General features: G+C 33.2%; 6 protein-coding genes and 1 pseudogene across 6 annotated transcripts; 3 read left to right on the forward strand and 4 right to left on the reverse strand.

The window, feature by feature from the left end:
• Positions 1-1,191: 1,191 nt before the first annotated feature.
• LOC133326734 (glucose dehydrogenase [FAD, quinone]-like) lies at positions 1,192-3,060 on the forward strand. The gene has a single exon (XM_061535346.1). The coding sequence runs from the start codon at positions 1,192-1,194 to the stop codon at positions 3,058-3,060; it is 1,869 nt and encodes a 622-aa protein (XP_061391330.1).
• A 529-nt stretch (positions 3,061-3,589) lies between these two features.
• Positions 3,590-5,462, reverse strand: LOC133326737 (glucose dehydrogenase [FAD, quinone]-like; annotated as a pseudogene).
• A 347-nt stretch (positions 5,463-5,809) lies between these two features.
• On the reverse strand, positions 5,810-7,682 carry LOC133326740 (glucose dehydrogenase [FAD, quinone]-like). Its single transcript, XM_061535349.1, has one exon. The coding sequence runs from the start codon at positions 7,680-7,682 to the stop codon at positions 5,820-5,822; it is 1,863 nt and encodes a 620-aa protein (XP_061391333.1). The 3' UTR covers positions 5,810-5,819.
• A 24,275-nt stretch (positions 7,683-31,957) lies between these two features.
• Positions 31,958-33,709, forward strand: LOC133326736 (glucose dehydrogenase [FAD, quinone]-like). Its single transcript, XM_061535348.1, has one exon. It carries the CDS (start codon positions 31,964-31,966, stop codon positions 33,707-33,709), a length of 1,746 nt encoding a protein of 581 aa, XP_061391332.1. The 5' UTR covers positions 31,958-31,963.
• Positions 33,710-37,407: 3,698 nt separating this feature from the next.
• LOC133326741 (glucose dehydrogenase [FAD, quinone]-like) lies at positions 37,408-39,365 on the reverse strand. The gene is made up of 2 exons (XM_061535350.1): positions 39,347-39,365; positions 37,408-39,233 (listed from the first exon to the last, which is right to left on the reverse strand). Exons 1-2 carry the CDS (start codon positions 39,363-39,365, stop codon positions 37,408-37,410), a joined length of 1,845 nt encoding a protein of 614 aa, XP_061391334.1.
• A 2,494-nt stretch (positions 39,366-41,859) lies between these two features.
• LOC133326742 (glucose dehydrogenase [FAD, quinone]-like) lies at positions 41,860-43,731 on the forward strand. Its single transcript, XM_061535351.1, has one exon. The coding sequence runs from the start codon at positions 41,860-41,862 to the stop codon at positions 43,729-43,731; it is 1,872 nt and encodes a 623-aa protein (XP_061391335.1).
• Positions 43,732-47,019: 3,288 nt separating this feature from the next.
• Positions 47,020-48,912, reverse strand: LOC133326743 (glucose dehydrogenase [FAD, quinone]). Its single transcript, XM_061535352.1, has one exon. The coding sequence runs from the start codon at positions 48,910-48,912 to the stop codon at positions 47,020-47,022; it is 1,893 nt and encodes a 630-aa protein (XP_061391336.1).
• Between the last annotated feature and the right edge of the window lie 23,177 nt (positions 48,913-72,089).

Below are 72,089 nucleotides of genomic sequence, written 5' to 3' on the forward strand. Positions count from 1 at the left end.
AAATCGGACGTAAATATATATGGGAGCTATATCTAAATTGGAACCGATTTTCACGAAACTTAACACACATCATTCTAGACTCAATTCACTACGCTATTCCAAATTTCGTGTAAATCGAAAGATATATAGGGACTTTGGTGCACCATGTACCTTAAATCGGTCGAAAATATATATGGGAGCTATATCTAAATCTGAACCGATTTCCGGGAAACTTAACACACATCATTGTAGACCTAAATCATTAGGCTGTGCAAAATTTCGTGCAAATCGAAAGATATATGGGGACTTTGCTACACCATTTACCTTAAATCGGACCAAAATATAAATCTGATCCGATTTTTCCAAATTTCAATAGGGTTCGTCCTTGGACTAAATTAATGAGTTATGCCGATTTTCATCCAATTCGAATAAAAAATGCGATCTGTACAGGACAGACTCCTTGTGGTAGCTTCCGAAAAAATATTTAAAAAATCCACGCCTGGTGGTAGCTTCAGAAAAAAATATTTTAAAAAAATCCACGCCTTGTGGTAGCCCCGAAGATATATTTTTTTAAATGCCCTTTCCTTGCCTTCCACCTCTGCGGACCATTTTTCTGTCGTCCTTCCACAAAAATTTTCCCACGAATAAAATTTCCCAATTATTGAAATAATTCCTTAATTTTACCTAGAATTAAAATAAAAGTTGTTGTTTTTGACAACAACAACATGATGTTGTTGCTTACAACAACATGATTACCGGCTTTTTGTTTGTTATTAATTACAAGCTTCTTACATGTGAGCTTGAACGTAATTTTTAATGACATCAAATCTCTCCATCTTCCTCGTACCTCCCCAAGGGAGTGGAGATGTTGCTGAGATATGCATCGATTAAATTCTGCTGTGTTGAGTTTCTGAACCCCACTGTAAACGTCAAATCAAATAATTATGGACGTCATGATGCACATTCATATAAACCTGTCATTAATGGATTTTGAATGAAAATGAAATTGAAACACAATATATTGTGCGATGGAGCATCCAATCCACAGAGGGAGTGGAGAGGGTGGGAGATTTTTGTTTTTAAACAAATTAGAATTTCTCCAGATCTGGCTAAGTTAAATTCTGTTACTTCAACCGAACTTAGTTACTGCAGTTGAGTTTTTCAAGCGGGCGCGTTAAGAACTGCTCAGCGGATTGGCGGTTTTTTGCGAAAATGAAATTTTCAATTTTTTTCCCATTCCTTGTGGTGGCTGTCCTGCCACTCGTCAAAGTGCGGGGCCAGGCAATACAACACAATAACATAATTCCCTTTATGTTACAATTTTTGGCCGATGGCCAGCGGGATGAAAATTTGGAAAATAGTGACGACAAAATAACCCTGCTCAAGGAATACGATTTTATTGTGGTGGGTGCGGGAACGGCAGGATGTGTAATGGCTGCCAGGCTCTCCGAGAATCCCCAATGGAAGGTGTTACTACTGGAAGCTGGAGGCCCAGAACTTCTCGTTATGGATGTGCCCATTTTCGCTCATTTCCTGCAGCTAAATCGTGAGATAAATTGGGCCTATCGTACCGTACCCTCTAAGGATTATTGTTTGGGTTTGAAAAATGGTCGCTGCAATTTCCCACGTGGCAAGGTAATGGGTGGTTCATCCGTGCTCAATTATATGATGTATACGCGAGGTAATCGTCGAGATTATGATACCTGGGCCGCGATGGGTAATGAGGGATGGAGCTATCGGGATGTTTTGCCATATTTTAAAAAGCTGGAAGGTTCTGTGGTACCAGAAGCGGATGCGGAGTACGTTGGGCGCCAGGGTCCCGTGAAGGTTTCATGTCCCAAACGCCATTCTCGTGTCGCCGAGGCTTTTGTCAATGTTGGCCCCGAGGATGGTACACCGCGCTGTGATTATAATGGCAAGAAACAATGCTGCTATTCCTACATACAAACCACCACAAATCAGGAATTTCGTTGGAGCTCCAATCGTGCCTATCTCTACCCGCTCAAAGGGAAACGCCCCAATCTGCATATAAAGAAACGAGCCTTGGTGACGGAGATTTTAATTGACCCCGAAACTAAAACAGCCTATGGGGTGAAATTTGAATCAAATGGCCAATCGTTTGTGGTAAGAGCTCGCCTCGAAGTCATATCCTCGGCAGGTGCGATCAACACACCTCAACTGCTGATGCTATCGGGGGTGGGGCCAGCCAAACATTTACGTGAAGTGGGTATAGAACCTTTGGCAGATCTGGCCGTCGGCTTTAATCTACAAGATCACTTTGCCCCCGCCCTGACCTTCTACACAAATGTATCTACCCTGAAAGTGGAACAATTTTTCGATGTCAATGAATTACTGCGCCTGCAAAGCCATGACAGCATGCTCTCGGTGCCAGGAGGTGTGGAAGCCATAGCATTTTATGATTTAGATCATCCCACCGAACCGGATGGTTGGCCGGATATGGAACTCTTCCTGGCAAGTGGTGGTCTCCACACCAACCCAGCCACCCAGAGGGCCTTTGGTGTCCGCGACGATATCTATCACAAAATGTACGATGACATTGTGCGCAGGGATGATGATGTTTTCCTAATCTTCCCCATGATCCTGCAACCGCGAAGCCGGGGACGCATAATGCTCAAGAGTAAAGATCCCAAAAAATATCCTCTCATTTATCCGAATTATTTTAAGGACCCCTACGATTTGGACATAACCGTAAGGGGTCTACAGAAATGCATTGAACTCACCAAACATCCTTCGATGAGGCGAATCAATGCCAGGGTATTGGATAAACCCATACCTCAATGTCAGAAATATGGTTCGGTTACCTCTCGCGAATATTTGGAATGTTATGCGAGATATTTTACCTTTACAATTTATCATCAATCGGGTACAGCGAAAATGGGACCAAAGTCTGATCGTACAGCTGTGGTGGATGCAAGATTGAGGGTTTATGGTATACGAAATTTGCGTGTGGTCGATGCCAGTATTATGCCCAAAATTGTTGCCGGACATCCAAATGGTCCGGTATTTATGATTGCCGAGAAGGCAGCGGATATGATTAAGCAAGATCATGGATATTTATAGGCATAGAAAATAATTATATGATGTGATTTTTGCATGCAGAAAACGGTGTTTCAGGGAGCCACACCGGCATTTTGGGATCATCGGTCATATCACATCTAAAGAAGTGAAAATCTTATACGAATTTATGTTAGGAAGTAGTGGCGGCATATGATCTTCATCGTACGATATAAAAATTCATGAAAAGTGGAAGGTATAACACGATTCGGAAGGTCGGGATAACCACACCCAGGCTTACTAATGACACACTCATGGAAAATACCTCAATGCTTCCTGTTAATTATATTTCTAATATTTATTTATTTTTTATGTTTTTTGGAGTAGTGCGATAGATTTGTATATAAAAAACATAGATAATTAAAATAATGAAATAAATTTTTATAAATTTTGTAATAGAAAAAAAATATGCCTCCTAAATAAATGATCCCTAAATTAGGGATAATAAATATTTTTCGAAACGATCACAAGTCGTAGAAAAACTTGAGCATTTTTTTTTTTAATTTTTATTAAAGAAATTCTAAAAAACATATGTTTACAAAAATCCATAATCCTGCTTAATCATGTCCGCTGCCTTTTCCGCAATCATAAATATCGGACCATTTGGATGTCCAGCCACAATTTTGGGCATAATGCTGGCATCAACCACCCTTAGATTTCGTATACCATAAACTCTCAACCTGGCATTCACCACTGCGGTTCGATCCGTGCTTGGACCCATTTTCGCCGTACCCGATTGATGATAAATGGTAAAGGTAAAATGCCTTGCATAACATTCCAAATATTCTCGAAAGGTAACTTCGCAATACTTTCTACATTGAGGTATAGGCTTCTCCAAAACCCTGGCATTGACTTTCCTCATCGAAGGAAGTTTTGTGATATCCAGGCATTTCTGCAGCCCCCTAATGGTGATATTCATATCATAAGGATCCTTAAAATAATTGGGATATATGAGAGGATTCTGTCTGGGGTCCTTGCTCTTCAACATAATACGTCCCCGGCTACGTGGCTGCAGGATCATGGGAAATAATAGGAAAACATTTTCATCCTTGAGCACAATATCATCATAGAGCTGATGATAGATTTTTTCGCGTATACCAAAATCTCTTACCACAACGGGATTGGTATGGAGACCTCCACTGGCCAAGAATATTTCCAAATCAGGCCCAACCATCCGGCTCAGAGGGATTTTCTAAATCATAAAATGCTATGGCTTCCACACCACCCGGCAGAGAAAGCATGCTGTCATGCCTGGGGAGTCTTAAAAATTCCCAAACTTCAAAAAAATTCCGGGTTTTCATTGTCGATTCATTGGTGCGGATGGTCAGGGCGGGAGAAATGTGATCTTGTAGATTAAAGCCTACGGCTAAATCCGCCAAAGGTTCAATACCCAGTTCTCGCAAATGTTTGCCGGGTCCCACCCCGGATAACATTAACAGTTGAGGGGTATTAATGGCTCCGGCCGAGGATATGACTTCGAGTCGTGCTCGGACCTCAAATGATTGGCCTTTTGATTCAAATTTCACCCCATAGGCGGTTTTTGTTGCGGGGCCAATTAAAATATTTGTCACCAAGGCTCGTTTCTTGATATGCAGATTGGATCGTTTCCCTTTGAGCGGCTAGAGATAGGCACGATTGGAGCTCCAGCGAATTTCCTGATTTGTGGTGGTTTGTATGTAGGAATAGCATCGTTGCTTCTTGCCATTATAATCACATTGTGGTAGGCCATCCTCTGGCCCAGCATTGACAAAGGCCTCAGCTAGGCGTGATTGCCGTTTATGATAGGTAACTCTGACAGGCCCCTCATGCCCCACATAATCCCCATCCGCATCGGGCACCGTGGAATTTTCCAATTTTTTAAAATACGGCAATACATCCCGATAGCTCCATCCCTTATTACCCAACCCTGCCCAGTGATCATAATCACGACGATTGCCTCTTGTGTACAACATATAATTGAGCACGGATGAACCTCCCATGACCTTGCCCCGTGGGAAATTACAACGATTCTCTGTCATACCCAGACAATAATCCCTGGAGGGTTCGCTGCGATACTGCCATGTTATATCCTGATTTAGGGGTAGCAAATGGACAAACATTGGCACATCCATAACCAAAAGTTCCGGACCTCCGGCTTCCCAGAGCAATACCTTCCATTGAGGATTCTCTGAGGACCTGGCAGCCATTACACATCCTGCCGTTCATGCACCTACCACAATGAAATCGTATTCCTTGAGCAGGATAATCTTCTCATCGCTATTTTCCAGATTCTCATCCCTCTGGCCTTTGGTCAGAAATTGCAGCATAAATTCTATGATATTGCTGTGTTGTAGCTTCGATTGGCTTTGAACTTTGTCTGGCAGCAAGGTAGCCAATAATAGCAGGGTAATGAATTGAAAAAGCAGCATTTTGTTGTAATCCGCAATGTGAACGCTAACGCTTAGAGTAGCCGACTGCAATACGCAACATAGTTTAAGTGGTCAATTGCTACTACGATTACTACATTTTTTTAAGCCGATTTGAGCCGATCCGTCACTCTCTGGCGGTCAATATACCTCGTTCGATTTTGATTTATTGCTGAAATTATTATTAATTAATTTTTCTCCCTACATTGAGAGAAGGTAAAATATTTTTTAAAAAATCCAAGTTTTTTAATAAACCCACACCTCTAAAAAAAAAATCCGCCATAGGTGGCTCCTGATTTTTTTTTATTTTATTTATTTTTTTCCTTATAACCTAAATTACAATTTACATAAAATAACACCTTATCTAATATAACCATGATCCTGTTTAATCATGTCCGCTGCCTTTTCGGCAATCATATATGTCGGACCATTCGGATGCCCCGCAATAACATTTGGCATTATGCTAACATCTGCCACTCGTAAATTTTTAATACCATGAACTCTTAAACGCGGATCCACCACAGCTGTTTTATCACTCCTAGGTCCCATTTTGGCGGTACAGGCCTGATGATAAATCGTAAAGGTGAAATATCTCAGATAACATTCCAAATAAGGTCTCGATGCCATGTCACCATATTTTCGGCATTGCGGAATGGGACGATCCAGCAGCCGGGCATTTATTTTACGCATTGAGGGATAGCGCAGCAGACCTATGGCTCGCTGAAGACCTCTTATCAAAATATCCAAATCGTAGGGGTCTTTGAAATAATTCGGATAGATTAAGGGATGCTCATGCGGATCTTTACTGCGCAGCATAATACGGCCCTTACTCTTCGGCCTCAAATTCATAACGAAAATCATAAAAGTGTTCAGATCCTTTTTCAGGATATCTTCGTACATGTAGTTGTAGATGTCGTGACGCATATTAAAGGCCCTCACGGTGGCCGGGTTGGTGTGCAGACCTCCGCTGATCATAAAGAATTCCATGTCCGCCCAACCATCCGGGCGATTGTTGTGATCGAGATCATAAAAGGCAATGGCCTCCACTCCATCGGGTATGGAAAGGGTGCTATTTTGGGTATCCAAACGTAGCAGCTCATTGACATCAAAGAAGTTCTGCAGTTTCAAGGTCTCGGCATCTGTGGTAAAGGTGAGGAAGGGGGCCAAATGGTCCTGTAAATTAAAACCCACCGCCAAATCGGCAATGGGTTTAATGCCCACCTGACGTAAATGTTTGGCTGGCCCAATGCCCGACAACATCAGCAGTTGTGGGGTATTGATGGCCCCTGCCGAGGATATGACCTCCTTGCGGGCCATCACATCAAAAGTTTGTCCTCTCGATTCAAATCTCACCCCATAGGCAGCGCGTGTCTTCGGGTCTATGAGGATTTTTGTAGCCAAAGAATATTTGTGAATATGCAGATTCGGCCTTTTCCCCTTGATGGGATACAAATAGGCCCGATTCGAACTCCAACGATACCGGCCATCTGTCGTTGTCTGTATAAAGGAATAGCAAATCTGTTCCTTGCCATTGTAGTCACATTTGGGGATACCATCTGCCTGACCAGCCTCCACAAAGGCCTCTGCCACTTTGGAACGTCGATGGGGATAGGTAATTTTCACGGGACCATTACGACCCACCAACTGCGGATCGGCATCTTCAACATAGGAATGCTCTAATTTCTTAAAATATGGCAACACCTCCGGCCAACTCCAACCCACATTGCCCATGGCCGCCCAGCTGTCATAATCGCGGCGATTTGCCCGGGTATACATCATGGCATTGAGGACCGATGAGCCTCCCATAACCTTACCCCTTGGGAAATGGCAGCTATTATTATACAAACCCAAACAGAATTTATCCGAGGGCACGGTATAATATTTCCAATTAACTTCCGAACTTAATTTCAACATTTGTGCTATTGCGGGAAAATCCATAACGAGCAGCTCAGGTCCACCAGCTTCCAATAGCAATACCTTCCATTGGGGATTTTCTGAGAGCCGGGCAGCCAGGGTGCAACCTGCCGTTCCCGCACCCACCACAATAAAATCATATTCCTTCAGCAAAGGGGTATTGTTATCGGCATTCTCCAAATTCTCATCCGCCTGACCTTGGGCAATGAATTGTAGAAAATAGCGTATGATATTTGTACTTTGGGCCCGTATTAGACTGCCCTGATGCAAAGCGAGGAGTAACAGCAGTACCCCTGTCGAGATTTTCATTTTCGAAAAACAAATCGAAATTTTTTTCCGTTCCGTTTAACGTTCGAAGTCTGACTGATGAGCTATTAGACATAGAACCATATTCTAGCGACAGTTTTGAGAATAAATTAAAGTTCAAGGTTTTCGCGAATTTTTGCGAAAAAAAAATATTTCTAACCACAGCTAGTTCTACTTAGAGGTGTTACTTTTTTCTGGCGGGCTAGTTTAAAGGCGCTACATTCACCAAGAGGGTATACTGGGTTAGGGGCATATGACCAAACAAATATTTTTATTAAAAATCAACGCCTTTTCGAAACTTTAAAAAAGTTGGCACAGCGTAATGAATTAGGTCTAGAACGATGCGTGTCAAGTTTCCTGAAAATCGGCCCAGATTTCGATATAGCTCCCGTATATATTTTCGTCCGATTTAAGATAAATGAGGCACCACAGTTTCTATATATTTTTCGATTTGCTCGAAATTTGGCATAGCGTACTGAATAAAGTCTAGAATGATGTGTCTTAAGTTTCATGAAAATCGTTTCAGATTTAGATATAGCTCCCATATATATTTTCGTCCGATTTAAGGTAAATGGTGCACCAAAGTCCCTAAATACATTTCGATTTGCACGAAATTTGGCACAGCGTAATGAATTAGGTCTAGAACGATGTGTGTCAAGTTTCATGAAAATCGGTCCAGATTTCGATATAGCTCCCATATATATTTTCGTCCGATTTAAGGTAAATGAGGCACCAAAGTTTCTATATATCTTTCGATTTGCACGAAATTTGGCATAGTGTACTAAATTGAGTCTATAATGATGTGTGCCAAGTTTCGTTAAAATCGGTTCAGTTTTGGACATAGCTCCCATATATATATTTTCGTCCGATTTAAGGTGAATGGTGTACCAAAATTCCTATATATCTTTCGATTTGCTCGAAATTTGGCAAAGAGTATTGAACTAGGTCCAGAATGACATGTGCCAAGTTTCGAGAAAATCGGTTCAGATTTGGGTATACCTCCCATATATATTTTTGTCCGATTTCCTATATATCTTTCGATTTGCACGAAATTTGGCATAGAGTATTGAACTAGGTCCAGAATGACATGTGCCAAGTTTCGAGAAAATCGCTTCAGATTTGGGTATAGCTCCCATATATATTTACGTCCGATTTCCTATATATCTTTCGATTTGCACGAAATTTGGTACAACCTAATGATTTAGGTCTAGAATGATGTACGTGTAGTTTCCTGAAAATCGTTTGAGATTTAGATATAGCTCCCATATATATTTTCGTCCGATTTAAGGTAAATGTTCCGCCAAAGTCCCTAAATATCTTTCGATTTGCACGAAATTTGGCACAGCATAATGAATTAGGTCCAGAATGACATGTGCCAAGTTTCGAGAAAATCGCTTCAGATTTGGGTATAGCTCCCATATATATTTACGTCCGATTTCCTATATATCTTTCGATTTGCACGAAATTTGGTACAACCTAATGATTTAGGTCTAGAATGATGTACGTGTAGTTTCCTGAAAATCGTTTGAGATTTAGATATAGCTCCCATATATATTTTCGTCCGATTTAAGGTAAATGTACCGCCAAAGTCCCTAAATATCTTTCGATTTGCACGAAATTTGGCACAGCATAATGAATTAGGTCCAGAATGGCGTGTGCCAAGTTTCGAGAAAATCGGGTCAGATTTATATATAGCTCCCATATATATTTGCGTCCGATTTAAGGTAAATGGTGCGCCAAAGTCCCTAAATATCTTTCGATTTGCACGAAATTTGGCATAGTGTACTGAATTGAATCTATAATGATGTGTGCTAAGTTTCGTTAAAATCGGTTCAGATTTAGATATAGCTCCCATGTATATTTTCGTCCGATTTAAGATAAACGGTGCTCCAAAGTCCCTAAATATCTTTCGATGTTCTTTCGAAAAAGCGACGTCTTTCAGGAGACTATGTATAATATACCCACAGTGGTGAAGGGTGTCATATCAGTCGGCCCCGACCGACTTTACTACTTTCCTCACCGGGTTTTTATATGACTTTATAAATAAATAATTTAATTAATGCATCTTTGTCGCTTGATTAATTTATTTCAATACCGGTTTTTTAGTTTAAGATCTCTTCAAAACAAAAACAACTGTACCGAAAGATGTCAATGCAGGAAACCGTTCAACGTTCCGTTCGAATGCATTCTGTTATGGTTATGTCACTAACTTCGAAGAGAGATGTGAGAGAGAGAGAGAGACGTGACAGGGAGAGAATCTAAGAGTCGTATTGTCTAGTACGATTAATCGGAATTTATTAAAAAAAATTATTTAAGGGCGTAGATTTTTTTAAGTGTTTTTTGAGGCCTAACATAGACGTGGATTTTTTAAAAAATATTTTTTGTAGCCTAACATAGGCGTGGATTTTTTAAAAAATATTTTTTGTAGCCTAACATAGGCGTGCATTTTTTAAAACATATTTTTTGTAGCCTAACATAGGCGTGGATTTATTAAAAAATATTTTTTGTAGCCTAACATAGGCGTGGATTTTTTATAAAAAATATTTTTGTAGCCTAACATAGGCGAGGATTTTTTAAAAAATATTTTTTGTACCCCAACATAGGCATGGATTTTTTAAAAAATATTTTTTGTAGCCTAACATAGGCGTGGATTTTTTAAAAAATATTTTTTGTAGCCCAACATAGGCGTGGATTTTTTTAAAAAATATTTTTTGTACCCCAACATTGGCGTGGATTTTTTTATAAAATATTTTTTGTAGCCTAACATAGGCGTGGATTTTTTAAAAAATATTTTTTGTAGCCTAACATAGGCGTGGATTTTTTAAAAAATATTTTTTGTGGCCTAACATAGGCGTGGATTTTTTAGAAAAATATTTTTTGTACCCCAACATAGGCGTGGAGTTTTTAAAAATTATTTTTTGTAGCCTAACATAGGCGTGGATTTATTAAAAATATTTTTTATAGCCTAACATAGGCGTGGATTTTTTAAAAAAAATATTTTTTGTAGCCTAACATGTTGGGGATATATGATAAATTTCCTTTATGGAATATGCGTGAAACAAAGTAAAAGACAAGTTGTTTGAATTCAAGAGTTTATTTAAGTATTGGTCTATATCTTACGACTTGTGACAAGAGAAGAAAGATATTTAAACCGGAAAGAATAAGTATGATTTACAATCAATAATATGTCAAATTTCATGTTTACAAAATAATACTGGTTTTTAGTACATTTGAGTTGTAGTGTTGTATTTTTATCGCAACAATCGCCCTCTCAAATCAAATGCACTAAATACACGTTTTTCTTTACATACAAATTGGTTCTACATCTGAATTTTCAATAATTTACAACCATTCAAGTGTTTTTGCTTATTCAAAGCTTTTGTTAAAATATCTGCCGCATTCTCCTCAGAAGTAACATATTTAACATCGATATCCTTCGCTTCATACTTTTCCCGTATGTAGTGGAAACGTATATCAATATGTTTGGATTTCTTCTGCACTGTTGGGTTTTTGACCATGAACTGTGCTCCTTGGTTATCGCAGTAAATTTGAGTTGGATGTACAACATAGTCTTCAAAACCCATTTCACGTAATAATCCACGATGAAACACGACATCTTTAGTTCCTTGGCAAAGAGCGATGTACTCTGCTTCCATTGTACTCAACGCCACCACCGACTGCTTTCGAGATTCCCAATCAATGGGACCACCCGAGAAAAATATTATGTGGCCTGAAAACGATTTCCGATCGTTTACCTCAGTTCCCCAGTCTGCATCTGTAAAGCATTCAAAATTGCTAAATTTATTTGAGTATGTTATCTTACTCTTCACATTTCCCTTAATATATCTCAGGATATGTTTCGCAGCTTGCATATGCTCTTCATGCGGGTGAGAATTGTATTGTGAAAGTTTTGCAACAACATGGATAAGATCTGGTCTCGTTATGACTGCCAAGTACATTAATGCACCAATCAAACTTTGATATGCCTTAGTGTTCATATTAACACATTGCTTTTCGCATTTTAATAAGACATTGCCGTTATTCCATGGAGTTGCCGCTGCTTTACATTCAGCCATACCCCATCGCTCTAAAATTTCCTCAGCATATTTCTTTTGGTGAATAGTAATATCACCCGTTAATCCGTCCCTTATTACTTCCATTCCTAAGTAAAATGTTATAGGGCCACGGTCCACTGCTTCCACATATTTGTTAAGATGACTGACGATTTTATTAATTTCATTTCTATTAGAAGATGCTAGGAGCATATCGTCTACATAAATTGCTATAAAACATAGACAATTATCCTTTCTAAGTACATATACACATGTGTCGGATTTACACCTCATAAATCCCATATTGATCAAAATATCATTTATCCGTTTATTCCATTCACGTCCAGCTTGTTTCAAACCATACAGAGCTTTTCTTAGTTTGCAAACAGCATTCGGATTATGTTTGTCTTCAAACATTAATGGTTGCTTCATATAGACTTCTTCTTCGATATTACCATTCAAATAAGCTGATGTTATATCAATATGATTTACGAATAAATTATACCGGGCAGCTAACGCCAGCAATAATCTTATTACCGAGTGCCTTACAACGGGTGCAAATGTTTCCACGTAATCAACTGCATACTTTTGAGAACAGCCTTGGGCTACTAACCGCGCCTTGTATTTTTCAATGGATCCATCTGACCTTCGTTTTACCACAAAAACCCATTTGCATCCAATTACGTTTTTATCCACAGGTCTTTCCACTAGATCCCACGTTTCATTCCTTATTAAATTGTCGTATTCCACCGACATTGCTTCCTTCCACATTTCTGCATTATCCGAACTTAATGCTTCGTTAACTGTTTCTGGATTTTCTATAATCGAATTGATCATTTCTATACCGTTTTCCGTGCAATACACTTTCCGAGGTCTGCCCATATGACCAGTTCTAACTAACTTTGGCCGTCCACGCTTTCTTTTATTTTCCACCATTATTGTTTCTTCTCTCTCGGTATCATTACCTGTTCTATTCATTTCAGGAATTCCATTTTCATCTGAAAATGTTTCCGGATTTTCCTCACATGACATTTCCAATACTTCATTTTCTTTATTACTTTTCTCAGATATTGGTTTTAAAACTTCAGCACAAAATGAACCGGTTTCTTCATCATCAGCATCAACAATCTTTTCAAATGAATCTTCAAAAAATATTACATCCCGAGCCGTAACTATCTTTCTGGTATTTTGATTATACAATCTATAGCCTTTTGTATGATTCTGGTAACCAACAAATTTTAGTTTAATACCTTTGGGCAAAAATTTTCCACCTCTTGGCTTAGGTCCCTTATTTAAAACTACTGCATCACAGCCAAACGTCTTAAAATAATGTACGGATGGTTTCCTTCCATGCCATTTTTCAAAAGGAGTTACGTCTTCAATCACTTTTGTTGGAGTCCTATTTCTTATGTACGTTACTGTGTTTATGGCCTCGCCCCATAAACTCTCTGGCAAACCTGAAACCTCTAATAAACATCTTGCCATCTCGCACAGGGTCCTATTTGCCCTCTCGGATACACCATTTTGCTGGGGTGAATAGCAAACCGTTGTTTGATGTATAATTCCTTTGGATGAGAAATATTGCTTAAATTCGGAATTTACATATTCCGATCCATTATCACTCCGGACAATTTTTATTCGGCGGCCTGTCTGCTTCTCCGCAATCGCAGCAAAATTACAGAATGCTTCAAATGCATCTGATTTATGTTTGAGAAAATACGTAGAGATGTATCGTGAATAATCATCAATAAACGTAATAAAGTATGATGAACCACCTAACGATTTTGTTCCCATCGGCCCGCAAACATCAGTGTGTATTATTTCCAAAATATCACCACTTTGTACACCTGCATAATTTTTATATGGAACTGCCGATATTTTACACACTGCGCACGTCATACAGCTCATGCTTTTTGATATATTCGATGATAGACCTTTAACCATATTTTTCACCGATAACTTACTTAAATCGTTTAGATTCAAATGACCCAATCTGTGGTGCCATTTACGTGTCACGATATCATCCTTCAATGAATTAATTCTTTCCATTTTCTTTATATCTTTCAGCTTCACAACAAACATTCCACTATTTAAATCAGCTGTTAAAATAATTTTGTTGTCTTTACTCATCATTTTCGCCGTACTGCCTTCAAACACAACTGAGTGACCAGCTTTGATAACTTTGGTTATTGAGATAAAATTTGAGTGTAAATGAGGAACATACCAAACATTGTATAGAGTGAGAGTTGACGACTGAGTTTTGAGTGTGATATCACCAACACCTTCAGCGTAAATTGTCTCTCCCGATGCCAATATTATACTCTGTTTTGTTTCTCTCAACGTACCGAACAGCTCTTTTCTCCTACACATATGTGAAGTCGCGCCGCTGTCCAAAACCCACAGCTCTCTTAAGTTTGTCTCGCCTTCATATAAAGAACAAGCATAATCTTCGTCTCTTTTGTCATTTCTCATACACTGAGATCGTATGTGACCTCTTCTCCCACAACGAAAACATTTTATGTTGTTGTTGGTATACATTTTGCCTTTGTTGTTTCCATCCACATTACTCCCTCCACCTTTAAATCCATTATAGTTATTGCGATTTATTTTGTTTGCTTTATGCTCGTGTTTTGAATTCGCCGCAAAAACAGTCTCAGAACCACGTGATTTATTTTTGTCTCCTTGCCTCATCTCTTCTTCTAATATTTTTGAAACTAAGTTGTCGTACGTTGGCAATGTATCACGACATTCAATCGCAACGACAAAATTTTCCATTTCATTTGGCAAACAACATATGAGCAAAACACTTAGAAGTTCTTTATTCAAAATGACTCCAATTTCCTTCAACTCATCAACGGTGGAAGAAAAATCATTAATTTGTGGACCAAACTTCTCACTGAACTTTACATTGAAACGAACCAGCTTCTTAAACAACTGTACTTTCCTGGATGCTGTACATGCATTGTATATTGAACTTAAGGCATTCCACGCACTCTTGGCGGTAAGTGAATTTTTTATGTGAATCAACTCGCTGGGCTTAACACACAAGGTGATTGTAGCAAGGGCCTTCCTGTCGTTATTCATCCAAACAGACTTTTGCGGATCATGCCCAGGGCACTCTTCCGTCACAGTATTCCATAGATCCAACGTGATCAGCAAACTTTTTACCTGGATACACCATGATCCGTAATTGTCTCCGTTTAACTTCTCAATACTCGCAATTGAACTTGACATTTTCCTTACGTTTTTTAACACCGGGTAAAACAATAAAAAACCGAATAAATTCCAAATGAATTCAACCTAAACAACTTCTTTAAGTTTGTATCACTGGGCCCATAACCTTTGTTGGGGATATATGATAAATTTCCTTTATGGAATATGCGTGAAACAAAGTAAAAGACAAGTTGTTTGAATTCAAGAGTTTATTTAAGTATTGGTCTATATCTTACGACTTGTGACAAGAGAAGAAAGATATTTAAACCGGAAAGAATAAGTATGACTTACAATCAATAATATGTCAAATTTCATGTTTACAAAATAATACTGGTTTTTAGTACATTTGAGTTGTAGTGTTGTATTTTTATCGCAACATAACATAGGCGTGGATTTTTTAAAAAAATACTTTTGTAGCCTAACATAGGCGTGGATTTTTTAAAAAATATTTTTTGTACCCCAACATTGGCGTGGATTTTTTTATAAAATATTTTTTGTAGCCTAACATAGGCGTGGATTTTTTAAAAAATATTTTTTGTAGCCTAACATAGGCGTGGATTTTTTAAAAAATATTTTTTGTAGCCTAACATAGGCGTGGATTTTTTAAAAAATATTTTTTGTGGCCTAACATAGGCGTGGATTTTTTAGAAAAATATTTTTTGTACCCCAACATAGGCGTGGAGTTTTTAAAAATTATTTTTTGTAGCCTAACATAGGCGTGGATTTATTAAAAATATTTTTTATAGCCTAACATAGGCGTGGATTTTTTAAAAAAAATATTTTTTGTAGCCTAACATGTTGGGGATATATGATAAATTTCCTTTATGGAATATGCGTGAAACAAAGTAAAAGACAAGTTGTTTGAATTCAAGAGTTTATTTAAGTATTGGTCTATATCTTACGACTTGTGACAAGAGAAGAAAGATATTTAAACCGGAAAGAATAAGTATGACTTACAATCAATAATATGTCAAATTTCATGTTTACAAAATAATACTGGTTTTTAGTACATTTGAGTTGTAGTGTTGTATTTTTATCGCAACATAACATAGGCGTGGATTTTTTAAAAAAATACTTTTGTAGCCTAACATAGGCGTGGATTTTTTAAAAAATATTTTTTGTACCCCAACATTGGCGTGGATTTTTTTATAAAATATTTTTTGTAGCCTAACATAGGCGTGGATTTTTTAAAAAATATTTTTTGTAGCCTAACATAGGCGTTGATTTTTTAAAAAATATTTTTTGTAGCCTAACATAGGCGTGGATTTTTTAAAAAATATTTTTTGTGGCCTAACATAGGCGTGGATTTTTTAGAAAAATATTTTTTGTACCCCAACATAGGCGTGGAGTTTTTAAAAATTATTTTTTGTAGCCTAACATAGGCGTGGATTTATTAAAAATATTTTTTGTGGCCTAACATAGGCGTGGATTTTTTAGAAAAATATTTTTTGTACCCCAACATAGGCGTGGAGTTTTTAAAAATTATTTTTTGTAGCCTAACATAGGCGTGGATTTATTAAAAATATTTTTTATAGCCTAACATAGGCGTGGATTTTTTAAAAAATATTTTTTGTGGCCTAACGTAGGCGTGGATTTTTTAAAAAATATTTTTTGTGGCCTAACATAGGCGTGGATTTTTTAGAAAAATATTTTTTGTACCCCAACATAGGCGTGGAGTTTTTAAAAATTATTTTTTGTAGCCTAACATAGGCGTGGATTTATTAAAAATATTTTTTGTGGCCTAACATAGGCGTGGATTTTTTAGAAAAATATTTTTTGTACCCCAACATAGGCGTGGAGTTTTTAAAAATTATTTTTTGTAGCCTAACATAGGCGTGGATTTATTAAAAATATTTTTTATAGCCTAACATAGGCGTGGATTTTTTAAAAAATATTTTTTGTGGCCTAACGTAGGCGTGGATTTTTTAAAAAATATTTTTTGTGGCCTAACATAGGCGTGGATTTTTTAGAAAAATATTTTTTGTACCCCAACATAGGCGTGGAGTTTTTAAAAATTATTTTTTGTAGCCTAACATAGGCGTGGATTTATTAAAAATATTTTTTGTGGCCTAACATAGGCGTGGATTTTTTAGAAAAATATTTTTTGTACCCCAACATAGGCGTGGAGTTTTTAAAAATTATTTTTTGTAGCCTAACATAGGCGTGGATTTATTAAAAATATTTTTTGTGGCCTAACATAGGCGTGGATTTTTTAGAAAAATATTTTTTGTGGCCTAACATAGGCGTGGATTTTTTAAAAATTATTTTTTGTAGCCTAACATAGGCGTGGATTTATTAAAAATATTTTTTATAGCCTAACATAGGCGTGGATTTTTTAAAAAATATTTTTTGTGGCCTAACGTAGGCGTGGATTTTTTAAAAAATATTTTTTGTGGCCTAACATAGGCGTGGATTTTTTAGAAAAATATTTTTTGTACCCCAACATAGGCGTGGAGTTTTTAAAAATTATTTTTTGTAGCCTAACATAGGCGTGGATTTATTAAAAATATTTTTTGTGGCCTAACATAGGCGTGGATTTTTTAGAAAAATATTTTTTGTACCCCAACATAGGCGTGGAGTTTTTAAAAATTATTTTTTGTAGCCTAACATAGGCGTGGATTTATTAAAAATATTTTTTGTGGCCTAACATAGGCGTGGATTTTTTAGAAAAATATTTTTTGTACCCCAACATAGGCGTGGAGTTTTTAAAAATTATTTTTTGTAGCCTAACATAGGCGTGGATTTATTAAAAATATTTTTTATAGCCTAACATAGGCGTGGATTTTTTAAAAAATATTTTTTGTGGCCTAACGTAGGCGTGGATTTTTTAAAAAAATATTTTTTGTGGCCTAACATAGGCGTGGATTTGTTAAAAACTATTTTTTGTGGCCTAACATAGGCGTGGATTTTTTAAAAAATATTTTTTGTGGCCTAACATAGGCGTGGATTTTTTTAAAAAATATTTTTTGTGGCCCAACATAGGCGTTGATTTTTTAAAAAAATATTTTTTGTGGCCTAACATAGGCGTGGATTTTTTAAAAAATATTTTTTGTGGGCTAACATAGGCGTGGATTTTTTAAAAAATATTTTTGTAGCCTAACATAGGCGTGGATATTTTTAAAAAATATTTTTTGTGGCCTAACATTTTGTAGCCTCCCATAAATTATTATTACAAATAACAATTAAATTATATGCATGTTGTTGTTGTTGTAACCCCCATCATTGATTTTTATAATCGCTAGTTTTGGAGAGGTCATCATGACATAACAAATATATGAAAAATTAAATAAAATTGCGAACTTCCATGTGATGGCAATTGAACATTTGCCACGCTTTGCCACCATTCTGGTGGGGTTCTAAGGCACAATTACTTAACATGGACTTAGCTTCGAATCGAATCGACATGCATGTCGTCATTCAAGCGTCTTTGGCGTCGTCGGCAGTCAAGGTAAACGTTAACAATGAACTCTTCGAACAGATTTGTGCAATAGAAGTGCAGCAGCGGAGTACCCAGTGGACGAGTAGTTTTACACAGTTTTTGAGGTTAGTTTTTTACTGTGGCAAGTGGCAGGCAGGCAGCCAGTCAGTGTAACGGCAATAAAAGCTTGTGATGTTTGATAAGACACACACACAGACACAACTTGGAAAGCTTTATTGGAGGGGCAGGGGCGCAGCATGAAATCAAATGATTTGGGGTAAGCCTGTCACGAACCTCATGAACCAATTTTAAAGGAAATGGAATTTAAAATTTATGATCTCAGTAGGTTTTCGAACTTCAACCACGCCCCTGTTCGCAGCATAACTAAACTGTAACTAAATATTTTTTTATTCATTCACTTGTTTCAATAGATTTTGGCGATTTTTTATGGCATTTCTGCTGGTGGTTGTCTTTGACCGAGTTTCTGCATTTTGAACGTAATTGCAACTTCGACGTTGTTGTTGTTGTCGTCGTCTTTTGGCCAAGTTACTATTTTTGGTTAGTAAATTTTGTTTTATGTGAAGTTATAAAATTTTTTGCAGAATTAGATGGCAAAAATTGTCGGATATTTTGTTGCAGTTGTGGTTGTTCTTGTAGTGGTGTCTTGAAATTGCTTAATAAAGTTATTGACACTGGTACTTGAAAATCAAGTTATGTTGTAATAATACTTTTTATAAAAGGGAAATCAAGTATTATAAAATATTTTTTCTGAAGCCAACATAAACGCGGATTTTATCCCCTTCACCACACTGTGGTACAGGGTATTATGTCTTTATGAGCAGTATAGTCGGACGGGGCCGACCATATGATACCCTACACAACTACCACGAAATATTTCGCGATATTTGCAACCTCTTGACCGACTAGAGGTCAAAAAATATTACTAATATTCAGTGCAGCCCTTCGCGATCAGCGCTATATTTCCGGCCTCTAGTGTGTAACTCAAACATCCGAGTACATACGACAACATATTTGGTATCAATTTAAAGGCCAACCACTCCTCTTGGATACACTGTCAACATCTCGGGTCTATGTCCTTCAGGAGTAAATATATACGCTATAGAATACAATTTTTTTTTAATTTTTCACACAAAACTCAGGGTATATTTGACCCGCTAAATATTGTTGAATCTTTATCAAAACAGGCATGCTTATTCTTTGGCCCGATCCCCTTCTCCATGTAAAAATTCGTGATGTTTGGGCCACAATTGCGGCCTCTTGAGCGACCAGAAAAAAACCGACAAAAATTAAGTATTTGGTCCATTTCATCCCCTAAATATTAACCGATCATCACTAAAAACAATAGAGGTCTTCATTGGCCAGAACCCATCCTACATGTAAAATTTCGTGAAGATTGGTCCATAACTGTGGCCTGTATCGTGTTTACAAATTATAATGAACAGACGGTCGGACACACATGTCTAGATCGACGCAGCTAGCCGAGATATGACCAATATTTCGCGGCGTTACAAACTCTTGGGGCTGCACAAAGCTGTAATACCCTGACAACATAGTTGTGTAGGGTATAACAAGGTATAGGTCGCATTTTTGATTCGAATTGGATGAAAATTTGCACAGCTTATTTATTTGGTCCAAGGACGAACCTTATTGAAATTGGGAAAAATCGGTTCAGATTTAGATATAGCTATATATCCTTCGATATGCACGAAATTTGGCACAGCCTAATGATTTAGGTCTAGACTGATGTATGTAAAGTTTCTTGAAAATCGGTTCAGATTTAGATATAGCTCCCATATATATTTTCGTCCGATTTAATGTAAATGGTGCACTAAAGTCCCTATATATGTTTCGATTTGCTCGAAATTTGCATTGCGTACTGAATTGAGCCTAGAGTGATGACTGCCAAGTTTTGTGAAAATCGGTCCAGATTTAGATAAATGGTGCTCCAAAGTCCCTATGTATCTTCCGATTTGCACAAAATTTGGCATAGGGAACTGAATTGAGCCTAAAGTGAGGTCCGCCAAGTTTCGTGAAAATCGGTCCAGATTTAGATATAGCTCCCATAGATAGTTTCTTCCGATTTTAGGTAAATAGTGCACCAAAGTCCCTTTAAATCCTTCGATTTGCACGAAATTTGGCATAGCGTAATAAATAAAGCCTAGAATGATGTGTGCTAAATTTCGTGAAAATCAGTTCAGATTTAGATATAGCTCCCATATATATGTTCGTCCGATTTAAGGTAAATGGGGCACCAAAGTCCCCATATATGTTTCGATTTGCACGAAATTTGACATAGGGTACTGAATTAGTTCCAGAATGATGTGTGCTAAGTTTCGTGATAATCGGTTCAGATTTAGATATAGCTCAAATATATATTTTCGTCCGATTTTATGTAAATGGTGCACCAAAGTCCCTATATATCCCTCGATTTGCACGAAATTTGGCATGGCGTACTGAATTGGGTCTAGAACGATAAGTAGTGAGTTTCGGGAAAATCGGTTCAGATTTAGATATAGCTCCCATACATAGTCTCGTCCGATTTTATGTAAATGGTACACCAAAGTCCCTCTATATCTTTCGATTTGCACGAAATTCGGCGTAATGTACTGAATTGAGCCTAGAGTGATGTCTGCCAAGTTTCGTGAAAATCGGTTGAGATTTAGATATAGCTCCCATATATATTTTCGTTCGATTTTAGGTGAATAGTGCACCAAAGTCCCTATATATCCTTCGATTTCCATGAAATTTAGCATAGCGTACTGAATAAAGTGTAGAATGATGTCTGCTAAGTTTCGTGAAAATCGGTTCTGATTCAGATATAGCTCCCATATATATATTTTTTCGTCCGATTTAAGGTAAATGGTTCACCAAAGTCCCTATATATCTTTCGATTTGCACGAAATTTGGTATAGCGTACTAAATTGGGTCTAGAATGGTGTGTGGTAAGTTTCGGAAAAATTCGTTCAGCTTTTGATATAGCTCCCATATATATTTTAGGTAAATTGTGCACTAAAGTCCCTATATATCTTTCGATTTGCACGAAATTTGGCACATTGTACTGAATTAGATCTAAAATGATGTGTGTTAAATTTCGTGAAAATCGGTTGATATTTGATATTCCGATTGATATTTGCTTTAAATTGATTTACATAATTTTGCCCCATTGTACGAAGCAGCTCTATATCTGACCAAATGAAAATTTAAGTATAGGCTGCAGGATGACATGTTTATGGATCCAATTTCATTTTACTGATGCTTCAAAAATGCGACATCTCTTATGATTCATCTGTTAAATATATACAATGTGGTGAATGGTATCATATAGTCGGCCCGTCCGACATTACAACTTCCCTTACTGGTTTTAAAGAATTTTTTTTCTGAAGTTACAACAAGGCCTGGAATTTGAAAATAATTTTTTGTAAGACTACCATAGGCTTGGATTTTTTAAATAATTTTTTTCTGAAACTACCAAAAGCGAGGATTTTTTAAATAATTTTTTTTCTGAGGCTACCACAAGGTCTGGATTTTTAAATAATTTTTTTTCTGAGGCCACCACAAGGCGTGGATTTTTTAAATAATTTTTTTCTGAGGCTACCACAAGTCGTGGATTTTTTAAATAATTTTTTTTGATAATACCACAAGGTGTGGTTTATTTAAATAATTTTTTCTGAGACAACCAAAGGCCTCGGTTTTTTTAAATCATTTTTTCTGAAGCTACCACCACAGGCGTGAATTTTTTTAAATATTTTTTTTCTGAGGCTACCACAAGGCGTGGATTTTTTAAATAATTTTTTTCTGAGGCTACCACCAGGCGTGGATTTTTTAAATATTTTTTTTTCTGAGGCTACCACAAGGCGTGGTTTATTTAAATATTTTTTTTCTGAAGTCTACACTAGGCGTAGATTTTTTAAATGTTTTTTTTTCCGAAGTCTACACAAGGCGTAGATTTTTTAAATTTTTTTTTTAATAATAATTTTTTTCTGAGGCTACCATTGCCTTTTACGATTTATATTTGAAGTTTTTTTCTTTGTAATTTTTTTTAATTAACATGTATGTAGAGTAATCCATTTTAATTTTTCAACAAAGAAAAATCTTCCATTCTCAGTCGGCATAAAGAAAAAAAATTATTCAAACATCTTAGCTCATTCTTCCTACGTAAGAAAAAAAAATCTACCGCAATTTTTGCGAAGATTTTAATATTTCAGGCACGTGTCAAAAGTGTGCAAATTTATGTGCCGATTTTTTTTTCAAGTTGAAATAAAATAAAATATCAAAATTAAATGCACACACCCAAAAAATAAAATGCAAAAAACACAAAGATCTAATGAATATTTAAAGATTAAAGATCTATGTAGAATCCCATAGAAATTGGGAGTAGCCGTTTGGCAAGCCGTTCTTAAAATCTCCAAACATGCTATGGGATTGTTTTATGTATCAAACTTGTGGAATAACTAATGGGAAGCTTATAATAAAAATTCGTACACTGACTTCCTATTAAAGAAGAAAGAAAAAAAAACTGAATAATTTTTGTGACAAAATCCGCCAGCCAGTGAATTGCCAAAATTCCCATAAAACCAGTTAGGGGTTCGTAACAATAAAAAGAACACCTCTTAAAAATTTTGATCTTTAGATAAATCCAGTCTTTGTCATGTGTGTTTCTTCTCAGAAGAAAGAGAGAAACCACTCACCTTATGTGGCTCATTAAATTGAACACAGCTGTCATGACATGTTTAAAAAAACTCATAAATAATTGTAGCAGTCGGATCAATAATAATCTCAAGTGTAAATAATAGTAGAACAATAACAACAATAACAACAGCAAATAAAATAATAATTATTTTATGGTCTTTGCAATTAAGCAATCTATTATCTTGAGGATAATTGCAAATGTGGGATACAGGTGGGCGGGGTGTTGTTATTATTATTTTAATATTAGAAAATTAAATAAAAAATCGACGCCTTGTAAAGACTTGAAAAAATATTTTTTAAAAAATCTACGCAATGTGTAGACTTGAAAAAATATTTTTTTAAAAAATCTACGCCATGTGTAGACATGAAAAAATATTTTTTAAAAAATTGACGCCATGTGTAGACTTGAAAATATATTTTATTTATGCGAAAATATTTTTTTAAAATATCTACGCCATGTGTAGACTTGAAGAAATATTTTTTAAAAAATCTACGCCATGAGTAGACTTGAAAAAATATTTTTTAAAAAATCGACGCCTTGTAAAGACTTGAAAAAAAATATTATTTAAAAAATCTACGTCATGTTTAGACTTGAAAAAATATTTTATTTATGCAAAAATATTTTTTAAAAAATCTACGCCATGTGTAGACAGGAAAAAATATTTTTTAAAAAATCTACGCCATGTGTAGACTTGAAGAAATATTTTTTAAAAAATCTACGCCATGAGTAGACTTGAAAAAATATTTTTTAAAAAATCGACGCCTTGTAAAGACTTGAAAAAAATATTATTTAAAAAATCTACGTCATGTTTAGACTTGAAAAAATATTTTATTTATGCAAAAATATTTTTTAAAAAATCTACGCCATGTGTAGACTTGAAAAAATATTTTTTAAAAAATCTACGCCATGTGTAGACTTGAAAAAATATTTTTTAAAAAATCTACGCCATGTGTAGACTTGAAAAAATATTATTTAAAAAATCTACGCCATGTGTAGACTTGAAAATATATTTTATTTATGCTAAAATATTTTTTAAAATATCTACGCCATGTGCAGACTTGAAAAAATATTTTTTAAAAGATCGACGCCTTGTAAAGACTTGAAAAAATATTATTTAAAAAATCTACGTCATGTTTAGACTTGAAAAAATATTTTATTTATGCAAAAATATTTTTTAAAAAATCTAAGCCATGTGTAGAATTGAAAAAATATTATTTAAAAAATCTAAGCCATGTGTAGAATTGAAAAAATATTATTTAAAAAATCTACGCCATGTGTAGACTTGAAAAAATATTATTTAAAAAATCTACGCCATGTGTAGACTTGAAAAAATATTATTTAAAAAATCTACGCCATGTGTAGACTTGAAAAAATATTATTTAAAAAATCTACGCCATGTGTAGACTTGAAAAAATATTATTTAAAAAATCTACGCCATGTGTAGACTTGAAAAAATATTATTTAAAAAATCTACGCCATGTGTAGACTTGAAAAAATATTATTTAAAAAATCTACGCCATGTGTAGACTTGAAAAAATATTATTTAAAAAATCTACGCCATGTGTAGACTTGAAAATATATTTTATTTATGCTAAAATATTTTTTAAAATATCTACGCCATGTGTAGACTTGAAAAAATATTTTTTAAAAAATCTACGCCATGTATAGACTTGAAAAAATATTTTATTTATGCAAAAATATTTTTTAAAAAATCTACGCCATGTGTAGACTTGAAAAAATATTATTTAAAAAATCTACGCCATGTGTAGACTTGAAAAAACATTTTTTAAAAAATCTACGCCATGTGTAGACTTGAAAAAATATTTTTTAAAAAATCTACGCCATGTGTAGACTTGAACAAATATTTTTTAAAAAATATACGTCATGTGTAGACTTGAAAAACTGTTTTTTTTTTAAATCTACCCAAATCTACTTGACAAAATAATTTTTAAAAAATCTACGCCTTGTGTAGGCTTGAAAAAATAATTTTTAAAAAATCTACGCCTTGTGTAGACTTCGAAAAAAAATATTTAAAAAATCCACGCCTTGTGGTAGCTTCAGAAAAAAATGTTCAAAAAATTATTAAAAATATTTTTTTAAGTATTTGTATGTATTTCAAATTAATTTTCAACTACCAACAAAACAAAAACTGCACAATCATAATTTGTTTTTTGAGTCTCAACAAAAATTAGCTTCTGATTCTGATTATTTGGAATTTTGTACAACAAAACACTACACAACAACAATAATGTTGCTGAGTGATAAAAAACATTAGCAAAAAAAAAACTTCCTTGTCTAATTAAGTTTACAAAAAGACATAAGAGTATGTTTTTTTGTTAAATAATGTTTTGATATTATTTTTTGAAATATTTTTTTTTCTACGAATCTACTTGACCGGTTATTAGAAGACATCGCCTATTCTGTGGTCATTCGATCAATCAATTCAAGACTTACTCATCGTCGCCTCCAACACAAAATTATCCGACAACTTGTATGCACAACAAGATAATAGCAAGAACAACAACAAATTGTGGATATAATTTTATTTTATTTTGTTGTTGTGGTAGTATTTCTATTTAAATATTTATAACAATGTTTGGATTTGGATTTCATTGTCGAAAATCCATTCAATTTGTTTTGGTCAATTTCAAATAGTTTAATGACATTTCAACACCAACGCAGCAACAGACACACACGTACAGACACACACACACACACTCTCATAAGAGCATTGACTGAGAGGTTAAGATACGGCACAGTTAGTAATTGGCAATAAAAAAGAAATATAATTGGATTTTGTGACTTAAAAAAAAATATTTTTTTAAAGTCTACACAAGGCGTGGATTTTTTAAAAATATTTTTTCAAGTCTAAACCAGGCGTGGATTTTTTAAAAACTATTTTTTGAAGTCTACACAAGCCGTGGATTTATTAAATATTTTTTTTCGAAGTCTACACAAGACGTGGATTTTTTAAATAATTTTTTTCGAAGTCAACACAAGGCGTGGTTTTTTAAATAATTTTTTTCGAAGTCTACACAAGGCGTGGATTTTTTAAATAATTTTTTTCGAAGTCTACACAAGGTGTGGATTTTTTAAATAATTTTTTTCTGAGGCCTAACCAAGGCGTTGATTTTTTAAATAATTTTTTTCTGAGGCCTAACCAAGGCGTGGATTTTTTAAATAATTTTTTTCTGAGGCCTAACCAAGGCGTGGATTTTTTAAATAATTTTTTTCTGAGGCCTAACCAAGGCGTGGATTTTTTAAATAATTTTTTTCTGAGGCCTAACCAAGGCCTGGATTTTTTAAATAATTTTTTTCTGAGGTCTAACCAAGGCGTGGATTTTTTAAATAATTTTTTTCTGAGGCCTAACCAAGGCGTGGATTTTTTAAATAATTTTTTTCTGAGGCCTAACCAAGGCGTGGATTTTTTAAATAATTTTTTTCTGAGGCCTAACCAAGGCGTGGATTTTTTAAATAATTTTTTTCTGAGGCCTAACCAAGGCGTGGATTTTTTAAATAATTTTTTTCTGAGGCCTAACCAAGGCCTGGATTTTTTAAATAATTTTTTTCTGAGGCCTAACCAAGGCGTGGATTTTTTAAATAATTTTTTTCTGAGGCCTAACCAAGGCCTGGATTTTTTAAATAATTTTTTTCTGAGGCCTAACCAAGGCCTGGATTTTTTAAATAATTTTTTTCTGAGGCCTAACCAAGGCGTGGATTTTTTTAATAATTTTTTTCTGAGGCCTAACCAAGGCGTGGATTTTTTAAATAATTTTTTCTGAGGCTACCACAAGGCGTGGATTTTTTAAATAATTTTTTCTCAGGCTACCACAAGGCGTGGATTTTTTAAATAATTTTTTTCTGAGGCTACCACAAGGCGTGGATTTTTTAAATAATTTTTTCTCAGGCTACCACAAGGCGTGGATTTTTTAAATAATTTTTTTCTGAGGCTACCACAAGGCGTTAATTTTTTAAATAATTTTTTTCTGAGGCTAGGAGTGGATTTTTTAAATAATTTTTTTCGAAATCTACACAAGGCGTGGATTTTTTAAATATTTTTTTTCGAAGTCTACACAAGGCGTGGATTTTTTAAATATTTTTTTCGAAGTCTACACAAGGCGTGGATTTTTTTAAACAATTTTTTTCTGAGACTAGGAGTGGATTTTTTAAATAATTTTTTTCGAAGTCTACACAAGGCGTGGATTTTTTAAATATTTTTTTTCGAAGTCTACACAAGGCGTGGATTTTTTAAATATTTTTTTCGAAGTCTACACAAGGCGTGGATTTTTTAAATATTTTTTTTCGAAGTCTACACAAGGCGTGGATTTTTTTAAACAATTTTTTTCTGAGGCTTGGAGTGGATTTTTTAAATATTTTTTTTCTGAGGCTACCACAAGGCATGGATTTTTTAAATAATTTTTTTCTGAGGCTAGGAGTGGATTTTTTAAATAATTTTTTTCTGAGGCTACCACAAGGCGTGGATTTTTTTAAACAATTTTTTCTGAGGCTACCACAAGGCGTGGATTTTTTAAATAATTTTTTCTGAGGCTACCACAAGGCGTGGATTTTTTTAAACAATTTTTTCTGAGGCTACCACAAGGCGTGGATTTTTTAAATAATTTTTTCGGAGGCTACCACAAGGCGTGGATTTTTTAAATAATTTTTTCGGAGGCTACCACAAGGCGTGGATTTTTTAAATAATTTTTTCTGAGGCTACCACAAGGCGTGGATTTTTTAAATAATTTTTTCTGAGGCTACCACAAGGCGTGGATTTTTTAAATAATTTTTTCTGAGGCTACCACAAGGCGTGGATTTTTTAAATAATTTTTTCTGAGGCTACCACAAGGCGTGGATTTTTTAAATAATTTTTTTTCTGGACTTTAAAAAATATTAGTCTAGGGTATCTTTGTGTTCCACCTGACCACCTACCTTTGTTTTCGATATGGACCACTTCTTTATTTATTTATTTATTTATTTTGTGTTGTTGTTGTTTTTTGTATTTTTTGCTTTGTTTAGGAAGTTATTATCAATTAGCGCCGCTTGTCTGTCTGCCGGTTTGTGGGGAACTTGCAAGATTAATAATCTTTTGATCGTGACCAATTTAGGTAACGAACTGGGTGGGGGTAGGTGTTGTGTGTGCCCAATCGATGCTTAATTTTTTATTAATTATTAAACAATTGACATATCACGAAATGTCTGAAATCGGAAATTAATTACCAAGAATTATGGCCAGATTATAAAGGGAGGAAGAAAAATACAAACAATTATAAAAAATGGAAGAGCGAACCATGAACTTCGACAGCAGGCATTGGGGAACTCAGGTGGAATCTATAGAAAATTGAATATTGAAAATACCATCTGAGGGCCTGAGAATTTTATTCCCTTTTTAATAAAAATTCCTCACTTTTGTATTTCTCGAATCTTCCCCATTACACCTAGTTGCCAAATTAGGCAACTGACCCAAAAATTAAAAATTTTTGCCACAGTCATTCCGAAAATAATCGACCATTTTAGAAAAAAATAAAAATAATCAAAACAGAAAAAATATCCAATTTTGAATGAATTATTACACAAAGAGAAAATTTATTAACATTTAATTTTGGCCCTATTATCTCAGCTGTCTCCTCTCCGTCCATCCCATAATGGTGACTACACACTTCTTCGCCTTCTTCATCTTTTCACCATGTCATCCCTCATTGATCTTCTTTCATAATCGTTTGTCGGTGTCCGCAATTTTGCCGTGAAACTATTTCATCCAAAAACAGCAGAAGCTGTTTTGGATGATGATGACAAATGATTTTTTTTAATTTTTCGGAACGTTATTTGTTGTAGCATTTACAAGTTAACAAATAATAATGACAACAACAACAACAACACAAAAGCTTTAACTTGTGTCAGTTATTATAATGATCACCGAAAAAAAGGGAATTTGGCCTAATGGTTATGTATATGAATTATTCAACAGAAAAATTTGCTATGGGTGTCATTCGACACAAAAGAGACTAAGTCACTTTTATAAGAAAAAAAATATATATTAAAAAAATTCACGCCTTGTGTAGACTTCGGAAAAAATTATTTAAAAAATCCACGCCTTGTGAAGACTCCGAAAAAAATTATTTAAAAAATTCACGCCTTGTGTAGACTTCGAAAAAAATTATTTAAAAAATCCACGCCTTGTGTAGACTTCGAAAAAAATTATTAAAAAAATCCACGCCTTGTGTAGACTTCGGAAAAAATTATTTAAAAAATCCACGCCTTGTGTAGACTTCGGAAAAAAATATTTAAAAAATCCACGCCTTGTGTAGACTTCGGAAAAAAATATTTAAAAAAATCCACGCCTTGTGTAGACTTCGGAAAAAAATATTTAAAAAAATCCACGCTTTGTGTAGACTTCGGAAAAAAATATTTAAAAAAATCCACGCTTTGTGTAGACTTTGGAAAAAATTATTTAAAAAATCCACGCCTTGTGTAGATGTCGAAAAAAATTATTTAAAGAATCCACGCCTTGTGTAGACTTCGGAAAAAATTATTTAAAGAATCCACGCCTTGTGTAGACTTCGGAAAAAATTATTTTAAATATCCACGCCTTGTGTAGACTTCGAAAAAAAATTATTTAAAGAATCCACGCCTTGTGTAGACTTCGAAAAAAATTATTTAAAGAATCCACGCCTTGTGTAGACTTCAGAAAAAAATTATTTAAAAAATCCACGCCTTGTGTAGACTTCGGAAATAAATATTTAAAAAATCCACGCCTTGTGTAGACTTTGGAAAAAATTATTTAAAAATCCACGCCTTGTGTAGGCTTCGGAAAAATTATTTAAAAAATCCACGCCTTGTGTAGACTTCGGAAATAAATATTTAAAAAATCCACGCCTTGTGTAGACTTTGGAAAAAATTATTAAAAAATCCACGTCTTGTGTAGGCTTCGGAAAAATTATTTAAAAAATCCACGCCTTGTGTAGACTTTGGAAAAAAACTATTTAAAGAATCCACGCCTTGTGTAGACTACGGAAAAAATTATTTAAAAAATCCACGCCTTGTATAGACTTCGGAAAAAATTATTTAAAAAATCCACGCCTTGTGTAGACTTTGGAAAAAATTATTTAAAAAATCCACGCCTTTTAAAAAAATCCACATCTTGTAGTAGCTTCAAAAAAAAGAAAAAAAAAAATTAAAAAATCAACGCCTTTTGTAGACTTCGGAAAATTATCGATAACATTTTTTGCGTATAGAAAAGTTATCAATAATAATTTTTCAGTATAAAAAATATCGATTATAATTTTTTCGTATCGAAAAATTGTCGATAATAATTTTTTCGTAATAAATAATTACCGATAACAAGTTTTTTGTTTAGAAAATAATAATTTTTCGTACAGAATAAAATATCGATTGCCATTTTTCGATATAATTTTATCGATAATAATTTTTCAGTATGGAAAAATTATCGATAATACATTTTCTGTACCGAAAAATTAACGATAATAGTTTTTTTGTATCGAAAAATGATCGATAATAATTTTTCTGTATCGAAAGTTACCGATAATAATTTTTCTGTATCGAAAAATTATCGATTATAATTTTTCTGTATAGAAAAATTATCGATAATATTTTTTTTACTTTTTCGAAAAATGATGGATAAACATTTTTCTGCATGGAAAAATTATCGATAAAAATTTTCTGTATCGAAAAATAATCGATAATAATTTTTCCGTACAGAAAAATTAACGATAATAATTTTTTGTATAGCAAAATTATCGACAATAATTTTTCTGTAACAAAAATATATCGATAATATTTTTTCTGTATCGAAAAATTATCGATAATATTTTTTCTGTATCGAAAAATTATCGGTAATAATTTTCTGTATCGAAAAATTATCGATAATAATTTTTGTGCGTGGAAAAATTATTGATAATAATTTTTCTGCGTGGAAAAATTATCGATAATAATTTGTCTGTATCGAAAAATGATCGATAATAATTTTCTGTATCAAAAATTTATCGATTTTTTTCTGTATTGAAAAATGATCGATAATAATTTTTGTGCGTGGAAAAATTCGATAATAATTTTTCTGCGTGGAAAAATGATCGGTAATAAATTTTCTGTATCGAAAAATTATCGATAAAAATTTTTCTGTATCGAAAACTACGGTTAATATTTTTTTCTGTATCGAGAAATTATCGATAATAATTTTTTTGTATCGAGAAATTATCGATAATAATTTTTCTGTATCGAAAAATTATCGATAATAATTTTTCTGTATCGAAAAATTATCGATAATAATATTTTCCTATAGAAAAATTATCGATAATATTATTTCATATCGAAAAATTATCGATAATAAATTTTCTTCATAGAAATAGTATCGATAATAATTTTTCTCTATCAAAAAATTATCGATAATAATTTTTCTCTATCAAAAAATTATCGATAATAATTTTTCTCTATCAAAAAATTATCGATAATTTTTCGATAAATTATCGATTATTTCTAATCGATAAATTATCGATAATTTTTAATCGCCAAATTATCGATTTTTTATCGATTAATTATCGATTGTTTTTTCTTTATAATTCTAAAAATTTGTTTCCAATATTTTTTCAGTCGAATTTTTATTTATTTTTCATCTTTTTCCACTTAGTCTCTTTTGCCCTGCAACCATGACACCTCTTCGCCGAACTCTCACTTTCATTAGGAAAGTGTTGGATGGCATCTTGTAATCACCGATCACCTCTAGTCGTAGTTTGAACTCCCATCGAACATAATGTACGGTCGTCATATAATTCTCGCGACGGTTTTCCTTGTCTTTCCGCTGATTCTACGGCACGTCGATGGCCAACAGCAGGTCAGCACATTTTTCTCTTTTGTCCTCGATCGTTTCCGCGAGGGCATGAATATGTCGAATCTCGAGTACAGCGATAATAATGTGAAGATTTTGAAAAATTACGATTTTGTAATTGTGGGAGCTGGCACGGCGGGATGTACTTTGGCGGCTAGGCTGTCAGAGGTGCCCACCTGGAAGGTGTTGCTGCTGGAGGCTGGTGGTCCTGAGGTCTGGCCCATGGATATTCCCGTTGTGGCCAATATGTTACAGGCCAACTTTGATATCAATTGGGGCTATCGCACCCAGCCTTCGAATAAATTTTGTCTGGGTCTAAAGGATAAACGTTGCAACTTCCCCCGCGGCAAGGTCATGGGAGGATCCTCGGTGCTGAATTATATGATTTATACCCGTGGCAATCGTCGTGATTATGACACCTGGGCGGAGATGGGCAATGAGGGTTGGAGTTATGAGGATGTCTTGCCCTACTTCAAGAAACTCGAAGGTTCTTTGGTACCCAACGCCGATGAGGAATATGTGGGCCGTAATGGTCCCGTCAAGGTGTCCTATGCCCAGTGGCGTTCGGAGGTTAGTAAGGCTTTCGTTTTGGCTGCCATGCAAAATGGTAGCGATTATGTGGACTACAATGGCCGGCGGCAGGTTGGAGTTTCCTACATACAGACCACCACGGATCAGTCGATACGTTGGAGTGCGAATCGGGCATATTTGTATCCGATTAAGGGGAAGCGTCCTAATTTACATATCAAAAAATTTGCCATGGTCACAAAGGTGCTGATTGATCCAAAGACCAAGAAGGCTTATGGGGTGCTCTTCGAATCGAATGGCCAATCGTTTGAGGTAAGGGCCCGCATGGAGGTGATATTATCGGCGGGAGCCATAAATACCCCACAACTACTGATGTTATCGGGAGTGGGCCCTGCAAAACATTTAAAAGAAGTGGGCATTGAACCTGTGGCAAATTTGGCTGTGGGTTATAATCTCCAAGATCACATAGCCCCGGCGCTGAATATTGTGACCAATGAAACGACTCTCACCGTGGGGGACTTCTTTGACATCGATGAAATTGTGAAAATGGATACCCGGAATAGTATGCTGTCCCTACCCGGGGCTGTGGAAGCCATTGCCTTTTATGATCTGCAAAATCCTCAAGATCCCGATGGTTGGCCAGAGCTGGAGTTATTTACCACCCCAGGGGCTTTTCATGAAAATGTTTTTCTAGCCTCGGCCATTGGGATACGTTCGGACGTGCTGCATGCCCTATACGATGAGGTGGTGGAAAAGGATAAAAGTGTGTTCCTCATCTTTGCCATGCTGCTACAGGCTCGTAGTAAGGGGAGAATTATTCTAAGAAGTAAGGATCCCGCTCAGCATCCTTTGATTTATCCCAACTACCTCCAAGATCCCTATGATATGGATGTTTTGGTAAAGGGGCTGCAGAAAATCATACATTTATTGGACGAACCTGCAATGAGGAAAATAAATGCCACCCTCTTGGAGGCCCACTTGCCCAGTTGCAAACAATATCCGGATATTACTTCGAGAGATTATTTGCAGTGCTATATACGCCAGTTGACCTTTACCATTTATCATCAATCGGGTACGGCGAAAATGGGACCACATTCCGATCCAGAAGCTGTGGTGGATCCACGTTTAAGGGTCCATGGCATTAAGAAGTTGCGAGTGGTAGATGCCAGCATTATGCCCAAATTGGTGGCTGGACATCCAAATGGTCCGATATTTATGATAGCAGAAAAGGCAGCGGATATGATCAAGGAGGATTATGGAAAGCTTTAAAAGCTTTTGGGGAGGAAGAAAAAGCTATTTTTAAAATTATTATTTGTTTTTAAATTAATATTTATTTGGAAATTGTGAAATAAAGCGAAAAAAGAAACGAAATCGATTTTTTTAATTTTCGATAACAAAAAATTATCGATAACAATTTTATCGATTCAGATAATTTTCCCATGCAGAAAAATAACTATCGACAATTTTTCGATTCTAAAAAATATAAACGGAAAAAGTTTTATCGATCAGTTTTATATGCAGAAAAATTATTATCGATAATTTTTTTTCATACTGAAAAATTATTATCGATAGTTTTATTTTGTTTTTTGTATAAATTTACCTTTACGGAAAAATATTGTCGATATTTTTTTTTATACAGAAAATTATTATTCATATGTTTTGGATATAAAATATTTTATTTATTTTTTTTTTAAATTATCGATAATTTTTCAATGCAGAAAAATTATATTTGCAACACAAACTTTATTATCGACAATGTTCTTTTAAGCAAAAATTAATATCGGTAATTTTTCTTTAAAGAAAAATTATTATCGATAATTTTTATTTACGAAAAATCTATTATCGATAAGTTTTCAATAAGTAAACATAATTATCGATAATTTTTTGTACCCAAAAAGTATTATCGATAATTTTTCTATACCAAAAAAAATATTATATCGATAAAAAATTATAATCGATATTTTTCTATCCGGTAAAACCGATAATTTGAAATTAATATCGATGATTTTTCTTTCTGGAAAAGTTATTATCAATACTTTTTCTTTACAGAAAAATTATTATCGATACTTTTTCTTTACAGAGAAATTATTATCGATACTTTTTCTTTACAGAAACATTATGATCGATACTTTTTCTTTACAGAAAAATTATTATCGATACTTTTTCTTTACAGAAACATTATGATCGATACTTTTTCTTTACAGAAAAATTATTATCGATAATTTTTCCATTCAAAAATGTTATTATCGATAATTTTTCTATGCAAAAATATTATTATCGACAGTTTTCAATGCCAAAAAAAAAATTGTCGATAATTTATATTTGCACAAAAAATTTATATCGATAATTTTTCTATACGGAAAACTTTTTATCGATAATTATATGGAAAAATAATTATTATATGGAAAAATTATTATCGATAATTTTTCTCTACGAAACATTTATTATCAATAATTTTTGATACCCAAAAACTGTTATCGATAATATGAAATTAATATCGATAATTTTTCTACATGGAAAACTTATTATCGATAATTTTTCTATGCCAAAATATTTTTATCGATAATTTTTCTATGCCAAAATATTTTTATCGATCATTTTTCTATCCAAACAAAAAAATTATTATCGATCATTTTTCTATCCAAACAAATTGGGTCGATAATTTTACTATGCACAAAAATTATTATCGATAATATATCTTTGCAAAAAAAAAAAATTATTATCAATAATTTTTCTATATGGAAAAATTATTATCCATATTATTTCGATACCAAAAATTATTATCTATAACTTTTCGGAAAAACAGAAAAACAATTATCGATATTTGTTTTTGTATCGATAGATAATTGTTGTATACATAAAAATTATTATCGATAATTCTTTGCATTGAAAAATTATTATCGATAATTTTTTGCATTGAAAAATTATTATCGATAATTTTTTGCATTGAAAAATTATTATCGATAATTTTTCTATATGGGATATTTATTATCGAAAATTTATTTGCATTGAAAAATTATTATCGATAATTTTTCTATATGGGATATTTATTATCGAAAATTTATTTGCATTGAAAAATTATTATCGATAATTTTTCTATATTGAAAAATTATTATCGATAATTTTTCTATACGGAAAAATTATTATCGATACTTTTTTTATACGGAAAAATTATTATCGATACTTTTTTATACGGAAAAATGATTATCGATCAGTTTTCTATACGAAAAAATTTTTATCGATAATTTTTTTGCATTGAAAAATTATTATCGATAATTTTTCTATATGGAAAAATTATCCATATTATTTTGATACCAAACATTATTATCGATAACTTTTCGGAAAAACAGAAAAAAATTATCGATATTTTTTTTTGTATCGAAAAATTATTATAGAAAATTTTTGTATACATAAAAATTATTATCGATAATTTTTTTTTTTTTTGGTACCGAAAAATATTTATCGATAATTTTTCTATACAGAACAGTTTTTTATCGATAATTTATCTTTGCAGAAAAATTAATATCGATAAAAATATAATAATTTTTCCAAAAAATTATAGATAATTTTTCTATACGGAAAAATTATTATCAATTTTTTTCTATACGAAAAAAATATTATCGATAATTTTTCTATCCAAAAAAAAAAAAAAAAAAATGTTGTCGATAATTTTTCTATGCAAAAAATTATCGATACTTTATCTTTGCAAAAAATTAATATCGATAATTTTTCTATGCAAAAAATATGTATAATTTTTCTGTGTGGATAATCTGTGGATCGATAATTTGTCTATTTTTTTTAAATTATTTTTTTATACTGAACATTTATAATCGATAATTGTTCCATACCGAATAATTATTGTCGATAATTTTCCAATACAGAAAAATATTTATCGATAATTTTCCTATGCAGAAAAATTATCAAAAAACTTATATCGATACTTATCGTAGCTCTTTCATTATCTTATTTCTTTGTAAAACCATTACAACAACTTTTGTATACCACAGACACTCATACACACAAACAAAAGACTTAAGACACAAACGTCAAAGCATCAAAGTAGCCAGCCATTCATCAGCCATTGATGGAGCAGCAAATGAATCATCTCAATGGTTAAGTGTGACAACAACAAAAACAACACCAACAAGTTCTTGTAAAAGTTGTTACAATAAATTATGGTTGGTGTAAACAAATCGGAAGTTCGGCGTTTTATTGTGTCAAAATGTAATTTAGATCTCTATAATCTCACACACTAACACACATCGAGCGAGGCAGTTCAATGAACTGAATCATCATAGAAATAGGAAGTTGTAACAACAACAAGGTCATAGCATAATCTTCTTTTGACCCACTACGCTCCATCACAACATTACATAAATTCAAACTATTGTAAAAAACCGGTTCAAATGGTTACATGAATGAAATGAAGGGGAGGGGTAAGAACGCGATGTTGAAGGTATAAAAAAACATGTTTGTTTTTATTAAAAAATATGATCGTAAATTATTTTGTAGGTGTCAATAATATATTTTTATTGAAAGAAAAAAAATATTCCCATAGTTCTCCTTCGTCTTTGAATCAGTTAAGGTATTAGTTCCAAAAATATTTTTTTTAAATTAAAATTATTTTTTTTTAATCCACGCCCAATTGTGGCTTTCAAAAAATAGAATATTTTTTAAAAAAAAATCCAGGCCAATTGTGGCTTTCAAAAAATATATTTTTTTTTTTTTTTGAAAAATCCAAGCCTATGGTTTCGAACACGCTTCAAGATATTTCAGTAAAAAGACTTTTTCCGGCAAAAAAATTTATTTTCTTATAATAATTATTTTTTTTTATTTCTAATTTTTTGTTCTTAAAAAATATTATTTTAATTTTTTTAAAAATAAACAACAATAAAAATGCTTATTACAAACTAATTAACAAATAAAATAATACTTCATATAACCTCTGCGGGATGGTGGGTTCCGGTTCACAGCACACCATAATCCTGCTTGATCATATCAGCTGCCTTTTCGGCAATCATATAAACCGGTCCATTTGGATGTCCCGCAATCAGCTTCGGCATAATACTGGCATCTACCACTCGTAAATTTGGTATACCATGGACCCGCAAGCGATTATCCACCACCGCTTCTCTATCGGAACTTGGTCCCATTTTCGCCGTACCCGATTGATGATAAATGGTGGTGGTCAAATATCTGACATAACATTCCAAATAGGGCCTGGAGCGTATGTGACCATATTTCCGACATGGTTTTATGCTACTATTCAGTAGCGTAGCATTCACCTTACGCATTGAGGGTTCATCGAGAAGTTCAATGATTTTTTCAATACCTCGCACCACAATATCCAGGTCATAGGGGTCGTGTAGATAATTGGCATAGATGAGAGGATATACCTTGGGGTCCTTGCTGCGCAGTAGAATGCGCCCCTTGCTACGTGGCTGCATTTGCATGGAGACAATGGCAAAGACATTGAGATCCTGTTCAATGGCTTCGGTGTAGAGATCATCAAAGATATCCTGTCTGATACCAGCTGCCCGGGCCAAAAAGGGATTTTCATGATATGAAGAATCGGCCACAATAAATTCTATGTCTGGCCAGCCATCTGGATCGTTGGGATGATCAAGATCATAAAAGGCAATGACTTCGAGGCCTCCCGCCACCGACAAAGAGCTGTTCATGGTCTGTAGAGCCAGGAAATTATCGGAGTCAAATAGGTCAGGTAATTTGATGCTACTAACATTGGCCACCACATTGACGGGTGGGGCAATATGGTCCTGCAAATTATAGCCTACTGCTAAATCGACAATGGGTTTTATGCCCACCTGGCGTAAATGTTTGGCTGGACCCACACCGGATAACATCAGCAGTTGAGGGGTATTTATTGCTCCAGCGGAGGATATGACCTCTTTGCGGGCCCTCACTTTGTAAATCTTGCCTCGAGACTCAAACTCCACACCATAGGCCCTTTTCGTCTCCGGATCAATCAGGAACTTCCGAACATGGGCATATTTTTTGATATGCAAATTGGGCCGCTTATCTTTAATGGGATAGAGATAGGCCCGATTGGCACTCCAACGATGTGTTTGATCCGTTGTGGTCTGGGCATATTGTACACCCACCTGGCGCCGGCCATTATAATCCAAATAATCGTAACCATTCTCCTGCACCGCTGCCACAAACGCCTCACTCAGTTGGGTATGCCATTTGGCATAGGACACCATGACGGGACCATTGCGACCCACATACTCCTCTTCAGCATCGGGTATAATGGAGCCTTCCAATTTTTTAAAATATGGCAGGACATCCTGATAGCTCCAGCCTGCATTACCCATTGCCGCCCAGGTATCATAATCCCGACGATTACCACGAGTGTACATCATGTAATTTAGCACCGAACTGCCACCCATTATTTTACCCCTGGGGAAGTTGCAGCGATTATCTTTCAAACCCAGACAATAGGCATTTGAGGGCTCTGTACGATAGGCCCAGTTAATATCGGGACTTAGTTGAAGAATATTTGCCGCAATAGGTAAATCCAAGGGTAAATATTCGGGACCACCAGCCTCCAAGAGAAGAATTTTCCATGAACCTATCTCCGACAGCCTTGAGGCCAGGGTACAGCCACCCGTACCCGCCCCAGCAATAATAAAATCATATTCATCCAATAGCTGTATGTCATTGTCACGATACTCATTGGTAGTGGCATCTTCGGCTCCATGCTGCAGAACTTCAATGAAATATTTCAAAACATTGGTGGTCAAACGTTGGGCGCCACATGATTCACTGCACACTAATAAAATTCCAATCGAAAAAATTAACACCAAACTCCGTTGCGATTTTCGCATTTTGTAGCTACTTCTAAGTTCGAAATGATACTGATTCTGTGGATAAAAATTAGCTAACCTGGTAAATTCTTGGCCATCATGTAAAGGCGTACTTATTTCCTCATTCCACAAACCCGATTCCATAGACCAGAAATATTATCTTCGACAAGAAAAAAATATGTTTTTATTGTTGTTCCTATTTTTTTTAATAATCGAATAAATCTATTAATTTATTCATGCCTCCGAAGAACATCTTCGGCATAATAGGCCAACACACACACAGAACAAAAGGTCAAGAAACAAGCCAAAAGACTACTGGCCTAATTATGTATGCCAACAACAAAAATACTAGTGACCGGTATAAGGCCTGGCGAACTTGAAACTAGAATCAAATTTTGATTTTTTTTAGCAGAACAAAAGAAGTTCCGAGATGACAGAAAAAATTCCACTACGATTATAAACAAATATTCTATAAATTCAAAATCCGCAGGCTTGGATTAAAAAAAATATTTTTTGAAAGCCACCATGGGCGTGGATTTTTTAAAATATATTTTTTCGAAGCTACCGTAGGCGTGGATTTTTTAAAATATATTTTTTCGAAGCTACCGTAGGCGTGGATTTTTTAAATAATTTTTTTCTGAAGCCACCATAGGCGTGGATTTTTTAAATAATTTTTTTCTGAAGCCACCATAGGCGTGGATTTTTTTAAATAATTTTTTTCTGAAGCCACCATAGGCGTGGATTTTTTTAAATAATTTTTTTCTGAAGCCACCATAGGCGTGGATTTTTTAAATAATTTTTTTCTGAAGCCACCATAGGCGTGGATTTTTTTAAATAATTTTTTTCTGAAGCCACCATAGGCGTGGATTTTTTAAATAATTTTTTTCTGAAGCCACCATAGGCGTGGATTTTTTTAAATAATTTTTTTCTGAAGCCACCATAGGCGTGGATTTTTTAAATAATTTTTTTCTGAAGCCACCATAGGCGTGGATTTTTTTAAATAATTTTTTTCTGAAGCCACCATAGGCGTGGATTGTTTAAATAATTTTTTTCTGAAGCCACCATAGGCGTGGATTTTTTTAAATAATTTTTTTCTGAAGCTACCATAGGCGTGGATTTTTTTAAATAATTTTTTTCTGAAGCCACCATAGGCGTGGATTTTTTTAAATAATGTTTTTCTGAAGCTACCATAGGCGTGGATTTTTTAAATAAATTTTTTCTGAAGCCACCATAGGCGTGGATTTTTTAAATAATTTTTTTCTGAAGCCACCATAGGCGTGGATTTTTTAAATAATTTTTTTTTGAAGCCACCATAGGCGTGGATTTTTTAAATAATTTTTTTCTGAAGCTACCATAGACGTGGATTTTTTTAAATAATTTTTTTCTGAAGCTACCATAGACGTGGATTTTTTTAAATAATTTTTTTCTGAAGCCACCATAGGCGTGGATTTTTTAAATAATTTTTTTCTGAAGCTACCATAGGCGTGGATTTTTTTAAATAATTTTTTTCTGAAGCTACCATAGGCGTGGATTTCGTAAAAAAATTTTTTCTGAAGCCACCATAGGCGTGGATTTTTTTAAATAATTTTTTTCTGAAGCTACCATAGACGTGGATTTTTTTAAATAATTTTTTTCTGAAGCCACCATAGGCGTGGATTTTTTAAATAATTTTTTTCTGAAGCCACCATAGGCGTGGATTTTTTAAATAATTTTTTTCTGAAGCCACCATAGGCGTGGATTTTTTAAATAATTTTTTTCTGAAGCTACCATAGGCGTGGATTTTTTTAAATAATTTTTTTCTGAAGCCACCATAGACGTGGATTTTTTTAAATAATTTTTTTCTGAAGCCACCATAGGCGTGGATTTTTTAAATAATTTTTTTCTGAAGCCACCATAGGCGTGGATTTTTTAAATAATTTTTTTCTGAAGCTACCATAGGCGTGGATTTTTTTAAATAATTTTTTTCTGAAGCTACCATAGACGTGGATTTTTTTAAATAATTTTTTTCTGAAGCCACCATAGGCGTGGATTTTTTAAATAATTTTTTTCTGAAGCCACCATAGGCGTGGATTTTTTTTTTTTAAATACATTTAAGGACCTCTTATAGGCGTGGATTTTTTTAAATAATTTTTTTCTGAAGCTACCATAGGCGTGGATTTTTTAAATAATTTTTTTCTGAAGCCACCATAGGCGTGGATTTTTTAAATAATTTTTTTCTGAAGCCACCATAGGCGTGGATTTTTTAAATAATTTTTTTCTGAAGCTACCATAGGCGTGGATTTTTTTAAATAATTTTTTTCTGAAGCCACCATAGGCGTGGATTTTTTAAATAATTTTTTTCTGAAGCCACCATAGGCGTGGATTTTGTAAAAAAATTTTTTCTGAAGCCACCATAGGCGTGGATTTTTTAAATAATTTTTTTCTGAAGCCACCATAGTTCCAAACATTTTTACTTTTGTTGTTAACCTCCCTAATGTGTTGTCATTTTGGGGTCAAATGGGTCAAAGTCATTACCTTTAATACTCAAAAATATCATTACTTAAAGACATTTTAAAAATAATCATTCAGTTCACCTTCGAAATTATCAGCCTAATGTTGTCGAACGTCCAGCTGCTTCGATTTTCGGTTTACTTACTGCTTCTCCAAAGTCACCCTTTAAAGTCCCAACATCAATCCTCCAATCTGTTGACATTTCTCTACAACTTCCTCAAGGATGGCCAGGAGAGATTAAATTTAGAAAATCTGGATAACAAAGTACAGCTCCTACCGGAATACGATTTCATTGTGGTGGGTGCGGGGACAGCAGGCTGTGCCTTGGCGGCACGATTATCGGAAATTCCCAAATGGTCGGTATTACTACTGGAAGCTGGTGGCCCAGAACTCCTACCCATGGATATACCTCTCAAGGCCCATTTATGGCAGGGTAATCCTTATGTCGATTGGAATTATCTCACACAACCTTCGCAGGAGTACTGCCTGGCCATGGCGGGGAGGAGATGTCATTTTACTCGTGGCAAGGTTATGGGCGGATCATCGGTATTAAATTATATGATTTACACCCGAGGTAGTCGTTGGGATTACGATCAGTGGTCACGGATGGGAAACCAGGGATGGAGTTATCGCGAAGTGTTGCCATATTTTAAGAAATTGGAAAATTCTATGATCCCGGATGAGGACGAGGAGTATAGGGGCCATGGTGGTCCAGTGAAAATTTCCTATATTAAATATCGTTCTCCAGTGGCCAAGGCTTTTGTCAAGGCTACCTGGGAGGATGGTTTGCCCTATGTGGACTATAATGGCCGGCAGCAGATTGGGGTGTCCTTCTTGCAGACCACCACCGATCAACGTTATCGTTGGAGTTCCAACCGGGCCTATCTTTATCCGCTAAAGGGGAAACGTCGGAATTTACATATAAAGAAATATAGTCATGTCACCAAGATTCTTATAGATCCTGAAACAAAAACGGCATATGGGGTAAGATTTGAAAGTCAAGGCCAGACATTTGAAATCAGAGCGCGCAAGGAGGTCATATCCTCCGCAGGGGCCATAAATACCCCTCAACTGCTGATGTTATCTGGGGTGGGGCCCAAGTCGCATTTACAGGAAATGGGTATAAGACCTCTAATGGATCTGCCAGTGGGTTATAATTTACAGGACCACCTGGCTGCGGGTTTGAATTTTGTTAGTCAACTAAAAACCCTCAGACTTTCAGATTTCCTCAATTTAAGTTTATCAACAAATTTCGAAACTGGCCTAAGTCCCCTGAACCTCCCTGGTGGGGTAGAGGCCTTGGCATTTTATGATCTAGAACATCCGCAAAATCCCCATGGTTGGCCAGATATTGAATGGTTTCTCAGCAGTGGTGCCTTGTATGCCAATCCAAGGATTTCACAAAGTTTGGGTATTCGTACCGATGTCCTACAGGCCTTATATGGCAAGGCCATCAGAGACAAAAGCAATGTTTTTATGATATTTGTGAAGCTGCTTCGGCCCCATAGTAAGGGAAGAATTCTCTTGGCCAGCCGAGATCCAAAAAAGCCACCCCTCATCTATCCGAATTTTCTCAAGGATCCAAGAGACATCAAAATCCTTCTACGTGGCATAGAAAGAGCTCTGAATTTAATGCAGACACCTACAATGAAAAATCTGAAGGCGCAATTTTTACAACAAAAAATACCAGGCTGCCAGAATTATCAGAACATTACCTCTCCGGAATATTTGGAGTGTTATGTACGCCATTTGAGCTTTACAATTTATCATCAATCGGGAACGGCAAAAATGGGTCCCGCATGGGATCGGGAGGCAGTAGTTGATCCTCGACTCAAGGTTTATGGTATACAAGGTCTCAGGGTGGTAGATGCCAGCATTATGCCGAACATTATTGCCGGACATCCCAATGGACCGGTTTTTATGATTGCCGAAAAGGCAGCGGACATGATTAAACAAGATTGTGGAAAATTGTGAAAAAGTTTAATAAAAAATTTTAATAAAAAATATCAGAAATTCGAAATTCTTGTTAAGAAAATTATGTCCCAAAGTCCCTATTATGGGAATAAGAATTAAAAAAATCCGACTTGAGGGACTGAGGATTTTTTTTATAGAAAAAATACAGACCTAAGGGTCTGAGGAATTTTTGTCTATAGAATGAGGGTCTGTCGAATTTTTTTCTGTAGAAAATAAAAATATAGACGTGTAGATTTTCGATTTTTTTACATGAAGAATATTTTTTGTATTGATCCACCCTAACGTTTGCCAGTGCGTATTTCTTACAAAAAAGAAAAAAAAAAAAAAAATGAAAAATATTTTTAATTGCCACTTTTGTTATATAATAAAAAATTTAATGTCAATATAAATTAATTAAGTAATAAAATCCGGAGAACGGGTCAATGACTGGTAGATTTTAGCGGACTATTTTTGGAACAGGAAAGCTGTAATAAGGATATGTTCTGAGGCTACCACAAGGCGTGGATTTCTATACCCTTCATCACACTTCACAAAGTACAGGTCGCAATTATTATTCGAATTGGATGAAATTTGGCACAGCTCATTCATTTGGCCCATGAACGAACCCTATTGAAATTGGGATAAATCGGTTCAGATTTAGATATAGCTCCCATATATATTTTCGTCCGATATAAAGTAAATGGTGTACCAAAGTCCCTATATATCATTCGATTTGCACAAAATTTGGCACAGCGTAATGACTTAGGTCTAAAATGACGTGTGTCAAGTTTCGTGAAAATCGGTTCAGATTTAGGTATAGCTCCCATATATATTTTCGTCCGATTTGAGGTATATGATGCACCAAAGTCTGTAAATATCTTTCGATTTGCACGAAATTTGGCACAAGTGTAATGAATGAGGTCTAGCAATTTTTTTCATAAATTTGTCCAATGGTACGTATACGACTCTAAATCTTCCCGAATGAAATGAAATTTATCATAGGTTGCAGAAAGACATGAGTATGTTCCTTCGAGGGAACATTGACATACAATTGTAAGGATATATATGTGCAATATACCCATAGTGGTGAAGGGTATCATATAGTCGGCCCAGTCCGTCTTTACTGCTTTCCTTACTGGTTTAAATATTTTTTTCTGCTTGGATTTTTTAAATAATTTTTTTTCTAAGTGATTTTAAAAATAATAATTTAAAAAAACGCTTGTATTTTTTAAATATTTCAGAAACAAATTATTAAAAAAATCCACGCCTTGGTTAGGCCTCAGAAACAAATTATTTAAAAAATCCACGCCTTGGTTAGGCCTCAGAAAAAAATTATTTAAAAAATCCACGTTTTTGTTAGGCCTCAGAAAAAAATTATTTAAAAAATCCACGCCTTGGTGAGGCCTCAGAAAAAAAAATTATTTAAAAAATCCACGCCTTGGTTAGGCCTCAGAAAAAAAAATTATTTAAAAAATCCACGCCTTGGTTAGGCCTCAGAAAAAAATCATTTAAAAAATCCACACCTTGGTTAGGCCTCAGAAAAAAATTATTTAAAAAATCCACGCCTTGGTTAGGCCTCAGAAAAAAAATTATTTAAAAAATCCACGCCTTGGTTAGGCCTCAGAAAAAAAATTATTTAAAAAATCCACACCTTGGTTAGGCCTCGGAAAAAAATTATTTAAAAAATCCACGCCTTGGTTAGGCCTCAGAAAAAAATTATTTAAAAAATCCAAGCCTTGGTGAGGCCTCAGAAAAAAATTATTTCAGAAATCCACGCCTTGGTTAGGCCTCAGAAAAAAATTATTTAAAAAATCCACACCTTGTGGTAGCATCAAAAATAAAATTATTTAAAAATCCACGCCTTAAAGAAATCCACGCCTTGGTTAAGCCTCAGAAAAAAATTATTTAAAAAATCCACACCTTGGTTAGGCCTCAGAAAACAATCATTTAAAAAATCCACGCCTTGGTTAGGGCTCAGAAAAAAATTATTTAAAAAATCCACGCCTTGGTTAGGCCTCAGAAAAAAATTATTTAAAAAATCCACGCCTTGGTTAGGCCTCAGAAAAAATTATTTAAAAAATGCACGACTTGGTTAGGCCTCAAAAAAAAATTATTTAAAAAATCCACGCCTTGGTTAGGCCTCAGAAAAAAATTATTTAAAAAATCCACACCTTGTGGTAGCATCAAAAATAAAATTATTTAAAAATCCACGCCTTAAAGAAATCCACGCCTTGGTTAAGCCTCAGAAAAAAATTATTTAAAAAATCCACACCTTGGTTAGGCCTCAGAAAACAATCATTTAAAAAATCCACGCCTTGGTTAGGGCTCAGAAAAAAATTATTTAAAAAATCCACGCCTTGGTTAGGCCTCAGAAAAAAATTATTTAAAAAATCCACGTCTTGGTTAGGCCTCGGAAAAAAATTATTTAAAAAATCCACGCCTTGGTTAGGCCTCAGAAAAAAATTATTTAAAAAATCCACGCCTTGGTTACACCTCAGAAAAAAATTATTTAAAAAATCCACGCCTTGGTTAGGCCTCAGAAAAAATTATTTAAAAAATGCACGACTTGGTTAGGCCTCAAAAAAAAATTATTTAAAAAATCCACGTCTTGGTTAGGCCTCGGAAAAAAATTATTTAAAAAATCCACGCCTTGGTTAGGCCTCAGAAAAAAATTATTTAAAAAAGCCAAGCCTTAAATATATTAAAGAAATAAATATTAAATACATTCTTTTATTTTGAATTTTTTATTTATTTTATTTTTTAAATTTTTTTATTTAAATTATATACATTAAATTATTTATAGTCTATACTCTAAATTTACAATAGCTTTTGTTTCGTTTCATTTTTTTTTTAATTTAGGAATTCCAATATAATAAATTAGCCAGTTTGGTTTGAAAATAAATCTAATGACATATTCTAGAAAAAATAATAATTATTACAATGACGTAAATATATTTTTAAATTATATATATTATACACAATAAATTATTAATAATAAAAAAAATATTTTTAATTTTTTTTTAATACAAATAAATTATAACAACAATTAAAACAAATGACTAAGCCAGCTTATAATAAATTATTAATTATATATTTTTTTAATTTTTTTATAACAAAATAATATAATTAATTATATTATACACATGGCAACATACACAATACGACTACATGGTAAGGTACAAAAATTTGAGCCCCCTGAAAAATATGATTTTGGCCTGAGGTTGGTTATGAACAGCCTTTAAATAACGAAGGAGGTATTTATTTTCCCTTGAAAAAATATCTAAGAAATTTGTTTCTCCCACCCTCCCTCTATCTCTTGGCATTCACCTTTTTATATTCCGGATTGTGGAACCAATCCTCTTTGATCAAATCCGCTCCCTTCTCACCAATCATAATGACCGGTGCATTGGTATTTCCACTACTTATAGTGGGCATAATACTGGCATCGATGACCCTCAAACCCCTTATGCCATATACCCTTAACCTAGGATCCACCACAGCTTCCTGATCCCAGGCTGGACCCATTTTTGCTGTACCACATGGATGATATATGGTCATGGAAATGGTGCGAATGTGACACTCAATATAGGCATCCGACATAAATTTATGTTGTTTGCAATTCGGCAGGGACTTAGTCCACAGCCGCGAACCAAATTGTTTGAAGACCTTAGCCTCAGCCACTCGCAACGCGATTTTGGCACCCTCAACCAAAACCTTAACATCCAAAGGATCATCAAAATAATTGGCATTGATCAAAGGGTAGGCAAAGGGATTTGCCGACCTTAGCCTAACCCAACCCCTAGACCTAGGTCTCAGTAACAACGGAATTATGCTCCATGCATCCTTATTGGCAATGGGTTGATAGACCTCCTGATAGAGAGACTCCTTCAAACCCATAACCTTCTTTACCCTGGCTCCATTATCCGAATTTATGCTAGCCGGGGCCATGTGAAACTGTATATCCGGCCAATCCAGCGAGCGATTAGAATAGGGCGTGTGGACAAAAGCCAATCCTTCCACACCACCCAAGGTGGTCATGGGTCCTCTTTCCCTCAACACATATTGCATGGTAATACCCGTGGGATTAAATCGATCCTGGACAATGGAAACGGGTTTGTCAACCAAAAAAGTCAACCCGCCCATACCCACATGATCCTGCATATTTTCACCCACCGGCAAATCCTGCAATACCTTGATACCCAAATCCTCCAAATGCTGCCGGGGGCCAATACCCGACAACATCATCAGCTGTGGCGTATTAATGGCCCCTGCCGAGAGTATTACCTCCCTTTTCGCATAGACCCTTTGCACCTTGCCATTTTTAACAAATTCCACCCCCTTGACACGCATCGTGGCCTCATCAATCAACACCTTTGTGGCCTGAGAATTCAATGACATATGGAAATTTTTACGATATTTTATGGGCCTCAAAAAAGCCTTGGCGGTACTGCATCTCGAACCCCTCCTAATCGTACCCTGGGCCATCATAAACCCGGTCTGCAATTCCCCATTAATATCACGATTTTCATAACCAATCTCCGTGCCGGCCTCTACAAATGCCGCCACCAAGGGTGTATGCCAAGGAGACTCCTGCACCGTCAAATACCCTCCCTTACCATGATACGGATTATTACTTAAATATGGGTTACGATTATCTTCCGATTTCTTAAAATAATGCAAAACATTATCATAACCCCAACCCTCATTGCCCAAAGCCTCCCAGTGATCATAGTCATGGCGATTACCCCTTACATATAACATATAATTCAGGACACTCGAACCACCCAGTACCTTACCCCTTGGCCAATTGCAGCGATTATTATTCATACCCAAACAGGATTTATTCGACGACTCTGTCTTATATTGCCAATCGAGTTTACTCAGCTGCAAGTAGGCTGCCAAGGAGGGAACATCGGATATTTCATTTTCATCAGGACCAGCTTCGAGCAGCAGCACCTTCCATTTGCGTACCTCACTCAAACGATTGGCGACCACAGCTCCTGCCGACCCCGCACCCACAACAATAAAATCATATTCCGGATATAAATTCGGTTGATCGAATACCCTAGACTCGGGATCCACCTGGTCATAACGGTAATAGGTAATGGTGGCCAGGAGTAGAGGTATTAGCCACAGGCCTGTTGTGACCACACCGAAGGTGGATTTTATCACCGTGGTTATGAACAGCAAATTGAAGACCATTTTCCTTTTTAAATGGAAGGGAAAAGGGATTTTTCTTTGGGATGTGAAGTAATGAAATTTGGAGAATTGTTGTTGTTGTAATTATTGTTCGTTCTGTTGTTGTTGTAAATAATTGTTCTCTTCGTCTTTCTGGCTCTATAGTTTCTTGCGTTTACTCATTGTAGTCGTCAATGAGGCAGATTATGGCTATTATGCTCTGAAAAGAGAGAGATGGGAGAGAGAAAAAAATTAGATTGAGAGAATAAAAATTAAATTCATAAATAAAAATAAATACTTTTTAATCATGTTTAAAAATAAATTCTAAAAAATAATCATAAATAAGGCTTGGTTATAAAAAGGCAGGCATTTTTGAGGTTATGTTGCAGGCATTTTTTAGGTTATGTTGCAATTTTGACCAAATCTCCCACAAACCCTTTCTTTAGAGCTTTGGTGTCAATGGAAAAAATATTCTAGAGAAAATTTCAGTATAGGTGCCCGAACAACAGAAATCCAGAAAACTGATATTTATATATAAAAACTACCGTTAAAAATTTATATACTTAGATGCCAGGCATTTTTGAGGTTATGTTGCAATTTTGACAAAATCTCCCACAAAACCTCATTTTAGAGACTTCATGTCAATGGAAACAATATTCTAGAGAAAATTTCACTATAGGTCCCCGAACAACAGAAACCTCTAAAGGTTATATTTATATATAAAAAATGCCGTTAGAAATTTATATATTTAGAGGGTAGGCATTTTGTGAGGTTATGTTGCTATTTTGACAAAATCTCTCACAAAACCTATCAATAGGGCTTTGAGGTCAATGGAAAAAATATTCTTGAGAAAATTTCACTATAGGTCCCCGAACAACCGAAACCTGAAAAAATAAGTTGTAGTTATAAAAAAATACCGTTAGCAATTTACTTATTTAGAGGCTAGGCATTTTTGAGGTTATGTTGCAATTTGGACAAAATCTCTCATAAAACCTGTCTTAAGGACTTTGGTGTCAATGGAAAAAATATTCTAGAGGAAATTTCACTATAGGTCTCCGAACAAAAGAAATCGGTAAAAATAATATTTATATATAAAAAATACTTTTGGAAATTTATATATTTAGAGGGCTGGTATTTTTGAGGTTATGTTGTAATTTTGACCAAATCTCCCACAAAACCTCATTTTAGAGATTTGATATCAATGAAAAAAATACTGTAGAGAAATTTTCACTACAGGTCCCCGAACAAAAGGAATCTGTGAAAATAATATTTATATACAAAACTACCGTTAACGATTTATATACACAAAGGCAGACATTTTTGAGGTTATAAAAAATACCGTTGGAAATTCATATATTTAGAGGTTAAACATTTTTGAGGTTATGTTGCAATTTCGACAAAATCACCCATACAACCTCATTTTAGAGGCTTGGTGTTAATGAAAAAAGTATTTTTTGTAAAATTTTACTATAGGTCCCCGAACAACAGAGACCTGTAAATATAATATTTATATACAATAAATACCGTTGAAATTTTATATAGTTAGAGACCAGGCATTTTTGAGGTTACGTTGCAATTTTGACCAAATCTCCCACAAAATACCATTTTAGAGACTTCATGTCAATGAAAAAAATATTCGAGAGAAAATTTCACTATAGGCTCCCGAACAAAAGAAAATGGTAATAACAATATTTATACATAAAAATATCGATGGCATTTTTTTATATTTAGAGGGTAGGTATTTTTGAGGTTAAAATGAAGTTTTGACAAAATCACCCATAAAACCTTTTATTTGGGCTTTGATGGTAATGGACAAAATATTCTAGAGAAAATTTTACTATAGCTACCCGATCAACAGAAACCCGTTAAAATAATATTTATCTATACTAATAAAAGAGTAAAGTGATTGACTGACTGACTGACTGACTGACAGATTTAACGATTCATCAACGCCCAGACGAAACGGCTTAAGCTAGAATCTTGAAATTTTGGGTGAGGGTCACTCTAGGTCCAAAGGTGACAGATAAGGCTGGGTTTTTGGAAATTCGTACTAGAAAGGTACGAAAAGTACTAAATGTGAAACCATTCATATTTGGCGAACCGGTAGTGCTAGAATTCTTAAATTTTAAGCGAGGTTTAATGATGGAGTGTAGAATAGATATAGCAAAGGGTTTTTGGGCGAAAAGTACTAAAATGTACTAAATTTGGTACAATTTCGTTGCATGTGAATGGATAAAGCTAAAAACATGAAATTTGGAATGTGAATTAGTGTTGAGATGTAGGGTCTATTTAAGGAGATGGTTTTGAAAGTGTGTACTCATGTGTACGAAAAGTACTACATGGTACTATATTTGGTACAAATCGAGCTGGAATCCTGAGATTCGAAATTAAAATTTCCATCGGAGTTTAGAATTGGGATATGTACATAGTTTTGGAAAAATTTTACTTATGTGTACAAAAAGTCCAAAATCGTACTATAATTGGTACAATTTGGATTTGGGTGAACCGATAGAGCGGGAACAATGAAATTTGGAGTGAGGATCTATCCTCTAGGATTAGGGTCAGGATTCAGTTTAACAAATTAATACTTATGAGTACTAAATGGTACTAAATTTGGTACAATTTGAATTTTAGTTGAACCAATAGAGCTAGAATCATGAAATTTGGAGTCACGATCATTGTGGGGGTTTAGGGTTGGGGTGTGTAGGAAATTTTAGAAATTTGTACTACTATGTACAAATTTCTAAAATTAAAATTAGTTAAAATTAGTACAATTTAAATTGTGGGTGATCCGATAGAGTTAGAATCCTTAAATTTGGATTTAGGATCACTGTGGGGGTATTGGTTTGGGTTAAGTAGGAAGTTTTGGAAATTCTTACTACTGTGTACTAAATTTGGTACAATTTGTATTGTGGGTGTACCGATAGAGTTTCAATCCTTAAACATGGATTTAGGAGCACTGTGGGGTTGTATGATTGGGGTATGCAGGATGTTTTGGAAATTTGTAGTAATGTGTACCAAATTTGGTACAATCTAAGTTGTAGATGAAGCGATAGAGTTGGAATCCTAAAATTTTGATTAAGGGTCACTGTGGGGGTTTAGGATTGGGATATGTAGGAAGTTTTGAAATTGTACTACTGTGTACAAAATTTGGTACAATTTAAATTGTGTGTAAACCGATAAAATTGGAATCCTGAAACTAGGATTTAGGATCACTGTGGGGGTGTTGGCTTGGGTTAAGAAGGTGGTTTTGGAAATTCGTACTACTGAATACTGAATTTGGTACAATTTGAATTGTGGGTGAACCTATGGATTTGGAATCCTGAAAGTTGGATTTAGGATCGGGCAAGCAGGAAGTTCTGTTAGATTGTTGATGAGGGTACATATTTAAATAATGTGTGCTAAATGGAAAATTTAGATTTGGGTGAACCTTTAGAGCTCGAGTCATGAAATTTTGTACTAAATGGTACTCAAATTTAATTTATGGTCGGTATTAACGTGTGGAGTGTTTTTTTTCTGACATATGCAGTTTTCTGTGTATATAAAACAATATGTTAATACATGTTCCAATATTTCCTACATTCCCTAACGAAGTTGCGAGCATATGCTAGTAAACAATTTCACCAATGGCGTGATTTTTATACCCTTCACCACACTGTGGTACAGGATATTATGTCTTTGTGCATATGTTTGTAACTGGCAAAAGGAAACGAGATAGACATATGGTTCCTTTTGAGAATATGCATAGAATCACTTTCTGAGTCGATTTATGCATGTCCGTACGTCTGTCTGTCCATGTTAAATTGTAAACAAAGTACAGGTCGTATTTATGATCCGAATTGGATGAAATTTTGCATAGGTCACTTATTTAGTCCAAGGATGAACCCTATTGAAATTGGTTCAAAAATCGGTTCAGATTTGGGTATAGCTCCCATATATATTTTCGTTCGATTTAATGTAAATGGTGTACCAATGCCCCTATGTATCTTTCGATTCACACGAAATTTGGCAAAGCGTACTGAATGAAGTCTAGAATGATTTGTGTCAAATATCCTGAAAATCGGTCCAGATTTCGATATAGCTCCCATATATATTTTCGTGCGATTTTTAGTAAATGGTGTACCAATGCCCCTATATATCTTTCGATATACACGAAATTTAGCATAGCCTAATAAATTAGGTCTAGAATGATGTGGGTCAAGTTTCCTGAAAATCGGTTCAGATTTAGATATAACTCCCATATATATTATCGTCCGATTTATTGTAAATGGTTTACCAATGCCCCTATATATCTTTCGATTTGCATGAAATTTGGCATAGCGTACTGAATTGAGACTAGAATGATGTGTGTAAATTTTTTTGAAAATCGGTTCAAATTTAGATATAGCGCCCATGTATATGTTCGACCGATTTAATGTAAATGGTATACCAATGCCACTATATATCTTTCGATTTGCATGAAATTTGGCACAGCGTACTGAATTGAGTGTATAATGATATGTTCTATATATATCTTATATATCTTTCGTTCAATTTCATGTCAATGTTCCTTCGAAAAGGCGACGCGACCTCTGTTAGGAGACTATGTAGAATATACCCCAAGTGGTGAAGGGTATCATATAGTCGGCCCAGTCCGAATTTACTTCTTTCCTTACTGGTTTTGAATGCCTTAATTTTTATTCACTAATTATATTTTTAATTTTCTTCTCTTTACAGGTAAGTCGATCATTAAAAAACATTATAAAATAAATAAAATTTTGTAAGGATAACAAAAACTCCGATTTTTTCCAAATGTTGAAATCTCTTCTTTTTCTTCCCCAAAATATTGCAAAAAAAAAAAAAAAAAAATATTGAAATGAATATTTCTCAAAACCAAAGATGGACACTACGTGACAACGAAAACGCATTAACGAACGTTATGGCCAACTCTCTGTGGTCTTGTTTTGAATATGAATTTGTATTTTGTTACGCATGCGCATATGAGCCATGAATAAAAGAAAAAAAAAAAACAAAAAAAATATTCAAATTCAAATTTTGCAATATTGAAATAAATAAATCTATTTTAGAAAAAGAAAAACTGGTTTAGTGGAGAAAAACGTTTTTATTATTTTCTATTAAGGAGTGCTGGAGTTTCTTAAAATTCTCTCTTTTTTTTGGGTGAATGAGAGTTTCTTTTTCTAGACTTTTTTTTAAAATTAAAATCACTGCAAAAAAATTCAAAATTTGACAACATATATCAATTTTTGCCATGTGCCTTTGGTTCAAAACTGGGTCAATGGTTTTGTGGTGCTTTGGAGTTTTGAACTTCTTCTAGTTCTGGTCTGCTTGCCAAACGCATGGCCGTAGACGTCCACACGATTTCTGCTGCTGATGCTGCCTAACTTCACTTCCGCATTAACTAATCAAAATTCCAATTTTTATGCTACTTCCGTTATTTCTATTTCAGTTTCTATTTCGTTTTGTTTTTATTTTTTTCATTTTCATTTAAATAAATGCTTAGTATTAGCAGTTCGGTCAATTCTTGTTGTTGTTTTTATTATATCCAATTTTTGCTAATTAATTTGTTATTAGCATTTATTTGTTGTTTAGCGTTGTTTTTGGATATGTTGTCGATTGTTGTTGTTGTTTTTCTTTCTGTTTTCATAGAGAATGACATTAAGATGTTTGATGACCGTCCGTCTGTCTGTCTGTCTTGGCCACAGTCTCTAGCCTAAAGGTTAATAAACTTCCATGTGCCTTAGACTAGCAGCAGAAGCAGCAGCATTGGATCTTAGAATCTGCAGCGAATTTCATCATATGACAAAGAAAAAAAAAAACACTTTTTTTGAAGATCGTGGATTTTGAAAATTTTATTGAAAAAATTGCCACTAATGGTTACCTTAACATTGACACTGAATATTCTTTTGTTTCAAAAAAAAAAAAAAAAAATTATTATAGAAGCAGAATATTCTAGTCTCCATCACCTTGACTTATTGTGGATCTAGGCCTTAATTTGAATATTTAGCAATAATAATATTTATGAAATAAGAATTTGGCACGATGCCATTGACAAGCAGGTTTTTTCATTCTAGACTATTTTGATATTGAAAATAAATATTTCATTTTTTTAAGCAGACACAAGCGTAGAATATTTTTTTCTTGAAGACAAAAAAAAATCATGGATTTAAAAAAAATACTTTTTTTAGGGTAAGATAAGGTTAACATAGGCCTGGACTTTTGAAAACATATTTTTTGTATCCTAAAATAGGCGTGATTTAAAAAAAAATATTATTTGTAGCCTGACATAGGCGGGGATTTAAAAAAATATATTTTTTTAATAATCCACGCCTATGGTGGCACCCAGAAATATTTTTTAAATAATCCACGCCCATTGTGGCAGCCAAAAAATATTTTTTAAATTTAAATTTTTTATTGTGGCACCCAAAAAATATTTTTTAAATAATCCACGCCTATTGTGGCACCCAAAAAACATTTTTTAAAAAATCCACGCCTATTGTGGCACCCAAAACATATTTTTTAAATAATCCACGCCTATTGTGGCACCCAGAAAATATTTTTTAAATAATCCACGCCTATTGTGGCACCCAAAAAATATTTTTTAAATAATCCACGCCTATTGTTGCACCCAAAAATTATTTTTTAAAAAATCCACTCCTATTGTGGCACCCACAAAATATTTTTTAAAAAATCCACGCCTATTGTGGCACCCAAAAATATTTTTTAAAAAATCCACGCCTATTGTGGCACCCAAAAAATATTTTTTAAATAATCCACGCCTATTGTGGCACCCACAAAATATTTTTTAAAAAATCCACGCCTATTGTGGCACCCAAAAATATTTTTTAAAAAATCCACGCCTATTGTGGCACCCACAAAATATTTTTTAAATAATCCACGCCTATTGTGGCACCCAGAAAATATTTTTTAAATAATCCACGCCTATTGTGGCAGCCAAAAAAAAATTTTTAAATAATCCACGCCTATTGTGGCACCCAAAAAATATTTTTTTAAATAATCCACGCCTATTGTGTCAACCAAAAATTTTTTTTAAATAATCCACGCCTATTGTGGCAGCCAAAAAATATTTTTTAAATAATCCACGCCTATTGTGGCAGCCAAAAAAAATTTTTAAATAATCCACGCCTATTGTGGCACCCAAAAAATATTTTTTAAAAAATCCACGCCTATTGTGGCACCCAAAAAATATTTTTTTAAATAATCCACGCCTTTTGTGGCACCCAAAAAATATTTTTTAAAGAATCCACGCCTATTGTGTCATGTCAATGGTCCCTCGAAGGAACATACTAATGTCTTTCTGCAACCTAAGCTACCATGGGACAAATTTATGGAAAACGATTTATAGCAAAATTGCTATACGCTATTCGGTACGCCGTACTGTCAACAATTTTATTTCAATCAGACACCCGTTCGAAATATATATGGAAGCTATTACTGGATCTGCACCAATTTCAACAAAAAAACGTTGTGCAAAATTTCGTGTTAATCGAATAAACATTAGGAGTTTGGTGCGCCATTTATGTAAAAATCGGACGAAAATATATATGGGAGATATATCTAAATCTGTACCGATTTTCACAAAATTTCACACACATTTTTCTAGATGCAATTCAATACCCTATGCCAAATTTCGTGCAAATCGAAGGATTTATAGGTACTTTGGTTCATCATTTACTTTAAATCGGTCGAAAATATATATGGGAGCTATATCTAAATCTGAACCGATTTTCACGAAACTTAACACACATCACTCTAGACTTAATTTAGTACGCTATACCAAATTTCGTGCAAATCGAAAGATATATAGGGACTTTGGTGCACGATTTATATAAAATCGAACGAAAATATATATGGGAGCTATATCAAAATCTGAACCGATTTCCACAAAATTTAATACACATTTTTCTAGACTTAATTCAATATGCTATGCCAAATTTCGTGCAAATCTAAGGATATATAGGTACTTTGGTGCACCATTTACATAAAATCGGACGAATATATATATGGGAGCTATATCTAAATCTAAACCGATTTTCACGCAACTTAATACACATCACTATAGACTTAATTTAGTACGCTATACCAAATTTCGTGCAAATCGAAAGATATATAGGGACTTTGGTGCACCATTTACATAAAATCGGACGAAAATATATATGGGAGCTATATCGAAATCTGAACCGATTTTTCCCAATTGCAATAGGGTTCGTCCTTGGGCCAAATAAATATGCCGTGCCAAGTTACATTCAACAGACGGACATGTATAAATCGACTCAAAAAGTGATTCTATGCATATTCTCAAGAGGAGCCATGGGCCTATCTCGTTTCCTTTTGCCTGTTACAAACATATACACAAAGACATAATACCCTGTGCCACAGTGTGGTGAAGGGTATAAAAAGGGTACCCCTTGGGGCATAAAAATCCACCACTTCCCCCCTTTCATAATTTTGTTTCTTCTTCCTCAACATTAAAGCGAGACATTTTTGAAATTCCATTAAAATTTTGTGATCGACTCTATGGCATCAGTACTTTGTTAATGGCTGGTTTAAAATGCATACATACATACACTCATATATATATATATATATATTTTCATCTGCATTGAAGGCATGTATGCACATGTGCTCTGTAACTATCGTCTGCCTAGGCTGTCTAAATATTTATGAGATGTTTTTTGTAAACACTTAATGCCGGAGGCAATTCCTTCTTCTTACAAAAGACTTAAGAAACGAACTTTTTTATTATGCTTGAAATATAAAAAAAAACTGAAGACTTAAGAAGTAAACTTTTTTTACTTTACTTGAAAGGAGGAGGAAAAATGAAACAAAAGACTTAAGAACCAAACTCTGTAACGCATTGCAATTTTCGAGAGAGAGAGAAAAAAGAACAATATTCTTGGTGCTCTCTGAGAGAGATATACATACAATAAGAAGACTTAAGAAACAAACTTTAAATTGCATTACAAAGGAGGTGAAAAAAAAAAACAAAAGACTTAAGAACCAAACTCTGTAACGCATTGCAACTGTCGAATGAGGCTGTGAGAGAGAAAAAAAGAAAAATCTTCATAGAGCTCTCTGAGAGAGATAAACATAAAATAAAAAGACTTAAGAAACCAACTTTAAATTGCATTACAAAGGAAACAAGAGAAGGCTGGTAAAAAAATAAAAATGGAGTGATCTCCTTATTGTGGTGCTTGCCAGACCATTTACGTCACGTTTTTTGATTTATAATGAGATGGTGGTATTTATTTTTGGTACTTTACCCTAGACATTACACCAGATTACAGAGTTATAAAATATATATTTTTGAAAAAAAAAATAAAATAAAAAAATTAAAAAAATAAAAAAATTAAATAAAATAAAATTTATTATATAAAAATATTTAAAAATTAATTTTGTTAATAAATAAAAAATTAATAAAAAATAAAAAAATAATAAAATAAAAAAATTAATAAAATATAAAACTTAATAAAATAAAAAATTAATAAAATAAAAAAATTTAAATAAAAGTTAAATTTATTATATAAAAAATATTTAAAAATTAAGTTTGTTAATGAATAAAAAATTAATAAAAAATAAAAAAAAATAAAATAAAAAAATTAATTAAAAAAAATTTAAACAAAAGTTAAATTTATTATATAAAAATATTTAAAAATTAATTTAGTTAATGAATAAAAAATTAATAAAAAATAATAAAATAAAAAAAATAATAAAATATAAAAATTAATAAAATAAAAAAATTAATAAAATAAAAAAATTAATAAAATAAAAAATTTAAATAAAATAAAAATTTAAAAAAAAATTAAATTTTGTTATATAAAAAATGTTTAAAAATTAATTTTGTTAATAAATAACAAATTAATAAAAAATAAAAAAAATAATAAAATAAAAAAATAATAAAATATAAAAATTAATGAAATAAAAAAATTAATAAAATAAAAAAATTTAAATAAAAGTTAAATTTATTATGTTTTTGCAAAATAGTCAAATAGACCGCCAAACACTACTGTTAAATTTATTATATAAAAAAATATTTAAAAATTAATTTTGTTAATAAATAAAAAAAATTAATAAAATATAAAAAAAAACAATAAAATAAAAATATTAATAAAATAAAAAATTAATAAAATATAAAAATTAATAAAATAAAAAAATTAATAAAATAAAAAAATTAATAAAATAAAAAAATAAATAAAAGTTAAATTTATTATATAAAAAATATTTAAAAATTAATTTTGTTAATAAATAAAAAAATTAATAAAAAAAATAATAAAAAAATTAATAAAATATAAAAATTAATAAAATAAAAAAATAATAATAAAATAAAAAAATTAATAAAATAAAAAAATAATAATAAAACTTAAATTTAAAAATTAATAAAATAAAAAAATTAATAAAATAAAAAACAATTTTAATAAAAGTTAAATTTATTATATAAAAAATATTTAAAAATTAATTTTGTTATTTTTTCAAAGTCAAATATTTTATTCTTAAATTTATTCCTAAATTATTATTATATATTTTTTAACAGAGTGGAAATATTTTTTTTTAATTAATCTCTAAATTTATTATATAAACAGTGATATATTAATTATTATTTTTTTAAGTAAAATATTGTCTTTTTTATTAATTTCCAAATTATTTATTTATTTTTTTTTATCAGAGTCAAAATATTTTTTTTGTTGTTCTTAAATTAATTAAATGTTGTTCAAAGTTCATAAAAATCTTAAAAAATAAAAATCATCACAAATAAAATTTATATATGGTCCAAAGGTATACGAAGTGTCTCTTGTGCGTAAAAATTTCTCTTAGTCATAAAATTAAAAAAAAAATACCCAAAACAACTTTGTAACCACAAACCAGACGCAACACACCCTAAAGTCTATTCAATAAATTTCGAAAAATGTTTTGTGTTCTTTGTTGGTTTTTTTTGTTATTCTCTTTTTAATATGAAATCTTCCATTCTAAAAGTCTCAACCACACATATTTGATTATTAGTTTGGCTTTAATAATCTATTGATCTAATCATGACAACGCAGTTTTATTACAGCCAGACAGAATTTTTGGGGATTTTTCCCTCCATACCTTTGCTACGAAGATTTTTATTAGACCATTTATTTTTTGTTTTCATTTTTTTACATATCAATAATACCACTTTTGTTCGGACTTTGTTCGATATTGAAATTTTATTACTGATTAGAGTCGTTTTTTTTTTTTTTTTTTTTTTTTGAGTACACCAAAATATTCTTCCGCCATTTAAAGATGTTAGACTAGAATTTTTGTTCGAATTTGTTCCAAAGAACATTTGAAAAAAAATTGATTCCCAATGACATTCGATTTTTTTTTTTTAATGGCCAATAGAACAAATTGTGTTAATTGTTTTTTTTTCGTTATCATTTCGAATTGGATTTTTTTTTTTTTTTTTTTTTTTTTTTTGTTAATTTATTAGAATCGTGAATATACTAAAGCTTAATGATTGATGATCTTTGTCTAATTTTTATGGAATTGGTGAATAAAAAAAATTATTGAAATTTATTTTTGTGAGCCATACAATTTTTCTAATCACTTCCGATTATCAAAAATACAAATTAGCACTTCCGATACTTTGGATGTAAAAAAAAGTAGGTCATAAAAATGGAACAATGTGGAAAACCAGAATCATTGATTTGTAAGAATATTCTGTCGCACTTCCGATACTAAAGAATTTTAATTTCTTGCCTCTGGCTACTCTGAGAATAGGCCATAAAATGGAATCATGTGGGGAATTAGAATCATTGTTTTGTAAGAATATTTTTTACGAAGGTCAGTGATTTTGATTGTGATTTTGGAATAAACAAGCCTGAATTTGATTAAAAAATATTTTTTTAAGCAACAAAAATCCAAGCCTCTTTTTAATACACGAAAAAAATATTTTTAAAAATCCACGCCTACTTCAAAAATATTTTTATTTTGGGCTTTAAATAAATTTTTTTAAAAGTATAAATTCGGACTAGAGAATATTTGCCCAAGGTCGAATAAGGAGGAATTTATAACGAATATTTGGTTGGTGTTAAAAAAGAGCTAAAAGCTTGGAATTTCAACAAATAATTAAATAAAATAAATGGGATTCTAATAGTGATTTTGTTTAAGAAGACTTTGGTCAAACGATTTTTTTAAAGAAATATTTTTTTAGCACTCTTAAAGAATATTTTTTTCAGGACCACCCATTTTTTAACCAAATATTTTTTGCATAGACCCAAAAATGTTTTTACTATTTTAAAAAAATTCGCGATCATACCTCATAAATCCTAAGGATTTTTTTTTTTTTTTTTTTGTAAAGCCATAGGTTTGAATTTTGTGAAAAATCTATTAAAAATTGCGCAAATTTGTTTTTATTGGAAAAAATATTTTTTTTTTTTGTAATCGACACAAATGTTTCAGCTGAAAAATGTGTTTTTTAAAAATCAACGCTCATATTTCACGTGCAAAATAATACATATGTATATATTTTGTAAATTTCACACTAATATCCCCACTGGAAAAATATTTTTTCATAATTCTACAATAATTTTCAAACAGGAAAAAAATGTTTAAAAAAATATTTATGTGGCACTTAGAAAAATGTATTTTAACCCGAATAGTGCTGTAATTTTTTTTTCGAATTGTGTTACGAAACTTTCAGCGTCTCTATATTGTGGGTCACTGAATGCAAGAATTTGATTTGTATCCTTTTTTTCTTATCAGGATAATCGACAGGATAAATTTTTGGGCTGTGGCCATATGTTCACACTAGCACTGCTCGGGTACAGGTTTTTGAGATCATTTATTGATCTATTATGAGTAAAGTGTGCATGGTAACGCTAGCACTGCTCGTGTTAAAAAATCTGCACTTAGGTCTCTGTGAGATTTTTTTTAATTATAATAAAATCACCCTGAGTCGATATTTTAAATGATATGTTTTCAGCTAATGGATTGATTTTTTATATTTTCAAAGGAGCCCAGTTTTTTCGATTTTTATACCCTTCATATGTTTGTAACAGGCAAAAGGAAAGAATATACATAGAATCACTTTCTGAGTCGATTTATGCATGTCCGCCAGTCAGTCCGTCTGGCCGACCATCTGTAGATATTAAATTGTAAACAAAGTACAGTAGGCATTTATGATCCGATTTGGATGAAATTTGGCACGGCTCACTTATTTGGCCCAAGGACGAACCCTATTGAAATTGGGAAAATCGGTTCAGATTTAGATATAGCTCCCATATATAGTTTCGTTCGATTTTATGTAAATGGTGCACTAAGGTCCCTATATATCTTTCGATTTGCACAAAATTTAGCATAGCGTTCTGAATTGATTATAGAATGATGTCTGCTAAGCTTCGTAAAAATCGGCTCAGATTTAGATATAGTTTCCATATATATTTTCGTCAGATTTTAACTGAACTGCGTGTAGAATGATGTGTGAAAATATATATATATAATTATATATTATCACCATATATATATATATATATTATCACCATATATATATATATATATATATTATCACGATTACCTTGGAATGGAATGATTACAACAGAAAGCAAAATAGTTTTAGAACTCCATACTTTGTAGGGTAAAAACTAGCCCCATAACGACTATCCCCATACTAGAGTAGAATACGCCTACATGGGGACAACTCCAAGACACGGAACAAATCAGCTAAACTATTTTAATATAAAGAAAAGGTTTTATAGGGACTAGGGGTAGGGGTGAATATTAATAATTTATGGCAGGGAGATTTGTTACCATATACGACTACAAAATACCAAATTACAGCGAATTTGGTTGAAAAAGACGCTCAAGAACCCCAAAATACCGTAATTTGGGGGTAACCTTACATGGGGGCTACCACAAAAAAAAAAAAAAAAAAAAAATTGACCACAATTTATAATTTTTAGTGTAGAGATTTACTACCTAATAAGAACCAAATAAGAACTTAAGGGAACCCCCCATTCTCGATTTTATTTTTTCAAGATTTTCAATGGGCTGGTAAATCAATACCAATGCTTGTTAAGGTTTGTAACTTTGCACATATATAATTGAAGATTTAAAAGAGAAAAAAAATAATTTACAAAAAAATTTTGTTATTGTTTTGTTGTTGTTTTTTGTAATTAAAGAAAAGTCCTTGTTTTTGATGGCGGGCACGATAACTCCTCACTGGAACATCGGAATCCGAAAATTCCAACGGTGTTAGAAAGATTACATGTCTGACTCTCGTATGAACTAGGATTATTGACTTCGCTCTAAAATTAACAAAATGGTGGCCCTTTGAAAAAATATTTTTGAAAAATCGCGGATTTTTTACCAAAAACCAAGTTAAAAAATAAGGAAGATCTTCACCGATTGGCTTTATCCTAGTTCATACGAGAGCTATACACTCCCAGAGAAACGTTGCAAAACTTGGAACCGATTGGATTATTAGTTTTTGAGTTATCGTGCCCGCCATTCGCAAAAAAATGTTTAGAGAAAAACGCGTTTGAAGTTTGAGAAGCCCTTCAGCCGTCACTTGATGCTGACACAATAAATCGGATATATCTTCAACAGTTCTTGAGATTTTCACTTGAAATTTTGTAGAGACATTCTTTAATCAGTGTAGATTCGAATTATATCAACAAAAATTTTGACCCCGAGAATGGGGGGGTCCCCTTAATGTACCAAATTTCAGTTGCAAATCGAGCTCAAGAACCCCAAAATACCGAAAATTTGGGTGTACCCTTATATAGGAGCTATATCTAAACGTGGATCGATATATCTCATCTTTGAACTTGACCTGCCTGCAGACTAAATACGACTCTATGCAAAATTTCAATATCAATTGGTTTAGAGGCTAGAGTGATGACAACAGACGGACATGCTCAGATTGTCGTCGAATTTTACGCTGATCAAGTATATATATACTTCGGGTCGGAAATGATTATTGCGATGAGTTACAAACAGAAAAACAAAATTAATATACCCTCTAAATGGTGGTTGTTAATATAAAATTCTTAAAATAATGTCACAATTGAAAGAAAATAATTTTTAATTTATCCCAACTAATGTCTTAATAGTTTTCAATAATTCTTCACTAAATTGGAATAATATTCGAAATTGAAAAAAACAAAATTTGTAATGAAATCCACTCTGTTTCATTTAGAAAAATATATTTAATATTACGCAACACTTTCCATTTGAATATATAAAGTCTCTGTCGGAAAAATTTATAATAAGTAATTATATTTTTATTTAATTTAAAAAAAAAAGATAATTTTCCCATTAATGGCACCGTAAAAAAATTTTAGAGAATATTCCAACAAAAAACTAAGGGAATTGATGAGGATCTGTAGCGCGATCCGAAACTATAGTCTTGCCTGCCTTACCCCTCGGCGAACAATGCCACACCTTCCTCACTAATAAATAGTTTGTTTTTTATAAAACCAATAAACTGGGATTCAGCCTGACTATGTTGCACAAACAAAATTAAAAGAATATTCTTAAAAAAAAATACGATAAAGGTTCGATTGGACACCATATAAAAAAATAATAATAAAGAACTGCATGCGTACTATGGATGATTTGAAATTACGTACTTCATGTAAATCGATTTGCTTTTTATTTCATCTGGCATCATTATTACATTTATCCCTAAAAGTATGCTACAATTCAAACGGTGAAGGGTATCAATAGATGTGATTATTATTACGGTATGATTTGAATGTATGTGACAGTAAGTTGTTGCATATTTTTAGGCTCGTCATTATGGTTGAAATTATATTTATTTTGTATTTCCTATGCACAGTGGTTTATAAAAGCGACAGAAAATAAAAACTGTCACCTCTGGAGTTAAAGAATAAATAAATTAAAGCAAAAATATCCAAATATTTTATAACAAAATAAATGTAAATAACGGATAAAAAATTAAAAAAGAATCGAAATAAAATTACTAAAATGTATATTTAAATAGGTATTAAACATGTATTTACATTTTTGGCCTTCATCTGTTGTTTTACTTCAAAATAAGCTTGATTCAAAAATTCCTCACATTAGGCATAGTTCAATGGGAGGAATTTGTTTTCTTCAGCTTGAATTTAATCCGGAAAACAAAATTAAGTCAATATTTTGACTTAATTTTGTTTTCCGGATTTATTTTTTTTTTCTAACTCAACTTAAAGTCTATTATTTAACAGTTTGTTTTACTCAAAATTTTTTTCAACATGAAATATTTTAATTTATTGTTATATTAGGAAGACTGCACCATTTTATCTTCAAATTTACTCCCATTATTGTCGGTGACCTGCATTTCATTTATTTAACGCATAAATCTTTTTTAAATGGTTTAGATGTGTTGAAATCAAAGCGGGTGGAATTTTAACATTTTTGCAATTCAACATCTAAACAAGAAATGTGGAAATATTCACAGACTATTGTAAACTGTGGACATATTGAGGACTATGCAATTGTGGGGGAAGTCTGTAAAGTTGAAACAAAAAACGATACACAATAGCAAAGAGGGGTAATTTTTTGGAAATTTTAAAATGTATAAAAAGTATATAAGTCCGCAAAACTACATATAAAAAATATAGGTAAAAAACAATGGAAAAATACATCAAAAAAATTCATAGAAACCGAAACGTGTGTTAAGTCCCAAATATATATTAAAAAATCCACATTTATGTTTGATCTTTGAAAAAAATAGGTTACTGAAAAATATATTAACAAACTCAAGCTAATTCCAGGTCTTTAAAAAATTATTAAAAAAAAAAAAACGTATAAAATTCGATTGAATTGGAAATTTGGAATTTTCACAACATTTCTTTGTATTCGATTTTTCCCACCGCCATTCAATGTGGCTATCCTGAGAGCATTTGCCAAAAAAGAATGGTTTGTCGTGATGTGCCTTATGTTTGTATGTATGATCTGTTTGTTAGATTTGTTTGTTTATTTTTTATTTAAGGGGACCCCCCCATTCTCGGGGTCAAAATTTTTGTTGACTTAATTCCAATCTACACTAATTCAAGAATGTCCCTGCAAAATTTCAAGTAAAAATCTCAAGAACTCTTGAAGATATAGCCGATTTATTGTGTCAGCATCAGGTGACGGCTGAAGGGCTTCTCAAACTTTAAACGCGTTTTTCTCTAAACATTTTTTTGCGAATGGCGGGCACGATAACTCAAAAACTAATAACCCAATCGATTTCAAATTTTTACACGATTCTCTGTGAGTGTATAGCTATCGTATGAACTAGGATAAAGCCAATCGGTGAAGATCTTCCTTATTTTTTAACTTGGTTTTTGGTAAAAAATCGGCGATTTTCCAAAAATATTTTTTCAAAGGTCCGCCATTTCGTTAATTTTAGAGCGAAGTCAATAATCCTAGTTCATACGAGAGCCAGACATGTACTCTTTCTAACACCGTTGGAATTTTCGGATTCCGACGTTCCAGTGAGGAGTTATCATGCCCGCCATCAAAAATAAGGACTTTTCTTTGATCACAAAAAACAACAACAAAACAACAACAAAATTTTTTTGTAAATTATTTTTCTTCCTCTTTAAATCTTCAAATATATATGTGCAAAGTTACAAACCTTAACAAGCATTGGTATTCATTTACCAGCCCATTTAAAATCTTAAAAATAAAAAATCGAGAATGGGGGGGTTCCCTTAAATCTTACAGCATAGAGTTGAATAAACTTGTTTGATATGGAGGTGGCACGGAGTGGGGTTTTTATTACCATACTCCCCCCTCATCATTCATACGTTCATTTGCAAATTGTTATAACGTTGTTGTCGAATAATTGGCTATGTTGTTTTTGGCATTTTTTCTTTTGTTTATAACTTTTGTTTTTGTTGTTTATTTCATTGGATTTTTTTTTCCAAAGATACGATGTGAGCTGCTCCATCGACATCTGTCTGTCTGTCTGTGATATGTTGACCTAATTTCTAACAAGCTGTGCAATGCTTCTTTTTTTCAAATTGCATGGAGATATTATTAATTAATCTGTGGATAATATTTATTAATTTTTTCAAAGAAATATAGAATTACAAAATTAAATAATCAAAAAAAAAAAATGAAAAAATAACAAACATTTTGAATGTATTTTTGAAATATTTTTCGAGAAGTATGGTGGATTTTTTATAAATATATTTTGACAGGCCCAAATTTTCTGTAGATTTAAGGAAACTTTTTCAGGGACCTAATGGGAAGAGTGAATTTTTAATACCAGAGGCGGAATAAGGCGTATTTTTCAATTTTTTTCCTGAGGCTAACAAAGGCGAATTCCATTCGTCTGATATTGGATTTACAAATATTGAAAATTTTGACCATTTGAGGGGGAGGTGCCAGAAGGAGTGGGACAATGGCTCCCATCTATGGATTAAACTAAACTTCGTAAAGATAATCGGTTATGCAAAGTTTGTTTCAAATCTGACATTCCATTCGCCTGATATTGGATTTACTAATATTGAAAATTTTGACCATTTGAGGGGGAGGTACCAGAAGGAGTGGACCAATGGCTCCCATCTTCGGACTTGATCTAGGGTTGGTAAAGATAATAGGTTGTGCAAAGTTTGTTTCAAATCTGACATTCCATTCGCCTGATATTGGATTTACTAAAATTGAAAATTTTGACCATTTGTGGGGGAGGTACCAGAAGGAGTGGACCAATAGGTCTCATCTTCAAACTTGATTTATTCTTGGTAAATATAGATTCATATCGGACATTCTTTTTCAATGTTTGTAAATCCAATATCAGGATTCACAAACATTGGAAAATGTTGACCCTTTGTGGGGGAGGTACCAGAAAGAGTTGGCCAATGGGTCCCATCTTTCAACTTGATCTAGGCGTGGTAAAGATAATATGTGACTCAAAGTTTCATTAAAATCGGATAGTCCCTTTGCAAGTTATTATAAAATTAATTTTTATCACAATTTTTACCATTTTGTGGGGGAGGTACCAGAAAGACCGGGCCAATGGGTCCCATTTTAAAACTTGATCTAGGCTTGGTAAAGGTAATAGGTTGTGCAAAGTTTGGTTCAAAACGGACATTCCATTAGTTTGATATTGACATTAAAAATATTGAAAATGTTGATCCTCTGTGAGGGAAGTACCAGAAAGAGTTGGCCAATGGTTCCCATCTTCGGACTTGATCTAGGGTTGGTAAAGATAATAGGTTGCGCAAAGTTGCATTAAAATCTGAAAGACCCTTTGCATTAATTAATAAAATTAATTTTTAGCACAATTTTTACCATTTTGTGGGAGAGGTACCAGAAGGAGTGGACCGATATTCCCCATCTTCGAACTTAAACTAAGTTTGGAAGAAATATTAAGATGTGCAAAGTTCGAATGAAATCGGTTGCTGCCTTCGAGAGTTATCGTGCTCACCAGCCAGCCAAACAGACGGACAACGGACGGACGGACATGTGTAAATCGACTCCAAATTTTCTGAAACAGATTTGGTCCAAAGAAACATAGGGTCTAAAACCAATATTTCGATGAGGTATATTTTCACCGTATCAAAGTGTATATACCCTCATTAGCCATAAGGCTAGGGTATATAAATCCAGGCCCTTTTTGGGTCCCTACAAAATATTTTTAAAAAACCACACCTTGTTTAGCACTCAAAAAATATTTTTTTTTTTTGGATTTTTAGATTTTTAAAAAATATTTCTTAGGGACCTAAAAGTGTGGGTGGATTTTTGAGAAATATTTTTTTCTATGATTAGCATTCAAAAAAAAAAAAATTCTTTTAAAAAATCCACGCCTATGTTAGGCTACAAAAAAATGTTTTTAAAAAATCCACGCCTATGTTAGGCTACAAAAAAATGTTTTTAAAAAATCCACGCCTATGTTAGGCTACAAAAAAATGTTTTTAAAAAATCCACGCCTATGTTAGGCTACAAAATTTTTTTTTTTAAAAATCCACGCCTATGTTAGGCTACAAAAAAATTTCTTTTAAAAAATCCACGCCTATGTTAGGCTACAAAAAAATTTTTTAAAAAATCCACGCCTATGTTAGGTCCTACAAAAAATTTTTTTAAAAAATCCACGCCTTGTGTAGACCTATGAAAATCTTTTTTTTTAAAAAAATCCACGCCTTGTGTAGACCTATGAAAAAAAATTTTTTTAAAAAATCCACGCCTTGTATAAATCCTTGAAAAAAATGTTTTTAAAAAATCCACGCCTATGTTAGGCTACAAAAAAATTTTTTAAAAATCCACGCAACCTATAAAATTTTTTTAAAAAATTCACTTATCCTAAAAAAATATTTTTTAATAAATCCACGCCTATGTTAGGCTACAAAAAATATTTTTTAATAAATCCACGCCTATGTTAGGCTACAAAAAATATTTTTTAATAAATCCACGCCTATGTTAGGCTACAAAAAATATTTTTTAATAAATCCACGCCTTGTCGTGGCTTCAAAAAATATTTTTTAATAAATCCACGCCTATGTTAGGCTACAAAAAATATTTTTTATTAAATCCACGCCTATGTTAGGCTACAAAAAATATTTTTTAATAAATCCACGCCTATGTTAGGCTACAAAAAATATTTTTTATTAAATCCACGCCTATAAAAAATATTTTTTAATAAATCCACGCCTATGTTAGGCTACAAAAAATATTTTTTAATAAATCCACGCCTATGTTAGGCTACAAAAAATATTTTTTAATAAATCCACGCCTATGTTAGGCTACAAAAAAATATTTTTTAAAAATCCACGCCTATGTTAGGCTACAAAAAATTCAATTTTTTAAAAAATCGGCGCCTATGTTAGGCTAAAAAAAATATTCTTTAAAAATCGGCGCCTATGTTAGGCTACAAAAAATTTTCTGTAAAAAATCCACGCCTATGTCAGGCTACAAAAAATATTTTTTTAAAAAATTCACGCCTATGTTAGGCTACAAAAAATATTTTTTAATAAATCCACGCCTATGTTAGGCTACAAAAAAATTTTTTAAAAAATCCACGCCTTCGATACATCCTCAAAATATAGACCCTTGAAAAAAAAATTTTTAAAAAATCCACGCCTATGTTAGGCTACAAAAAAATTTCTTTTAAAAAATCCACGCCTATGTTAGGCTACAAAAAAACAAAAAAATGTTTTTAAAAAATCCACGCCTATGTTAGGCTACAAAAAAATGTTTTTAAAAAATCCACGCCTATGTTAGGCTACAAAAAAATGTTTTTAAAAAATCCACGCCTATGTTAGGCTACAAAATTTTTTTTTTAAAAAATCCACGCCTATGTCAGGCTACAAAAAAACTGTTTAAAAAATCCACGCCTATGTTAGGCTACAAAAAAATGTTTTTAAAAAATCCACGCCTATGTTAGGCTACAAAAAAATTTCTTTTAAAAAATCAAAAAAATGTTTTTAAAAATCCACGCCTATTTTCGGCTAAAAAAAAATTTATTTTAAAAAATCCACGCCTATGTTAGGCTACAAAAAAATGTTTTTAAAAAATCCACGCCTATGTTAGGCTACAAAAAAATGTTTTTAAAAAATCCACGCCTATGTTAGGCTACAAAAAAATTTCTTTTAAAAAATCCACGCCTATGTTAGGCTACAAAAAAATGTTTTTAAAAAATCCACGCCTATGTTAGGCTACAAAAAAATGTTTTTAAAAAATCCACGCCTATGTTAGGCTACAAAAAAATTTCTTTTAAAAAATCCACGCCTATGTTAGGCTACAAAAAAATGTTTTTAAAAAATCCACGCCTATGTTAGGCTACAAAAAAATTTCTTTTAAAAAATCCACGCCTATGTTAGGCTACAAAAAAATGTTTTTAAAAAATCCACGCCTATGTTAGGCTACAAAAAAATGTTTTTAAAAAATCCACGCCTATGTTAGGCTACAAAAAAATTTCTTTTAAAAAATCCACGCCTATGTTAGGCTACAAAAAAATGTTTTTAAAAAATCCACGCCTATGTTAGGCTACAAAAACAATTTTTTAAAAAACCCACGCCTATGTTAGGCTACAAAAAATGTTTTTTAAAAAATCCACGCCTATGTCAGGCTACAAAAAACTGTTTAAAAAATCCACGCATTTTCTAGGCCTTCAAAAAATAGTTTTAAAAAATCCTCGCCTTGTTTAGGTTTTCAAAAAAATATTTTTAAACCAGTGAGCGGAGCAGTATAGTCGGACGGGGCCGACCATACCATACCCTACACAACTACCACGAAACTCTAACTTTCTGCGGATTTTTATTCTGAACCTGGGCAATATTTCGTGCTACTTGCACCCTCTTGCCCGATTAGAGGTCAACAGCACCTTTTCCTGACACTAACATTTGTTTCGAATATTACTAACATTCAGTACAGCCCTCCTAATTAATTGTCCAGATTCCATTCACCGTGGGTTCTGTTGCAATGTTCGGCTTTCTATTATGGCCCGAAAAACACACAAAAAATTAAGTTTCCGGTCCACTTCATCCCAAAATTATTATGTGATCATCAAATTATAGGCGTTGTCCTTGACTATAACTGGAACATCATGGAACAACGCTATATTTCCGCCCTCTAGTGGGGTAATAGGTTACTAAATAATATCGGAATATGTAAGCACCCGTGAATATTTAAGTGTAACTCCCACATCCGAGTACATACGCCAATATAATTGGTATCAATTTAAAGTTCAGCCACTCCTCTTGGATATACTATCAACTTCTCGCCTCTATGTCCTTCAGGAGTAAATATATTCGATATAGAATACAAATTTTGTAATTTTTTACATAAAAGTTAGGGTCCATTTGACCCCCTAAATATTTGCCGATCTTTATCAAAACCAGCATGCTTATTCTTTGGTCCGATCCCCTTCTCCATGTAAAAATTCGAGATGCGTCCTCTGGAACGACCAGAACAAACTAACAAAAATTAAGTATTTGGTCCATTTCATTTCCCAAATATTAACCGATCTTTACCAAAAACAATATGGGTCTTAGTTGGCCAGAACCCATCCTACATGCAAGATTGGTCCATAACTGTGGCCTGTATCGTGTTTACAAATTATAATGGACAGACGGACGGACACACATGTCTAGATCGATTAAGCTAGTCGAGATATGACGATCGGTATACTTAAAGGTGGGTCTATGACCACTATTTCGCGGCGTTACAAACTCTTGGGGCTGCACAATGCTATAATACCCTGACAACATAGTTGTGTAGGGTATAAAAATCCA

Source organism: Musca vetustissima, unplaced genomic scaffold, assembly GCF_032173495.1.
Source record: "Musca vetustissima isolate MV318-11 ecotype Yass unplaced genomic scaffold, APGP_CSIRO_Mvet_v1 utg20432, whole genome shotgun sequence".
NCBI classification, from domain to species: domain Eukaryota; kingdom Metazoa; phylum Arthropoda; class Insecta; order Diptera; family Muscidae; genus Musca; species Musca vetustissima.

Excerpts from the sequence above, each read along its gene's own strand:
- LOC133326734 (XM_061535346.1), top strand. The coding sequence starts at position 1,192 with ATGAAATTTTCAATTTTTTTCCCATTCCTTGTGGTGGCTGTCCTGCCA.
- LOC133326743 (XM_061535352.1), bottom strand. The coding sequence starts at position 48,912 with ATGGTCTTCAATTTGCTGTTCATAACCACGGTGATAAAATCCACCTTC.
- LOC133326742 (XM_061535351.1), top strand. The coding sequence starts at position 41,860 with ATGTTGTCGAACGTCCAGCTGCTTCGATTTTCGGTTTACTTACTGCTT.
- LOC133326736 (XM_061535348.1), top strand. The coding sequence starts at position 31,964 with ATGAATATGTCGAATCTCGAGTACAGCGATAATAATGTGAAGATTTTG.
- LOC133326740 (XM_061535349.1), bottom strand. The coding sequence starts at position 7,682 with ATGAAAATCTCGACAGGGGTACTGCTGTTACTCCTCGCTTTGCATCAG.